Below are 70,929 nucleotides of genomic sequence, written 5' to 3' on the forward strand. Positions count from 1 at the left end.
TGGAAACAAATTGGTACAAAAAAAATCAGGTACCAATGAAATGGGATTATTACCTATGTTCTTCATTCATACTGTCAGCAGCAAGCTCCATCTCCTCGGCTTTATTTAGTCCATCCTCAACATGCTCACTGCCAGAAGATGAGTAACTTAATCCTAAATCCCTAGGACTTTTCTTCATTTCTTCGTCACTTTCATCATCATCATCTCTCGTCCATTTAGAAGCAGGCAGAACAGGATCAACGTTCCCTTTACTTTCAAAGGCTTTAAGATCAGGCTGTGGAATGGGAATCGTTGTAGACAAGGGCGCCAAGCCTTTACCTTGCGTGTGAGCAGTTTCATCGCCATACCGGTATCGACTAGAGCTTGATTGAGTCAACTCATTCTTTATTTCATATCTATGTCTTTCAGCTTCTTCGAGATCAAGCAAACGAGACACCATCATTTCTCTATCACCAACAAGGGATAAACCATTATGTCGGCATCTCCTCTCAAGCTCAGCCAATGGCAAACTTAAAAGCTCCTTCATTGCTGCTCCTTTCCCCATTGCCAAAGCAGCATCTTCATTAACCTTACCTTCACCACATGCATCTTCTGAACTCGTTTTCTTTTCTATTTCTGGTGATATCGAATGAAAGGGAGTCACACCGGAGTTCCCTGATCGAAGAAAAGTAGCTCGCAGTCCATTCACATACGCATCCGAGAAAAGAAACCAGTCAGCCCATACTTGAAGGACTTTCAGCACCCGTTCCTAAAACAAGAATAGTAAATCACATGAGAATACACAAGGCTGACGTTTGGTACAAATGAAACGAATCTTCGAAATGAAAAGATGACCTTAAGGGCCTCAGCTGTAATTCTTCCTGTTATACTGCGATAAAGATCATTAAAACTCTCCATGATATCAGGCAAAACTGCTTCAAACTTTGTCCGGTATGATGATGCATTTTTCACAGGGGCGCTACTATTATGAAGAATATCTGAGACAAGCATCAGCCTTGCAACTTTAGTAGGTATAGGGGTTTCCTTCAAAGTCAAAGACTCGGCCAAAACCTCAACTACCTGCAGAGAAACAGGACAAATTGAGAACATAGAAAGACATCAAGAAAGTAAAACCAAGCAACAATTGGCTGTTTTGTTATCAAGTTTTTTCATGTTATGATGGATCTGAAAAATCTACAATCGTTATGTTCGCCAAAATTCATAATGATCTAAAAATTCATTTGATCATGATCAAGAAAAAGTTTTAATACATAATGAAGCAAAAAAAATACACTGTAATTTGGATCATGATCAAGAAAATGATTTGTATACCAAATCAAACAGCAAAAGTTACACTATAATCTCAATCATGATCCAAGAAGTATTCTAAAAAAACGAGAAAAGAATAATCACTTTCAAGTTTAACTATTGCGATTTTCCAATGAGATCGTGATTGTTGTGACAAAGATTGTTACAAAGTACTAGTTTCTAAATTGACTATAACACGTGTATTTTTTTTTTTACACAGCAGTCAATGAGGAAAATGGATTCAACTCAAAAATAGTTAAAATAAGTTATCCCATATTTTGTAACTTTGATTGAACCCAATCAGTTTAGTCCAATCAATTTTCAAGTTATGAATTGGACTGGGTGATTATTCCAAAGTTTGCTTAGTCCTACTGCTCCTACATGTGATGCATGCATATAATGGCTGTGCGGGAAAGAAACCATTTATAGAGAAAAATAGATAGACTACCTCTCCTGCAGCATCGGCATTGTCTAATGAAAAGCCCATAGCATCCTTTATTTGACTCCTTTCTAAAGTTAGGGCACGCAACATGTCCTCAAATTCATCCCTTTGTGCATCTGTCAGCGTCCGCTCTTGCTCCACACGCTGCAATAAAAAATGAAGGTGAAAGAACGACAATGTTCAGTACATTTGAGCATTGGAATTGGGAAGGACTATATAATCAGCCGGATGACAATCATCATGAGTACCCTGCTTCTTCCTGCAGCATATGTGGTTCCAGCTTCCTTTTCAAGCTCTGGAGTTTTTGCCGTTGGAATTGGAGGAGGCATCCATCTAGATATTCCATCAAACAAAAGCATTACATATGATACAGACAATGTGAACGTTACCTCCAATGGACATGAACAAATAGAACTTAGAAATAAAAAGAATATTACCTGCCGCTCCCCGTTATCATGATGAAAGGCTCTGTTCGCCACCGTTGTAGTGTATCACCCTATATGTGCATGGTCTTTCAGTCATTCAGGCATAAGCAGAATTATGTTTCCAAACGAATTTCTACCATATCTTACACGGTGCTACAAATTATCCAGATATCCTTTGAAAAGTTGGCAATGTAAGATCTCAAGTAACAAGATTCAAAGACATGTGCCTAATCTTCTCCAATGTAGAAGAAATGTGTAAATCCTACTATCCTAAGGCAGTGAACCCCAGTATGCTATTTAACAAAGAGAGCTGCCAAAATGCATAGCAGGATTTACCTGTGCAAAAGAATAGAGCCTCCATACGTAATAGGTATGCTCTTTAGACCCAAGCTCAAACAAAAAACTAAAGAGAGAATTCCCCCGTCCTCTTTCCATTATTGCTTGTTCGAAAGCACACCCCCCATCCAGAACATTAAGGGCCATTGTATCAATTAAATGACGAAGACGGTCATCTTCAGGGGGAGACACCGTTATATCAGGTATATTTGGAGTTAGAACCTGGCACAAAGCATAAAAAGACTCATAAAACATACAAAGGAATCAATAAAGGCACTGAAAATTCAAACCAAAGAACTTATATAACCAAGATGCAAAAAAAGGAAAAAAGTTGACAAATGAAGAAATGCTCTAGTAGAGGCTTGCATTTAACAACGTAAAGGTGCATGGACCCTTCGGATTTAAAGTAGGCCTATCGATAAGGACTTTTTCTTACCATGCACTGAAACAGTTTAAAACGAGATCATGGAAAAAAAATTGACAGTTATGTTAACAGAATGAAAACCATGTATGATCATTTACCAAAGGTGTTAGTTCAATGAAAGCATATCCCAATGAATCTTATAATACTTCTTGTCTGTGCCAAGAGAACCAGCAATTTAGCTCAAAAATGATATGAAGACATCAAACTATACATATTCAATAGTTTTGCAACTCTAAATATAATTTATTATGGTACCTTCTGGTTAGAAGCATCACTGATAATAAATCAGATCACATAAGTTTATCAAAAAAATAAAAATTATCAGATCGCATTAAAGGAAAATAAATAAGATCCCAAAAAAACATGAATTGCTTTCTGACCTACCAGCTCAGAGTTCTGGCTTGGTACAGAAGTAACTGGTGGGCCTGATGCACCGGACAAGATTACAGTAGCACCCTGCAATAAAAAAAAACATAAACTCCAAGAATGATCCTAGATAAGATGATTAACAGCACAGGCATCAAAACCAGACAAATTAGGCTGCCCAGATGATTTTTTATTAGAAAAAAATGTCTATAGTTTTAAGCAGCCAATGGTATGATTGACAATGTAGTTTATCTAGAATCTAGATAACTAGAACTCGATAATAAGATATCAATTTAAATCGATTTCAGAACTAAAAAATTGCACAGACCTCTTTACTCCTGATGGCCATGTGTCCTGGTGGAGGAGCAGGCAGTGCCTGTGATGGGAGAGCAACAGATTTACCCCATCCAATCTTCAGTTCGTACTCATAAACAATAACCCCTGCAGTAAGGAGGTGACCATCAACTTCATTACCTCTACATTTACCCAACATAACACAATGTATCCAGATATTTCAGAGTTTTAACATTAGAGAACAAAAGACGAGCTGAATAATCAATAAAATTGGTATACACAAATACAGCAGAACTCTTAATTCAATATGCTAAATATGCTTGATTTGAATTATACTCAATGGGGTTAAAATTGCTTATGGCTGCTATAAATTCCTGCAAAAAAGAATAATTTGAGTAGAAAGTCTATTTCTTTTCATTTTTATAATGGTTTTTTATGTTGTTTAGTTGTTTATAATTCTTTTATTGCTGAGATTTTACCCACACTAGGGTTCTTGACATAACCAGAAGTCCAATTTTTGGAGATGGCATATATAGGAATTTTTAGGAAATTCCCACCAGGCAAGGTTCTGCCCTACCTATCTATTAAGCATGCATATGACATCAGTAAAGATTTTGAGAAAAAATTGATCAACAGACTGTGGAGTGATAAACCAATATAGGATAAGGATAACATCAAGCCATCAAGCTATGTATACCATGTGCTACAACGGCTTGGAAAAATGGTGATCATCCCCTGAGGATGACCTAACCCCCCAAACCCATTCCTGGTAGGATTGTGTTCTCCGTTGTCACAAAGCAATACTATGAATTTGCAAAAATTTAATCCGCAAAGAAAATGATAATGAAAATGTCATTCTTTCAACACAGAACATAATGCTAAAAAAATGAGGTACCGGCTAATTTTGAATTCTCAAATCACATAACAGACCAATCGTAGACAAAAATAAGAGGTCATATGAGGATAAGTCAACTTGAACGTATACTATCAAGGTGTTCACAATAAAAGTGTACCTTGCATTTCATCTTTTGCAGCCTGCCCATCTACTCTGTTCATGAAAGCAACAAAACCACAATTTCTTTGCCGCCTGCGTTCTTCCTCTGTCCTTGGCCACATTATTTTAACGCTAGCAATTGGGCCAAATCTTCCAAAAGTCCGCAAAAGAAAATTCTCATCCACCTATTATATTACAGGAAATGCACTCAAGATACATTTTTATTCACATTAAGGTGAATAAAGGACAATAAATAGCAAACTAGGACATTAAGGTAAATGAACACACATTAGGAGACAGATTTCCAACATATAAGTTTGTTGTTTGTGGATCACCATCATCAAAAGACCCGAACTTCCCACTTGGGTCAAAATCATCTGGAAGCTCATCAAAGAGGCTGGATAGCTGAAGAAAAAATAACAAACATATAAACACAAACACCTAATATCAGTAATATGAGATATATTAACTGTTCTGTCTCTTATTGAAAATCACAAGAGTAAACAAGAATCACATAACAGGTTACATAATATTAAACAAGATATAAAACTGATAATATAGACAATGAGTATGCACAAAACATTGAAAATCTGTCAGTTTCTTCACAGTATCATATTATATAGTTAAAGCTTCTTACAGCAGAACTTTCACTCTGACGACCATCACGCCATCCTTCACGATCTTGATTCCTTCTTTCTCTCATTTCTTGCTCATGCTTTAGCTCCTCCATAAAATGATCTATGTTTCTTGACTTCCCTTTCTCCTTCTCTCTTGGCCTCTCCTCCTCTTTCTACAAATATGATGATTAATGGGGAGAGAGATAAATCAGACTGGAATAATCACGTCAAAACAAATAAATAAACCTATATTGAACATGAAAAGAGAATTATAATTCACTCAGAAAACTGACCTTCTTATCATTCTCTTTCCCCTTTGTTGAAGGAGGAGGTAAGAAGGATGGTACATACCTGCAATTAAAAGAATATTATCCAAAATCTATGCCTATATAACATTCTTTTCAAGTGATCAAACAACAGAAATAAACACCGGGAGGTTTTCATCGAAAAAGGTTGAGTTTTTTAAAATATATCTCTAAGAGATGCACCAACTTATTCTATTTGTTTGAGCAAAACACACAGATAGTTTTATCACAAATTATATGCATAACTCCCTTTTATAACAACTAAAACACTTGGTTCAAGAGATAGCCCAAGGATATAGTGGTTTTAAATAGTACATTTCAATTAGGAAAGTCACTGGTTTTGAATTTAGTTTACTTACCTTAAATAATATTATTACAACAATCTCCAGAGAAATCATCATAAACTTTTTAAGACTTGAACAGGAATTTGGCCTTTGTCTAGGCGTTCCGAAATCATATGTAAAAAGGAATTTTGGTCTTTGTCTAGGAACAACTTCACACTGGAGACATTTGATATACTAATAACAATGCTAAACTCAAACGTCATTAAGTTCTTGACCATGTTTATCCATATACTTTATATGATGTTCATTCAATCTACTAAAATTATTACTTTAGGTGATTATTACGAATATGGACAAGTCTTAAATTACAAGTGGAAGACTATTGTTCACTTTTAGACTAAAAGGACTAAAAGGGAAGTATGAATATGGGTGCTTTTTGCAGTATAAAATAAAATGATACTGGGTTGTTAATTCTGACTCATTCCGTTCTATCAACTACAAATTTTCTATATACTGCGGTGCTCTAAATGGCGGGAGGCAATGGCGGAGCAGTCAGTGACCGCCTACCGCATTCCCCCCTATTATACATAAAATATATATATAAGCATGTAAGTAAAAGCTATATAAGGTAGAAATAAATATATACAATATACAAATAAATGGATATCCTAATATTCAAAGTTATCACAGAAGACGACGAAAGAGAAGAAGAATAAAGAGTTGATCATTGGACCTGCTTTTGGGATGAGCTTATGTTTTTAAATTTAGGCAAAGCAGATCTGAGTTCTTAAAAAAAGGCATCTTAGGCCCATTAAACAAAATGGGCTTTCACATGAAAAATAGGAAATGCCTGCTTCTTCACACTACCGCCTCCTTTCAAGGTGAGGCGGCTGAGGGCCGCCTAGGCACCGTCATTTAGAACACTGAATATTACTGATATGCCCTAGGAGTCAACGTACATATGGATTTTTTCCTGGTTGCATGTTTGCTTTACTGCAACCTGGACTTCAATATATAGTTACAGCAAGTATTTTAGACTGCACTTTGTCCAATGGCATAGTCTTCATTTAAACTTTGCAGGCATACCAATCCAAAATAACTTAACTATAAAAAACATGGAGACACTCCAAAGATCATTCACATATAGGCGATTATTTTTCTTGGATGCAAATTTTAGCACTAACTTGGAACAATGATCAATCATTAATAGAATGAATGAATCAATAAAATTAGAGCCTCTACCACACAATGATGATTACATCCCGTCCTTTACTACATTCTAGAGTGTCAAAGCCCAAGATCTAAGGCTCTTTTTAGAGATCTGAGACTAAGGTCTTAATTATTAACTGCTGCAAATGTGCAAACCTATTCATTTGGTGGGAAAAAGAGCACCTCTCCTTACTAAATTTTGACTTAGTTCATGCAATGAAGAGATCGAGATTAAATAAATATAAAAATAAAGAGTGGTCATTTCAGTTGTCATAGTTACTTTCCAAATAGCTCCTTCTATAAAAAATTGTGGCCGACAGTAGGAAAAGGGATCACATGTTTCAAACAGTGCAACATAAGCAAAATAATAAGCACGAGTTTCCAGCCTAGTTAACACAAGTTCAACCTGAACCATTGTCAATCACATAATTTCCTACTCAAACTGCCTTATGGGTGTATAGGATCAGCAACACAGTTAATCAAAGCATTTGTTTACCTACTCCCCTTCTTTGAACCAGACACACCATCTTTGGAATTTCCACCTGCCATCGGCGAATGAATAAAAGGCCCATATTCTTATTATGGTGTCCACATAAAGGAAAATTTTACTAAACCAGATTTTACAATAAAGCAATACAAAATGCACTGGACTTTATCAAAAAGGAAACATGATACAGTGAATTTTATTCATTATATTTGAGCTTCACCAACCTTCAGAATCCTTCATCTTTTCATTGGGATTGATCATTCCTCCTCTAACAAATCCCTTTGAAGCACCATCTCCTTGAAATGACTCAACAAACTCTTGATATAACCTAGCCGTTTCATCCTCGGCCCTCTGCCACATAAGTAGAAGAAGTGTCATGAATTTGATATACAACCCAGACTAGTAATAATAATAAAGACCAAACCTTTTTCTTAGCTTCCTCTTCTTCTCTATGCTTCTGAAAAGGAGTCTTCTTTCGTGAAATTGAAAATGAACTCATTCTTTTCCAAACTAAAAGCAAACCCTGGTGTAATCTCCAAAATCACACATGAAATTGGAAACCCAGTTGTGATTATACTGTAGAATCGATCTATTTGTATTTCTTTTGATGATAACTCAATAATCCTATTCCAATTTGCAACAAGGAAGATAACTCAGCACTGTCGATGCAGGAGTGTAGATAATATAGACACAATAAAAAGAGGAGAATTGGGAGAAGTTTGATCATGTAAGACAATAATTACCATTTTACTTGCAATCGGAAACTTAAGGCCGGCCGCGGCAAATGTCCACCGGAAAAGTTACCGTCGACGAAATAACGGCGAGAACTACCTCCCTCTCCTTCCACGATTCACCTCTTTTATTTTGTTCATTCCATTTTCAATATTTAGCCTTAAAGCCCATTAACATTCTTTCAATGGGCTCAATCTTTAATCAAATACGGCCCAATATTTTTTATTTATTTGAAAAAAATCTAGATAATATATATAAATGATAACCATAAAAATAAAAATATATATATTTATTTACAATGTCATTAAGAGACCCCTTAAACAAAATAAAGATTAATTATTTAAAAAAAATTGAAAACATAAGTCAAACAATATTTATCAACGAATAAACATAACATAAAATATAATGTTAACTAATTTAGAGATACTAAAAAAATCAATGAATTCCCGGATTGTCTCCACCGATTTTCCAGAATAAATATATCATATCGTCATAAAATAACGTTGAGAGTAAATGTATCGGACGACCACGATCATTGAACGTTTTACGGTTCTTTTTCAGTCAAATAATTTATCAAAAATAATTGGAATAGGGACTCATCGACTCAATCAAATTGCGTTCGCGATTTCTATCCATAATCTTAACTATCGAGGATTGACTTAGACATCACCCACACAACTAATAAAAAAATTGAATTATAAAATATTCAATACATTTTATTTTATTTTATTTTTCTTCTCGACTATTTCAACTAATAATATAAATTGCAAAGTTCTAATGATAAAGAAAACTAAAAAAAAAAATGATTTTCAACTACTTAAATTAGGTCATGAAACCCAACAAAGGAATAAATACAATCACACACAAAAAACAACATCCAATGAGCTAATTAGTGGTTACTATTGTATGTTTTTAATATGATCAAATAATGAATTATCCCTTTTGTCATTCATGAACAATGTATCTATTAAATTGGTGGAACCAAACATGACCTAAAATCCTATATACATGTCATTGTCACCCTTCAAAATGGTGACAAAATGATTGAAATCTTGATAATATAATGATATGATCTTATCACAAAATATTCATAACTATATGATATTGGTTTTTTCAAAGTTTTTAATGGGTTTTTATTAAAAAAATATTTATATTATATTTAAATTTTGAATTAGTTGAATTATTATAACATTATTTTGTATTTAAACTTTATAAAAACAAACCAACTAAGGTGGATTAGTAAAAATTAATACCTAATAAACCAAATCACGTTAAAAAGAAGTATTTTAATAAATAAATTAAGTGATTTAATACTTAATAAAAAAAATATAATAAATTGTTAAATTTTAGATAAAATCTAAAATTAAAAATAAAAGATTTAGCTTTAAAAATATTATAGACATATCATATATTAAAAATACAAAATAAAAAGTGAAAAAATATGAAAACAATGATAAAAATGTATTTTTTATATAACTTTATATGGACATTGAGTTATTGAATAAATTATTGATATTGTTTTGTTTTTTTTATATTGATATTTATAAATATGTTATATTATATTATTTAAATTTAAAATATAGCAAGTGGATGAGAAATCCAAATATCCATATCATCATGATGTATGTGTGGTTGTTGAATGTTGATCCATTTAATTTATGGCCTACCCAACTCCTTTCTTTTGTCTATATTTGTTTAATTTTCATTTCTACATTGTTCTCTATAATTATTCATATTTAAAATTTTGATCCATATATATATATATATATATATATATATATATATATATATATATATATATATATATATATATATATATATATATATATATATATATATATATATAATGAAGTTATATTAAATAATTAAATTCGAATTGAGATTATAAGTTGTGTTATTTAATAAAAATATAAAAAATATTAATATGTAATAATAATAATACTAAATACTAATATTAGTTACTAAGATAATTTAAATAGAATGATTTATAAAATATTAATTTAATTTTATATTTTGTTAAATAATATACATATATAATAAGTAAAGTAATAATGTAAAAATGAAATCATAAATAAAAGAAGATTGATTTATGAATTAAGTTTAATTCTTATTAAAAATATATACAACTGTAACTTAGCTCAATAAAGTGAGTTATTGTTTTAGTGTATTCCAATAATTAATTTATGTGCCCAAAAAAACAAAATTTTGATACATAGTTAAAAAAATACTTTGAATTTTTATTTAGTTTTTTTATTAATATGTTATTTGAATTTTTAATTAGTTAAATATTTTTTTATATTTAAATTATATAAAAAAATAGTTAATAGATTAAGTAATTGAATAATTAAAAAATAAATAAAATATATACAATAATTTTTTATAAAATAAAAATAAAATCAACATCAAATGAGCTCATAGATGCTTATATTATTATAACTTTAAATAACAAATTAAGATACATGCTTTTGTTTCAAGTAAGTCAATATTTGACAAATCATACAAAAAGAGAGGGGATTTCAGAATTGTAGCTAAAGAAAAGAATAATGACCTTTGAACCACACTTTAACAAGAATATTTGATTTTTTCTAGTCATTCTTTTTTATAATTTGAAAAATATCCCTCATCTTTTGTTTATTTATCTTTCATTTAAAATATATAAAATTATACCATTATTGGTTAAAAACATAAATTCATTTCAAATAAACTATATTTAGAATTATAACCTCCCCATTCCAATTATCCTAGTATCATGTCATAAACAAGTATAGATAATCATTAGAGTATGTATTTATTGAATTTTCCCATTTAAAAATATACTTCAACTTAAGACTCTTAAAAAAAAATTAAGAAGAACTAGCATGACATTCAAAATTATGACTCCGCGTTTCAACTCAAAACTTTCAAATGAATCGAACCGGTGACATTTTACTCTCTTAAACTGATTCTTACTCTGGGCTACTGGGTGGATTTAAACTTAAAATGTTTTTAAAATAAAAATTGTTTTATCGAAAATTGTGTTATACTTGTAAATGTATTGAATTTTTATATTAAAAGAAGAAATATTCCACGTGGTTAATTTTGTAATTAGTCTTTAGTCAAAAAAATTACACTTCTAATGTGGTACCTAGTCAAAAAAGAGATTTTTATTTTATAGTCAAAGCATATTTATATTGTCTTCAATGTAAAATTGACAAATAATAGAATTTAGGCCGAATAAATCAAAATTCAGTACAAATCATATTTATTATTAGCAGTTTTTTCTAATTAAAAGTCTCCAACATTAGACCTACTATTTCATTAGCAAATAGCTCCAATTTGTTGAATATTTTAAATTATATTAAATAAAAAAAAATCTCCTAAACCAAAATTTTAATTGAAAAATAGAATAAAAAAAATCAACTTGTTGGCACCGACACTTCTAGAACGTCCTATTCAGACCCGACATCCCTCACCCGTAATATAAATGTTTTTTAATCACCAAAACAAAAGAATACTAATTAGGTGTAGTTTGGTTTAACAATAACCAAATCAATTTTTTTTAATAAAATATATGTGGAATCAAACTAACCCTTGAAAAAAAGATATTAAAATAAAAGTCAATGATAATTATATAAAAAAATATTTCTAACGAATGTGATGACGCGTGGATTGCATAATAAACTAAAAGTCCCCGTCAATATTTGTTGAAGAAGGAAGCCAAATAAACCATTAATTTGATTATTATTATTATTTTATTATTATCAATCACTGTTTGATGTTGAGATTTATGAATTTTTATTAAAAGATTTGTTTAATTCAAAATAAGTTAGTTTAATGTTCATTTATTGAATTATTGTAACCAAACAAATTCTTAAAGTTATGAAATTACAATTAGAATAAGTTACATTGTTGTAATTAAAATAGGACTGTACTTTATATAATATACCCTTTACAAAACAGCACATATAAGGTAAGCAAGGCCTTGTTTGTTTTCAACTTTAAGGATAATAGTAATAATAATAATAATAGTGTTTGGGATCCATGATTAACTTACCGAGAGCAGCAATTCACGTGCAACAAAAACATGAGATCTAGATCTATCCAACAACACAACATCATGCCAGATTCAAAATATTATTATTAATTATTTGTTCTTCACATGTTTAGACAGAACACCCATTGATAACTCGTCTAATATTAATGTAAATGTAAAGTAAATGCCGACAGCTACTCGTAGCCTATTCTTGAAGATGCGAAATAAGAGATTTCCTAAGACCTTCCTTTTACGGTTCAAAGTCATAAATCAAGAACAAAAGAAAGATTAAAACTTTCAAGAACAAAAGAAAGATTAAAACTTCAATCCGAACTATATAACTTCTTATCGTCTATCTTAATCCAGTTTCAAGATTTATGAACAAGAGATCCCTAAATATCCAATTAAAAAAAAAATAGATAAACAGAAATGACATATCACTTTTAACTATCTTAATGAAATAACAATAGTCAAAATAAGTTGAAAAACTTGACACGACTAAAGTAATATCACACATTTCAACTTAAAGACATTCTTTTCTAATAAAAGAACTTAACATTACATCACCATCATAAATCCACTTCAATTTAAGAGTTTTAAGGAAGAATCGAACTCATAATTTGTCAATTAAATACACTATTGTTTTGAGAATCCTTGTGAGGGACTTTATTAATGAAATCAAAAACATTTGATCTCTTTTACCCTTTAAAGTAAAAACAGATCCTTATCACTACAAACAAAACTGAAAATTGAGTACCCAAGTTGATGATTAAGACCATACCTATGTAATAGAATGATTAATTGAAAAACAACTAAAATTGCTTGAGATTCAATTACATATTAAGATTGCAATGCTCTAAAGGGTAAATAATACACAAAGAAGGAGATATGACATTCATTTGATTCATTGATTCCCCTGAAAGGATAAAGAAAAACACACATACTTCTGAGTATACAAAACAAACATTTTCATTTCACCAACAAATATATGTACATATTACTTCAATTTCAAACCTCTCCTTCCTTTGGTCTCTAAAAGTACACATATTTTTCTATTACATCCTCTCCTCTCATATCTCCACAGTTATTTTTTGTTGTATTTCACAATTGATCGCAAAACAACTGAGATTTGAGAGAGCCGCAAGGTTTCTGGGTTTCCTAGTAGCAGTAGCAGCAACAACAGTTTTACTTCTTTCGTCGTCTTCTTACTTGTAAAACCTACTACTACTACTACAACTACTAGTTTCCCTTCTTCCTTCATTTCCCATGTCGTATGATGGTAAAAAAAAACAAAAATCCAAGATTCGTGCTTTGCTTCCAGAGCACTTCAAAATCACATTATTCTTTCACCTGTTCGTTAAAACACGCAGGAAATTTATCAATTCGTGCCTCTAAGTGACCAACATTACTAGCCATTATTGAAAAAGGAATTCTAAAAGCTTCTAAATTCAACTGCAAAGCGACAAATGGGTTAACTATACCTATTACAACAACTATCAACACTTAATTCATAAATCCATTACTAGAACTCCTAAATCCCACTCATAGACAGATAAAAATGAAACTAATATGCAGAAAACATGATGAAATTATCGACTTAGTACTTACCAAGGCGAAATTAATCCAGGAAAATGACGGAATCAGATATGTTCATCAAGGGTTTCAAGCAATCCGGTGAGAATTTTCTCGCAAACAAGTGAGATTGAGTGAAATTCGATTCCCTGAGCTTGTAAATCAACTTTGGAGAAACTTCAGATGATCTATACAAGTGTGGATGACCATCTACACTATTAGTCCAATTAACCCTAGTCAATGTATAATGGGTACACCCTTCTGGATCATCCATTGCCATCAATGTCGGAAAATAGTGTTCTTCAGGATAACACGAATCAAGTGACAAACAAGGTAAACGAAATTTCCTCCACAACCTACGTTCCCTTATCACAGTAACAGCATGCCGCCTTGTAATAACGAAAAATTGAGACCCAATTTTGAATTGATCAAAAGAAACCTCAGGTAGCATCACATTTCTACCTCTAGCATTGTATCTATCCTTAAGAAAATGAGCTTTAGATACAATCTCCATAAAACTCCGATATTCAAGTTTACCCAACTGAGTCAAATCAGTAATAGATCGATGGAACAGAGTATTATAAGCGAATTTAAATGAATGTAAAGGAATACAATGTTGCGAGATTAACGCGAAAAACGCATTAGCTGAATCGTCAAGAAGAGCGTTCGCTAAAAGCCGACGAGCGGCGGAGATTAGAGTAGGCGAACTACGTTGAGTTCGTTTCGCTGGTATGAATCTATCTGCAGTGAAAACACCTCCAGGGACAGAGACTTTAACGGTGGGATCTGCGTGGATGTATATATTATATAAATCTTTAGATCCATTTTTAAAGAATTTCTCCCATAAAGGTGCGAATTGAAGATCTGAATTGGTTAAGAATAGGAAAGCGATTTTCGGCTTAGCGTTTGTTGAACCTAGATGATTCCGATGACCTGGGAGTCGGTGTGGTTGTGATTCTGCGGCGGATGCTCTTCGGAAAAGAGCGAGATCGTCTAGTTCGTCGGGAAGGGTGATTTGGATTTGTTTTGGAGAAAGGAATTTAGGAGCGATTATGAATAGAAGAGGTAGGGAGAGTAATAGGGTTAGAACAGGTACCAATGGAAATGAGGATGAAGACGACGACGACGGCATGATCAGAGTAACTCAATCAATCTCTATATGCCGATGATCGATGAAGAAGAAGACGAGCTGCTAAGCATTTTCAGAGATCTGAATCATGATTATAAAGCATGAAGATTGAGAATTTGAGAATTTGAGAATTAGGGTTTCTTCATCAAGAGAGAGAAAGAGAGGATTTTATTTATTCATGGTTAAGAGAAGAAACAACAAGGAAGAAGAAGATGGTAGATGGTGGGGTCCACTTCTATACAATAATTTTATTTTAATTATATAGTATAATATAATTTTAATTATGTTTTTTAATTAATTAATTAATTAATTAATTAATGAGAAAATATTTTGAATAAATAAATTACTAATTTAAGATATCACAATATATAATTAATTAATTAATTAATTTTACTCGTCCTTCCAGAGAGATGAAATATAAAATAAATATTTAGACTTGTCAAGTTTGACTAGTCTTATCAAATAAGGGTTGGACAATTTTGTCATTTTGCATAAATTAATTTTTTTTTTCTGAACTATTAATTTTTCTTTTGTTTAATATTTTGAATAAACACAATTCACTCGTATTCATTAAGAAAAAATAATAATAATAATAATAGTAATGATGGGTTGAATCGTGAAATTAGAATGAATAATTATAAATGACATTAACTTATTATTTATATATCATTTATAAATAAATAAATTATCGAATTTCAGTAAATTTAGGATTTTAATTATCGATTTTATTAAATTCAATAGTCAAAATAGTATTTAGCCCAATTAATTAAATTAGTGAATGAATCTTTTATTTATTTATAAATGATACGAAACAACACTTGAAACTATTAATACAATAATTAATTTTTAATGAATTTAAATGGTGAATTTTAAAAGAAGAAATAATTAGCCCAATAAAAACTCTAATTGATAATTTCACCCATAATAATATTTTATCCAATTAGAGAAAATAGTAGTTTTTAAATATATTCATTAAATTTTATTTTCTAAATAAATAAAAATCAATAAAAGAGATTTAATTAATAATATGATATTTTGATTCTAAAATATATTTTCTTTTTAAAAAAAAATATCTACTTTAGAATCTTTTATTGGCACTTTCCTTTGCTCGTATTCTTCCTTTCTTCCAATTTAGGTTAAAGTATTGTATAAGCAAATAATGAGTATTTATTGTTTTATATTGATGTGATATTTTAAAATAACACAAATTATTGAATATCTTCACCAATGTTTTTTAGTTTTTTTTTTTTATATAAATTTATATTTTATTTAGATCTTGTATTTGTATGGGACTTTATATTTTTAATATTAGATGTATAAGATAATTAGGATAATTTGATAATATTTTTGAACATTCCACTATATTTATCAAATAATTTAAAGTAATTTTATAATAATTAATAAAAACAAATTTTAATTACAAAAATACCACTATAATAACAATTTTAAATATTTTTTTATAATAATAAAAGGTTAATATCCAATCAGTTAAATATCAAATTGGTATATTAGAAAACACATTACATCCTACCATTAATTAATATTAGGCTGTCAAAAAATTACTTAAAAGATTATTTAGTAATTCTAAATTCATAAAATTTGAGAATTTACATAAAATTATAAAATTTATTTTAACAAATAATATATATTTAATTAATTTTAAAAAGCAATAAACAGACAGCACTGAAATAAAAATAATTACAAATCAAAGAGTTCATTTGTTTGAATAAGTATTTTTTTTAATTTATAAATATGAATTCACTTTATTTATGTAAAATAATATAAAATAACAAAATCTAAATAATTTGTAAATTCTTAAAATCTTAAATGATATGTGTTTAATTAATTTAAGAGTTTATTTTAAAAAATTAAAAATTTCCTTAATCTTTCATTATATCATATCTAAGTTTTTATTATATCAAAATTATATATGGACAGATTAAAATAAGGAAAATTAAACTTCCATAACATTTATCATAAAGAAGTTAAACAACATTATTTGGTTTTGAGTAAGATTATCAAAATAAACTAGATTGCACTACACATTTTAATATATTATTATGGCATTTTTATTAGTTTCCAACCATACAAAACATGTTATAATCTAATAAGCATATGAATAATTAAAGAATGAGATACAATAATACCATTAAGCAAAAACAACTAACTTCAAATATCCCGAAAATTGACAATAATAACTTATGGAATGGGCAAATGCTGCTAGGAGAGTTCAATATGTACAATGGCGAAAAGTCGAGTAAGAATCTAGCTTAGGAGTGTTTCAATATCAAGACAGTTGCCTACGAGATGGATTTTGTTTGGCTTAAATTACTCCAATTCAACCGCGGTTTACCATTCAAGGACTTTTGCAAAATTGGTGTCTTTTTCACTCCACTTGGACCATCAGATTTCCTGAGATTATGGGGTACTCTCCCTTGCCCTGTACAGAGACATATTTGAAACACAAAATCAATGATACCGTGATTTTCATGCTTTCAGACAATAAGATTTAGTCAGACATAACTAGAAGTTCTTGTGGTCCTGAAATCACATTTGAAAACAGGAATAGTTTCATTGACTTTATTCAACATTTATTTTTCACAGACTTGACTAATTCTAATTCAGCAATTAAAATTCATTGAGTTTCTAGAGAGGTTACCCGCGTTAGGAAGAGAAAACCGCTTCTTAGCCAGCTGCTTACTATCTGAAACTAAAGATCTCTCTTTAGGATTGCTGTGAGATCTTGACACAATGTTTAGTTTTTGGCCAGTTTCTTGATCAGCATCTTTAACATTTGGATTATTCTTCAGCTTGGAAGAAATATGAGAAGCTATGTCTAGAATGTTAGTTGACATTTTAGGGGAAGGAGTAGAGCAGTCTGGAGGAGATGAACCTATTTTATGATTCGAGAAATCAATTTGTACAGGCTTCTTGCCTGCCGATCTCATTGTAGATTTAATACCAATATTCTTGCTTTGGGCTGACTCTACACTCTCATTGAGTTTTACTCCATCTTTCATATTCATCTCAAGAAAACGATTCTCCCATGGTCTAACTGCCATCCATCTTTCCAACCAATTCCAACCCCAACTACTTTTATCTGGTTCAAATCCAGACATATTAGCTTGTTGCCTGGATCCTGCCTGCCACTGCAGATAACATTGTTTTTCAAGTCACCAATATAAAACTCCACATAGATAAATGCAAAGAAAATTGATCTTCATGTGGGGTTATTTGAAAAAATAGTAGGTTATGGAATCAAAATCTTGTTTAATGAAAAAGTAGGGTTTATGGATTATTTGGGTTAAGTTACTAAAATCTAAGTAAGGGTGTTTTAGCTGATGAACTAAGTGATTTGATGATGGTTGAAGGATATATATATATATATATATATATATATATATATATATATATATATATATATATATATATTTATTTATTTATTTAAATAACCCAAAGATCAAACAAGCTCGAGAGAAGGAGACAACAAGAATATACTAGCATTTTCTAAATTTTGTCTTTCATTAACAAAATTCTTACCTGATGAGCCAGTGCATAAGCCATAGCCCTCTCACGCTTGGCTGAAGCCTCCTGCCTCTTAATCAACTTGGACTGAATTTCTTGGACAGATCCCACGCTATCACACCATCCATCCTGAGTTCCCCCATTGGAATAGCATTTAGGATTTCAGAAAATAAAACAGTGTTATATTTTTAAATACATCTTGTTTCTAAATATGGTTTGATGGCAGAAGTTGTATTTCCAAATGAAACCATGTTGCCTTGTTCTACAGCTAAGAAACACCCATGAGTATTAAGTAAATTATAAAGCATCTTACTTCAATTTCTCGAACATGAGCTTCATGATTAAGTTGGTGTTGCAGTTTCTGTTGTGTTGTCTGATTCTCCAGTGCCAGACGAACTCGTCTGGCTCGTACTCGTGCCTGAACCCTAACTAGAGCTTGCATACAGCGAAGAGTTATTGCAGCTTGTTTCCTCACAGCATGACCCCTGACAAGGGCTTGAAGTCTCACCAGCCCCTTTAAAGCTCTAAGAGCCCGCCTAGCCTGCAATAACCATAGTATACAATTAATAATTTCATTATTGCAAAGCCTTAATTGATAAATGTTTTGGTTTTATCCCCAATAGTTCATTAGTTCTATCCACTGGGTAACTCCTAAAGATTCAAAAAGCTCAAAGGATGGTATTCCTCAAATGGCTGGCTGGGACCTGGGACCATTATTAAAGCCAAATGGCTGGGACCATTATAAAAGATCACTGCATTATTTGCATATGATATAATGATACAGATTCATGAAATCCAAAATGTCTTGCCAAATTACAAGAAAAGAAAACAAAGCCTCTACTATGAAAACAAACACAGAAAATGACATTTAGATCTTAAAGAAAGAAAAAAGATAAACTAACTAAAGGAAGGAAAAAATGATTCATTACCAAAAATCCTCTAAAAGCTGTTTGGATGCGTACGGAAGCCAAGTCTTCTTGTGAATACCATTGAACTTGAGTTACGTCCTGCACCTGATGTGAGCTAGATGGGGAAAAACCTTCTGATACTGCAGAGGTGTTGTTTACATTAAACTTTGGCAGAATCTTCTGACTGAACTCATCTTTAAGTATATCAGTATCAATCTCAACTGAATTCTTTCTTCGGTGGCGAAAAAATCCATGTTTCTACAACATATAGAAAACATTAGAGAAGATACTTTGAATGATAGGGTATGTTATATGTATTAAACTTGTTTCAAATAAATCCAACAAAAAATCCACGAAAATCTCCTATTAATTACTTGCAGTTATGAACCAACCTTAAACAAGGAAGAAATGAACAAAAGGAAAGAAAATAAATTCCAATAGATTAAAACTCACATTTCCATCCTTATCAGAAGAAGATCGAGACTTATCCGACTTCTTTAAACCTATCAAGGCTTTAATCCATTTCCCTGATACCCCCATGGAAGTATTATTTCAACAACCAAATCCGAATTATGAACCTGTAAATAAAAACCATGAACAATCAGTTATTACAACTGCATTAATGCAAATAAAGGAACCAAAACTTCAATACACATTAATTCAAAGTCAAATTCTATTGGCAGATTCATCAACAGAGAAAAGTAAAACATTAATTAAAAATAATACTATTGCAATTCAGCGTAACAATTTGAACGTTGAGAAAGACTACTTACAGATCTAACTTGATAAATGATTCTACTCGTAAGTCTGTTCTTAAAGCCTTCAATGAAGACAAACTAAAGGTCAACCTACATTTCTATGTCCGATTTCAGTTATCCATGTACCTAATCCAATGCCTAAACACAATCCACGGTAAATCTCCTTAAAATGGAAGAAAATGATTAAAAAACAATAATATCAAACAAATTTAGTCTAGAAATGACGAAATTGAGCAAATGAAAAACAAGGAGAATCAAATGAAATGAAATGTAGATTACAGTCATGAACATAACGAGTTAATGAGCAAGTTAAAAGGAAAAACTCAGACATAGAAGAGAAGACGACGAACAATCGAATTTTCACATTGATGAATGATATCTATACTCGAAGTACTATAACTGTCACCGTCGCCGACGAGAGTTCCGGTCAGATCTACAGTCTTCTCCGGTAGAAGATATACGTAGACGCCAAACTTCTTGCAGATTGTGTGGTTGAATGCAGTTACAGAAGAAGGAAGAAGAGAGAGAAAGAGAGTATGGAGTGGAGAGTGGAAGAGAGAGAGAGAGAACCGATTGAAGATGAATTTTGGGATGCGTAAATTTTGTATTATTTAATTTATTTGTTTTAAATCTATAAATAAAAATAAATAAGTTTTTTTTTTTAAATAAATATAACGTAATTCGAAATTGTTAATTTTTAATTAGGCTTAATAACGACACCCTTTGACTCACTTCTGTCTAACATTAAATGCATGCTTAAATTTATTATATTATTGTCTAATAAATTTACTAAATCAGGAATATTAAATAATTACATTTATAAATTAATTAAACTAGAGTAGAGTAGTGGAGTTGGTAGTTTTAACTGGCAGTTTTTGAAAATAATAATCATCCCATTTATTTTTTATTTTTTATTTTTGTGTGTAGTTAGTTTAATAATGTCCTTATTTTAATTCAAATTTTAAAAATAAATTTTATAATTCTTGTTTTAACTTATTGCACATGTAATTAGAACTATTCTAGATGTGGAAACATTGGACCATTCTAGGGCTAGTTTTTATAGCTACTTTAAATTTGGGATTGTGATATAGTTTAAAAGGATCGTATTGATGGAATAATCATATAAAATAACTCCATATAGACTCGTTTATATTATCGTTGAGAGCATTCAATTGATCTAACGCTTTTCATTTATGTATGAAGGGTTATCTTTTGATTATGTTCTTTAATGCAATTGATTTTTTATTGCTAGTAAATGTAACTTTCTTAAGTTAATTATTGGATGTTTTCATGTCTTGTTTCACTGTTATTTTGCAAAAAATACCTTGAGATTAATTGAGTTATGCCCTATTGTATATAAGTTGAGGTCTTGTGTGTTTTGATCCTTAGGTATACATTAATTGTTAATTTTTTTATTGACAAAAATAAATAAATAAAAGTTGAGAAGAATTAGTGTATTTTAAAGTGTACTATTGGATGTAGATGTTACAAAGATATGTAATAAAAGCCAAATTTTTAATCTTCTAATAAAATAATTATTAAGTCCCAATCAATTATGTTCTTTATCTATTAAAGGCTTGTTGATTGCATCTTTTTGACAAAAACTTCATTTTCTATGGTTAAGATGATTAGAAAGGGAAGTTCCTTTTTAAATGTATATGATATGATCACAAATCTTACTACAATCTTTATTGACCTATTTTGTTGAGTTTGTTAAATTGGACATGATAATAATAATAATATTAGACAAAATCATTTCTTGTCCCACTTCTTTATTGTTATGTTTTTTATTACAATGATTATGTTAACTTAAATATAGTTAGATAATCATTGTTTCATCTTACAATAATGTCACTTAACTCATTTATTAATTAAAAAATTTGTAAACAAACATTCAAAGAGTTTGAGTATGAAGGAGTAAGGGTTGTCTGCTCTCTCCAAATCTCTTGACTCCCTTGTTAAGTAAAAGTGTAAATATTTTTTTAAAATTACCGTTTTACCCTTGCCCTACATTTGAGAAGAAATAGAGATTTCGGGAGCAGAGGATCTTGGCAGAATGAAATGGTTTTCTGATCTCAAAATCTATATATTATTACTGTTTTGAGTAACCTGGAGACATTATTACATCTCATGTCCCTCTCTGGACCCTTTGTGTGGGGTTCCAGTTTTTATTCACAAAATCAAGAGACCTATTCTTGCCTGTCTGGCTAGTTTCCAGCTCATTTCATCATTATGCATTTTTTATTTTACTGACAGAATCAATAAATACAGATTCATTCAAGGTTATAAATTTAAGACATTGGCAAGCCATCAATAGAGTTGATTCAATCTAAAAGAAGAAATGCTTCCTAAGAAGAAGCAAACTCAAGCCCTAAACTACAAAGGCTAAAAATGAAGAGGCTTTGGAACTTGGAAACCAACAATGGAGTTTTAGTTTTTATGTCGATTCAATATAGAAGAATAATTGTTTCCTAGGAAGATACATGTCAAAGATACATGTCAATTTAGAAAGAGCAACGATAGAGAACCGATAGAGAGCAGTAATTTAATGTCATAATGGTGTCGGGAATAATGTTATAACACGTGATTGAACTTGGAATCACGTGTTATTACATCATTCTAGACACCATTAATTAAATCAAATTCACGGTCTTTATCATTACTTATTTAAAAAATACTTTGAAAGAGTCAATATTTTTAAATTTCAAATAGGGCCAATATTGGTGCAATGTGCCCAACAATGACCTATTGCTATTAATGTCCCAATGATATTAATTGGTATATGGATGATAAGAAAATAATAATAATAATAATAATAATAATAATAATAATAATAAATACATTTAAGATATTTTTGCACTGGGTCATTATCAACTCGGGCACAGAAAACAAAAAGTGCACTAACAAGGTTTCAACATTGGGCCGCTGTATATATTAATATATTATTTAACCAATCAAACTTTGATTATTATTATTATTATTAATTATTTTTTTTAATGATAATATAAAACTATTATTATATTTAATCAACATAACATAAAATATATGTAATAAAATGAAAACCATGAATCAAATTTATTTATTTTCGCTTAGGACACTCTAAACCTTGTGCGGATAAGAGTCATAAGACATAGATTGTGATTGTGGTATATGGGAATATACAACTACTATAAAAGCGATTACTCTTGCTAACCTTATTAAGGGGTATTTCCAATAAATCAAAAGTTTTAGGTTCGATTCTCATCAAGAATCTAAATTGAGTAACATCTGTGTGGATTAGACCTCAACTGACTAGGCAAATTGAATTTGTATACAAAAATGAAAACCAATAAGATAATTAAGGACTAACTCAAACAAAGTATAGCCTAAGGGTTAGCAATTAACAGATGTTAGTATAAAATGTTTAGGTTCACTACAGTATCAGCCAACAGCAAAATGAATAAATATTCATTAGTTTAGACTCTAATAACCAGTTAGTTGTTGAGCCCCACTAAAATAAATTGTTTGGCCTATCACTCCTTATTCTAAAGAGAAACAAATCATATTCAATTGATGATAAAATCTGAAAAAATATTATTATTTAGTTTATGGTGGGGATGGAAACCTTCTTTTGTAGATACCTTAATACTTGTGGAATAAATTTAGTTGGTTTATCAACAGACTTTATGCATAACCTGGCTACAGATAGAAGATCTTTAAGCTCTCTAGAGTCATAACTATTTCCTAGATCCGGATCTATCATCAGATGTATTGAATTGGAAAAATGTGAATCTTGGACCCATTCAATTAGATCAGTACTTCCCTTTTCCGACGATTGTCCAGTAATTAGCTCGAGAATTAACAAACCAAGTTGGAATATCAATCTTTTCCTAACCTCCTCTATACATTCTACAAGAGCAGAAACACGTATTACTAAATGCTAACAAAGATAAAAAGATGGGAGTTTCCTAACTCAAAATGTACCTTTTGGACACGAATAGTGTGGTAATACAGTTTGATCTCTACCCGAGCTAAAAAGGCCAATGTCAGAGACCTTCCATGGATGAGAGCAAAAACAACAAGGTGCAGAGGTTGTAAAATGTTTGGAAATTGTAAAAGAAGTATATCTATGGAATGACGATCGTGAAGTTTTACCTTTGCGTTGAAGTTCTCATCCAGCATTATGGTACTTGAACTGATGGAGACATGATATAGAGGTGGATCACAGAAGAAATAAAGATATTCCTGTATAGCATTTCAAAATCGATATTTTCTGTGTCATAGAAGTAGAATCGTAATACAAAAGAATATAGTGGGATAAGAAAATGTTTGTTCTAAGTTCTAACCAGGGCTGCTGCCACACCAATGGCTATCTGTAATCGGGTTCTCCAATTCAAGGGTGTTTTAAGAGGATCTGCCAAAAGCCAAGTGTTTATTATCCCAGAACAAGAGAGAAATAGAACACAAAGGGAAATCCTAACCAAAAGTTTACCATTCAGATGCTCCTTGAGGCTTCCATTCTCAATGTGATCAAAGACAAGGAATCTGAAGTTGTTGTTAAGAGCAGGGATTTTAGCAAAAAAAAAGGGACATTGTTGTTTACTTGTATTCATATAAGCCAAATGAATATATGTTTTGCCTGATCAAATGATTCACTTATGTGGAATCACTTGTGGTCAATGTAAGTTACATGGTTAGTTTGATTTTGATATAATCTGTAAAATTTCTTTTTGATCTATCAACCTATGAAATGACCAAATTAATGAATAATAAAAAACATATGAAATAGAAACCTAATCATACTGGAGATGCTCTAAGGAGTTAAACTTTTAAAACTGTTTTTGGTTGGCAGCCATTAGATTATACAATCTTCATACTTCTTGCGGATCATTTGATAGCATTTACTATCACTTTTACAATTCCAGATGGAAATAGTTTTATCTATTTGACAAAATGAACTTATATTATTCTAAACACCCATGCTGCTGCTAGTATAGACAGTGTGGAATTTCATCATAAAAATGCTCTCAGGTGACCTGTAGTCCTATCTCTTTAATAGACCTCGAATCAAAATTATCCAAACATTATTGAATACCAAATTTTAAAATGTTTGAGTCAGATGGCAAACCTTTTGCGGCCTGTGGAGAATCCACAAAGCGAAATAATATGGCGGTGATGTAAGCGTTCCAACAGTTGTACTTCCCTGTAAAATCCATCTTTATCTTCATTAAAAGTTTTTGCTTCTTTTACCATAGCGACATGCCCATCAAGGAATGCGGCTTTATAAGCAGGTCCATTTGAAGAGGAGTCCATAATTCTGCGAAATCCATTTGTTGCCTTCTTTATATCATCATATGAGAAACATCTCAAATAAGGATGTCTACCTGAAAAAGATACATTCACAAAAGAAAAAAGAAAGCAATTGAAGTATGTGACAGCACTAAACAGATTATTCACTATTATTTCGATTCATCAAACTATAAACTAAATGTTTACTTGAGGTAGTTTATGCTAGTATTGAGCTAATGCTATAAACCAGATCAGGATTTTTTTTTTTTTAATTGGTTCATTTAGTTAATAAATCGTTTAAGTACAACGATAAAAGCATAACATTAAAAAAATTATGTACAAATTGAATACGAACAATTAATTGACTCGAATATCTTCAAGAAGCGCAATAAGATCTCCACACGAATACAGAGCTTTTCCGGATCTAATCTCCGATTGGATTGTATTACTTCAACTGTTACTAACTTACTATAGCAGATAGTTGCACACTTTATAAAGCATTGAATCAACTGTGTAGTTTTTTCTATCTTGTATAATCATTTCTTTTCGCGTTTGTATGATAATGTATACCACAGGTAAACATTTTATTCCAGATAATATTCTGCTTCCTGTTATGCTCAAAATCATCACAACAAGTTCATGCTACAAGACTAGCTATATATTCAATTGAGCGAGGAGCTGAATTATCGCTTTATTGACGAACAAGTAATGACGATTCAATTCAAACATATACATAGGGAGGTTCCATTGTAAGATTCAAGTAGGAGATTGAAGCAGGAGATAAGCATTTTCTATATCTTGGATAATGTTCGCAGTTCTAGCACAATTATAACGAATTCTCGAAAATTCAGGTCAGATCAGTGATCAGAGCTTCGTGATTACTCAAAGAGACGTTAATGAGAGAGAATAGTACCTGGACGGCGAGATCGGCAGAGATGAAGGCAAGCAAAAAGAAGTGCTCTGATCTTGATTATGAGAGGATCCATCGGCATTCAGATACAATGAGAGAAGAGAATGATTATGGCGGAGGATGAAGTATCTCGTCCATAGTTTCTCCTTTTGTGGAGTGAGTTAGACTTTATTCGAGAATAGAACCTTCTCTCTCTCTACTTTTACTCATATTCGATATCAAGAACGAGAGATAGAGTGAAACTAACGTGATATTTCCCAATTTTTATTCTTACGCCTAGTTTATTATTTAACTCTATTTAAAATCTCAAATTAATCCATTGATTTTTTTTTTTAAATCTCACAACTTTATACTCTTTATTATGCGAAATGATTTTTTTTTTTTTTTTAATGATTTCAAATATAATTAACTTATTATTTACATGATATTTATAAATAATTAAATAAATAATACACGTCACTAATTTAATTACCGAATTTTAACAAATTAATTATTAATTTTCTATATATGAGTAATGATATATATATTATATTTTTATAGAAAATTGTGTATTTTTTTCATCATATGCTCAACATTTTCTAACAACTTCTTATATACCATATCAATAGATAATTAATTTTACTTTGTATTATGTCCAAAGTTTTCTTCTAAAATAATTTAAAAGTAACTTGTTAGTTTACTCATAATGTCAATAGTTATAATTCGTCTAGTTTTTCAATCTGAATGACAGTTTTCTCCGGTTTGACTGGTAGTTCATCGGGATAATACAGTAGAAACTCGTCGGTTATTTAATAAACTCTTTAAGATAATATTTTTGGCCGGTCCCGACTAAAGGATAGGGTTTTAAATTAATAATTCGCTAAAATTATAAGATAATACATTTTTGATAATTTCTTTAGACCCAATATAAAATATAAATTAATAATTTCTTATATATAGCATATTACAGGAAGCAAATTGTTTTTCCCACCCTTCCTATATTCTCGCCCCCCATCCCACTCCTTAATTAACTCAAAAATTACTTATTTATCCTTATTAATTTTATATATTTACCTTTCATCTTATTTATTTTACTTATTTTATTTTATTTAATTATTAAGTTTTTTTATCATGAAATATAATTAATTAATTTTTAATATTTTTTTCTATTTAAAAGATATATAATTAATTTTAAATATTATATATTAATAATAAAATTATAATAAATTAATTAAAAAAAATAATTTTATATAAAATAAATATTTTAAAAAGTTAAATATGAAATATTTTAATAAAAAATATTATTAAATATATTATGCAAATGTTATCGTTTATATTATTTAAGTAAAACATTATATTTAATTTGACTAATTATTAATATATAATATATTAAAACTTTATCTTATTTATTTGTTAAATAATTTTATTTATAAAAAAAATTGATTTTTATAAATATTTTAAAATATATATATATATATATAATATAATAAAATATTAAATATTTATATTTTATTAAATTAGTACACATTTCAATATTTAATATATTTTAAATAATTATAATATAAAAATAATAATATTTTGTATTTTTAATTAAATAAATAAAGTTAAAAAAATATATTAAAAATTAATTAATTAATTATATTTAATAAAAAAACTTAATAATTAAATAAAATAAAATAAGTAAATTAAATAAAATAAGAAAGGTAAATATATAAAAATGATGGGGATAAATAAATAATTTAGGAGTTAATTGAGTAGTGAATGCGGGGGTGAGAATATGGGAGGGGGTGGAAAAAGCACCTCCCTTACATGAATAATTTATGAAGGTTTCTTGAAAAATGACTCAATTGTCTTTTGTTTTTTTGTTGAAATCAATTTTCCCTTGAATGTCGTCTCTAATTTTGCTTAGCATGGTAAGAATTTATGTTGTTGTTTTCTCATAGCTAAACAAGAAATTGTTCAATGTGATTGCCGCTTTAATAGCTTTGTTTCGCGAAGGGGGCTCAATTGTAGAACTTTCATCATCTTCTTCATCGATATCATCTTTATTAATTCCAATAACGCTTTCAATAATTTTTTCATCAGTCAACAACTGTGCAACTACATTTTTTTCTGGGTAAGTCAGAACATCTTCGACATTCATTGCATTGCGATAACCCAACTCTTTGATCAAATTCTAGAGTTCCCACCTGCAAACCATAGTTACTATGAACCCATTCTTGCAATTGCTTTTGAGTGAGACTTGGATTATTCTTATTGTGCTTGCATAATGCTCTTCGAATCTCGTCTGTCATTGTTGTTTTTCACACCTTTAAGATGGAAAGCTATGTTGTGTGTATGGTTTGTTTGTGTTAACTTACAGTATTTTGATCTTGTTTATGTAGAAAATATTTTTAATGTCCATAAAGTGATACATTGAACACAAGAAGCATAATAAGGTGGGAGATTGAAGGTTTCTTTCAAATTGGGCAATTCATTTGATATACAGTACATGCATTGTATACAAGTAATTAAGTGGAAGCTTAAAGGTGTTTGTAAATTAAGTATTTTACTATAAATTAATAAAATATTAATTAATATATAAATTAATAATTATTAATTTATCGATTAATTAATAACTCCTTTAATTAATAAATTTTGGTCGTCCCAAGTGTATTATTTTATAGAGTTTCTACTGTATTTGTGTCTCCCATCCCGATCTCATCTTAATTCTGCTCACACAAATTTTCTCACAAGTTGGATCAAGAAACCTGTGCGCCTTACTTCCGTCTTCGAACTTCACATTTTCGGTGATTTTCTCGTCAAGCTCATTTCTCTCGATGGTCTGTCATATAGTTGCTTACTCTATTGTCAAGGTACCACACGTCAGTGTGATTACACTCATCGCCACTTGCGAGGAGTTTCTCCATGACTTTCTCTTTATTGAGAAACACCACCTCTAGTTCCTCTTTGGACAGTTCTTGCACAAACTCTTCAAGGTTTGTCTCATCGTCTCAATAAAAAACATTTATCACTCCCTCAGTAAACATTAATGTTGGCTCCTCGTCAAAAAAGCTAGGGATGTTTTCCTTGTCATCTTCGGGCAAAGTATTCGTCACTACCTCAACAAACATTAATGATGGCTCCTCGTCATAGAAGCTAGTGAAGTTTGCCTCATCATCAGACCTTTTGCTAGGACACTAAGACACGTAGTGCCCGTACTTTTGATAAGCATACCACTTCACTATACTTTTGTCTTTGCAGGGCTTGGTGTCTTTTTGTCGAGGTGAGATTTCTGCACGACCTCGCCCTCGACCTTGTCCTTTGGCATGACCTGGGTTATCTCCACCGTTGGCGCTGCGACTCGACAATCCAAAAAAAAAATTGGCTTCTTCATTTTTCTTCATTCGTGACATCCATTCATCATGCGTGAGCAATTTGTGCTCCTCCTTTTGGTCTCTATAGCCGCAAAGTCTCTCCTCGTGGACTTTGAGACGACCGACGTATCCTCGACGATCATATTCTTAAGGTCACCAAATTGCTCGATCACTATAACACTCTAAGGAACTTCTTGACGACGAAGATCTCCTACACCTTCTCTCCCAACGAACGAATACCTGTCATGATGGATGCTAGTTTTATGGCGAAATCACCCACTAATTCCCCATTCTTCATGCGAATCGCCTCGAAGTATGTCTTTAGGGTTTGCACTTTTTTCTCCTTGACTCTCTCCAATCCAACATGCATTTTCTTTAGCGTCTCACACGCTAGCTTGGCAAAATCCTTCTCGGCCACAATGAAAAGGACGTCCTTAGGGAGCACTTGATAGATGGTGGCGAGAACCATTATATCCTTCCGTTTGTCGACCTCGTCGAGCATCATGACTTCCCACACTCATTGTGCTTGTAAGTTTACCCACTAAGTAGTTACTCTTCGTGAGTAACGGATATGAGAGTCACGTCCCTTCACTTCCAATCTTCATTGTCGCCACATCTTTGGTTGATCTTGTCGACGACATGCTCTTTAGATAGGTTCTGATACAAAATGTTGGTTCTAATTATCAGATCTTCTAAGAACAATTATGAAGAAATGAAACTTTGAAAAAACTAGGAATGACAATAATATTTATTTGAAGAGAAAAAGTCTTAAGAGTCTCAAATGTTGTATATCAACATTTACAAACAACCCTTACAAAGGAGTAAATTAGCCTAGAAATCCTAAATTATTTATACATACAAGCCCAAGTCTATTAATAATTAAATAAACCCTAATTTCATAAAAAACAATAAAGATCTACAATTTTCAATTTGCTGACAATGTTTAGACTCACAGTGTAATGTCAAAAGTTTAGCTAGGACGTATCCTAAGTTTGCTTCCATTGCTATATGTAGAAATGTCATAATTAAGTACATGTTTGATCATCGGTCTAGTGTCACTTTCCGAATTAGATATAGAAGGAGATTAGACATTATGACTTCATCCCATAATAAAGTTTTACTTTTGATATGATGCAAACAAGTGTCACTATCTGAACAAGACATTATCCGTTGACAAAATATGGATAGTTTTCATGTGAGGCATTGTTACAAGTTGTTCGTTAAGATGATTCCATATAATTTTTGTTGGGAAAACTTTTGGGAGTCAAAGATTACATCCAAGATCTCGTTCTTTGGATGAAGCGTTATTCATGGTGGAATTCTAATAGATGATATGTGTATGAAAAAAAGTTGTATTATGACTAGTCATATGTGTCAATAAGTGGTTAAATCGACAACTCACTTACTTTTGCATTATCGAGGGGTGACTAGTATTTGGAGTCTTTGTGGAGTATTACTGAGATTCATTGGGTGATGTCCGAGTCTTTAAGTAGTTGCTAAGAAGTTTGGATTGATGTGGTTGTTATGACAGACCTACATATTTGAGTTACCATCCCAATTATTCTTTGGTGGACTATCTGGTTGGAGAAAAATCGTCGAACTTTCAATGATCGTAGTCGTCCAATGCGTATTATTCATAATCATATTATTATGATGTTTTCTGAGATTCGTTCAAAATATACCGTAAAGTTTGTTGGGGAGTTAATCTCTCTTTCGAAGATTTACGAGCTCGATAAATTATTAAGTATTGTTTTTTCATTTTTTATTTTCATGTCATGATTTGTCGTTGTGTTTGGATTTTTTATTTTTATTTTTAATATAAATGAACATTTTTCAAAATTTTCAAAGACATTATATTTTGTTTATTTATTTATTTATAACAACGTTAAACCAATAAAAAAATCTTGTTTTTTATAAATTTAACACTAAAGAATCATAAATGGTAAGTTTTTAGAAATAAATTCTCACAATTTTAATTGTCCTCGTGGCCCAAATTTAACCAATTAAATCTATGCAATTTTAATTGTCCTCATAGCCCAAATTTAGCCAAATTAAATAGAATTTTGGTATATATTAAATTGAGACATTATTAATATTAGCTGTCAATTTATTTAACATTTTTACCATTTACAAGGAGTCGCATTCAGCCATATTCTTTGGTTGGGATAGTCACAAATCACAATAATTATTATTATTATTGATTTTATAATAATTAAATATAGAAACAACATATAAATATTTAGATTTAATTTATCATTTTTAACCTGCGAATCCTCTTCACGTAAAGCTCCACTTGTTTCTCTGCAAATCCGTCAATCTCTCTCTCTTTGTCTCTCATCTCTTCTTCTTCTTCTTCATCTTCTTCTTCTCTCTTTCTGCAAATGAACTACATTCCTGCAACTCTTTTCCACCATCTTTGAATATCCAAGGACCTTCTTCTCCGTATCTTGAATCCCCCTCCACTCTCATGGATGATCTACCGGAAGATTCCGCAACCGAATCTTCTCACCAATGTTCCGTTTCAGACGACGTTGACAACCAGCGAGTCTACTTGGTTCCTTACAGGTACATATACAATCCATTCAATCTCAATTTTGCATAACAACCACTTGGATCGAAATTCCCGATTTTATCTAGATTTACAGAATATAGACATGATTATAACTCGAATAGTCGAATGTGAGATTTAGTTAAGAGATTTGTTTCTCAGGTGGTGGAAGGAGGCGCAGGAATCTCCTTCATCAGTTGATTTGGATGGGGGGGTGTCAAGGGTTCTGTACACGGCTTCGCAAACTTCATCTTATGGACCAATGAAGATAATTAATAATATATTTAATTCGGATCTTGCGTTTAATCTTAGGAGGGAGAATGAATCTTTGCAGAATAATGAGAATAGTGAAGTTGGGGTTTCAGGTCGGGATTATGCTTTAGTTACTGGAGATATGTGGGTACAGGCTCTAAAATGGTACTGTCTACCCTAACTAAGAGATCTTTCGATGTTTAAGTAGTTCTGCATTGTTTTTTATCCTGCATTTCTATTGAGATTACTCTTTCCTGTAACTGTGATGTGACTTCAATTATGTTGTGGTTCATTCGATTGATATATGTAAGACAGTGTTGCTTATTAAAAGGGTATTTCAGCAGTATTCTTTTATGAGCAGTTGAGTGATTCTGGAGATGTTTTGTTGCAACAATATCAGAATGAAGATAGTAATGATTTTGCTTTGCTACAGACATTTTGTGAATGAAGAAATCTTGAGTTAGTTCCACCTTATTGTTCTTGTGGTTATTATCTGAGCAAATGTGGGATCTTGTTTTGAACTTCACTGTTACAAGTTTCACCAAATCAATGATGTTAATGATTATGTATCTGGAAGGAGGAGGAGGAGGGAGGACGAGGGTTGAATGCTAGAAAGGAAGTCTTGGCATCTGGCCATATCATGTGTCATATAGTTGATTTTAGGAGATATTAAGGACAGTCTTTCACATCCCTAAAGACCACGTGCAAATGGATAGTCTTTTCCAATTTTAAAGAGAATTTCTTGTTATAGCTCAACTGTTGTTTTGCATCTTCCATTCTGTGTTTTATATAGAAATCTTTTCAAGTGGAAGTGAGTTCTTCTATTCAATAAGATAGTTGCTCGTAAATAAATCCTGCCATGTTCATAGGAAATGTACATGGAACTGCTGAAACTTACTGTGACCCTTGCTGTTATAATCCTCTTGATAGATGAAGTTACAAAGGAATATAAATATTCTTGTAATTGTTGTTTTTGGACTTTCCTTAGGTTCCATGGACTGTTAAGAAGTTTTGATTATATGGGTTTCTAGTTTTAGCATTTCTTCCGTCTGTCCTAGAATTTACATTTGCATAAGATATGAAGATACACTATATATTGTCTTTCTTACTCAGCATTATAGGGTTCATGTTATTGCATAAAATATGTTCAGCTCTGCGTGCTATCATTTTTGGATTTTCATGATGATTGACTTGCTTTCTCTACACGTAGAAAGATATTCCTTGATCCAGTAACAGATAACAACTTTTCTTAGTTCAACTGCCTTTAGACTCAATGCATCATTAATTATTTTCCCTGCAAGCAGGCACATTGATTCTAAGGCTGCTAGCAAAAACGGTAGAAGTTTTTCAATTGCAGAAGATGATATTACAGATGTATATCCTTTGCAACTAAAGCTTTCTTTATCAAGGGAAACAGAATCGTTGATAGTAAAAATAAGCAAAAAGGTAAATAATTTTGTTCCGTTTCCCCTTTTTTCCTAAATTAAAAATCAAGAACAAGTGTAGCTTGCACTTTTAAGTTTGAGTTCTGGGATCCCTTTTCCCCATTGCATTCAAGTATACTTCTATTACTTGTGCTTTTTTATATGAAACATTTTTAGCAGTTCTATTTTCCACAATAATAGGTCGGACTGAAAACATGAATTTGTTTTAAGACTATGTTCATTATCAGATCTGAATTTGGTATAAAAATGACATTGTGCATCATACATGAAGTCATCTTACTATCAAGATTTTGCATTTATCAAGTGGCCTAAACTAGTGGAGATAACAATTCTGTTGACAAATATTTTTCTTTAATCGTATTTCCTTTTCAGGACAACACTACTGAGCGGTTCAGAAGAGCCTGCAAGATTTTCTGTGTTGAATCTGAATTAGTAAGGGTCCAATCTTCTCTTATGGCCTAGAACAAACTTCTAGTGGAAATGGATGATTTCTGCTATAATATCCTTTTCCAATTAATCTGAGCTCTTTCTACCTACTACTTACCTGCAGTTACGCATTTGGGATTTTGCTGGGAGGACAAATCATATTTTCTCCGATGACAAAAGTAAGTTGGGGAAAGAGAGTCCAAGACAGTCAGAACAAGAGGTGGGGTGGTAAAGTATTTATTTGATTTGTACATATATATACTGAGCTCTATTTTATTTTCAGTGTTCTCATTTGTCGTTTTAAATGGTCCCAACTGATGTTTTCATTTGTTTCTCCATTACTGTCTAATTTGCTATCCAATTTTTAGTTAAACATATGAAGCACATGATGGATTTGCATGCTAATTTTGTGAACTATAACTTACAAAAGTTAGTACCTAGTCTGTGTAACGTTTATTGTTACTTAAATTATCGAGTTTACATTAATCATACTGTAGTCATGGATGTTTGCCTCAAATTGATACTATTAGAAGATAGTTGCCTTCTTATTGCTGGTGAATAAATCCTGCCTTGTTCATAGGGAATATACATCGAACTGCCGAAATTTACTCTGACTCTGACCCTTAACAAAGTGAACTTAACTGGTGTTTATGCTTAAGTTTTGTGTTCACTAAAGAGAAACCCTCAGGTTATGGTTATTACTTATTAGTGCTGTTATTAATCCTCTGGATAGATGAAGTTACAAAGGAATATGAATATGAATATTCTTGTAATTGTTGTTTTTGGACTTTTCTTAGGTTCAATGTAGTGTTAAGCGATTTTGATTATGATTTTCTAGTTCTGGTATATCTTAGTAATGGATCAGCAATTGAAGCTTAAGTGGGTTAATATGAGTATATAAGTTTTTGTTCTTTTTGTCAGATTCTTCTTGAGCTGCAAGTTTATGGGTTATCAGATTTTAACAAAGGACGAGATGCAAAGAAAGATGAGGCAGAACAAAGTTCTACTGGAAATTCGTTGAAGATGAATGGTTATTCTGTGAATTACAGCTTCCCTCGTGGTAATGGCTCAGTTAATAGTGAAGCTGGATCCTTAGGGTTGACAGGATTGCAAAACCTTGGTAATACTTGCTTCATGAACAGCGCGCTTCAGTGTTTAGCACACACACCGAAAGTTGTTGACTACTTCCTTGGAGATTACAATAAAGAGATTAATCATGAGAACCCACTGGGAATGGATGTATGTATTTATTTACTTATTCTCACTTCAAATTCAGCTCCTTAAATAGTATTTTTTTTCTTGTTTTTTTCATATTGTAGATGAAAGTATCTTTGTCTTGATCAGGGTGAGATTGCTCTTGCGTTCGGAGACTTATTAAGGAAACTATGGGCCCCTGGAGCAACACCTGTACCACCAAGGCTGTTCAAATCAAAACTTGCCCGCTTTGCTCCACAGTTTAGTGGCTTCAACCAACATGATTCCCAGGTTAGTGCTTCTCTTTTAAGCCAATAAAAAGGTTCTGATTTTTTTTTGCTGTAGGATAATTTACCTGCCATTATCCTGACTTACATATTTTCAACTTGTTTCTTTCAGGAACTTCTCGCTTTTCTATTAGACGGGCTTCATGAAGATGTGAACCGTGTAAAATGCAAACCATATGTGGAAGCCAAGGATGGAGATGGACGGCCTGATGAGGAAGTTGCTGATGAATATTGGCGGAATCATCTTGCTCGTAACGATTCTGTTATTGTTGATGTCTGTCAAGTAAGTTTCATTTCCGGGTTCCGTGTGCTCATATGTTAACAAAACTCACCATCATCTACAATACATAATTCTCAAATTTAAGTTAAAACTCACATATATCAATGTCGAGAATTCACTAACCAAACCTTACACCACATAAGTTCAATATGGATGCTATCTTGTGGTATTTGTGAATTAAGTTGGATTTTGATTTAAGGTAGTTGGAGAATGTTTTCAGGCTTTAGTAACTGTAAGGTTATTTTTCTGCCATTCTTAGATTCTTCATTTGCTATAGATAAATGGCTGCTGAATAATGCTTTAGAATCCATGTTGTTGTTCTCTGTTATGAGTTCCTTCCATTTTGCTTTGTCACAAGCAGGGTACTGAGATGGATTTAATTTAATACAGAATTTTGTTTTTCTTCTCTGTTGTTTGGTTTTGATATTTAAAAGTGACGAGATTTATATTGCCAACTTGTGATTTGTTTGATGATGATTCTGAAGAATGATAACAGGTCTACACATAAATGAACATGGCCTAAATGTTTTGCAATTTGATGTCTCTAGTCAAACCTTTTCTTGTATATCCTTTTCACGAGGTGTTATATATAATAATTGGTGATTATCTTCTCTTACAAAGCTAAGGGGAAATGTTATATTTTCATTTCAGGGCCAGTACAGGTCAACACTAGTTTGTCCGGTTTGCAGAAAAGTGTCCGTCACCTTTGATCCATTCATGTATCTATCACTACCCTTGCCTTCAACAACAATGCGAACTATGACATTGACAGTTATAACTACTGATGGGAGTGCCTTGCCTTCTCCTGTTACTGTTTCTGTGCTCAAGTCTGGGAAGCTTGAAGACCTTATAAGAGCCTTAGGAGTTGCTTGTTCACTAGGGCCTGATGAGGAACTCTTGGTGGCAGAGGTAAATTTTTCTAAATCTTCATCTGCAGATGGTAAATGATCTGGTATATTACGAAAGTGAAGACTGAGTTTGTGTTTAAGTTCTGAAACTCTATACCTGCTTGCAGGTATACAATAATCGAATTATACGCTATCTGGAGGAGCCATCTGACTCTCTATCCTTGATCAGAGACGATGATCGATTAGTTGTCTATCGGTTACTAAAGGATGTAGAGAATAACCCAGCAGTTGTTTTCATGCATCAGCAGGCAGAAGAGTAAGTTTTCCACTTCTTTTCAGTATAAACATCTTATTTGTGTTTTTCATGCCATTTTTTCTATAAAAAGATAAACTTTTATTTCAAGCAAAAAGAAACAAGTGTTTCACAAGTTACAAACAAAAAGAAAAACAAGAGAAAAAGGACCTTCCTCTTACCAATTTTAACGAGACATTTGCTTTACTTTTAGTGATTTAGAGCCTCAAGCATGATTTTATGGGTTGGGCATGGGAAAGGACCTTATGATTCTGTGAGCCTGTGCCCTGTTATTCGTATAGAATTTTGTAGTTCCTGAATATTTGTAATTTATGTACAAAAGTATTTCATGGAAATTTCAGCAATACAGATGCCAATTGTTTGTATTTGTTTGTATGTGTACAACTGGCTGTGAACTCTTTATCCTTGACATATATTTTTAGAGCTCTGAATTCATGATGATGTGTGACAACATTTGCATTCAATTGATGTAGGATAGCTACCAGTTTTCCCTTAAGCTCCTAGTTTAGCACTCTGAGGAAATCTTACTCACCTTTTTCCCTGTTGATAATGAAGAGAAGGATCCTGGATGAGAAGTCTTTTCTGTAGTAGTTTAGAATATTTAAGGTGGTCGAAATTTTACCCTTAAGCTGCTAGTTTGGATAGAGGACAAAGGAAAACCTTAAAGTTTTTTCATGCATTTTAGCAGGATTTAAATCAGACATAGGATGACAAAGCCTAGTGATAGCATTTGTTATTTATTTTTTTTTTATTTTTTTTTGTGATTTTAATGCCTCTGAGACTAACTGTCCAATTGATTTCTATCCACTTTGTTGTTTAATATCCTAGTGGTGTTTTTGTTTCTGAGGTGGTGGTAAAGCTTAAACTCTTCGCTATTAAATACATGTAATGTTTATACTCTACCTTACTAGTCCTCTCCCATCCCAAATATAAACAAAAAGAGAAGCATGATCTGAAAGACCTAATGATGCATGAGTTGTTTCAGGAATTATAACGCCACGAAGTTGACATCAAGCTGGAAAGCTTTTGGAATTCCTCTTATAGCATGTTCAAAAATTGTTAATGGGCTTGATGTTCGTGATTTGTACTTAAAACTTATTAAAGCATCAATGGTACCTAGTGAAGACCCTGTAGGTGATGATGGTATTATTGATAAGACAAACAATCAACTCTCAGCCATCGAAAAACCAATGGATATAGATACGGTTACAACTTCATGTTCTGAGGAAGGTGCACATTGTGCTAATCGAGATGACTCTGACGACAATTTGGAGTTTTACTTAACAAATGAGAAGGGAACAGATAGAGAAACAAGGATTGCAATGGATGAGCCCATAAAAGTTACAGCTCTCTCTGGGCGGTTAAGTGTGCTTGTATGTTGGCCAGGTAGTATGGTTAACCTGTACAAGACTTCTAATCTTCCTAGCTCAATACCACAAGTCTTCAAGCCAGATTTTCTCTCAAAGAGACCTCAAGAGACTGTTTCTTTATATAAATGTCTCGAGGCATTCTTGAAGGAGGAGCCTCTTGGTCCTGATGACATGTGGTAAGTTTTCTATAGCTCTTTTTGTCTAAAAATGATCTTGTACAACATACATGGATATAAAAGACTGGTTAATTACGTGTGAAAAGGACACTTTTAGTATGTCTGCCTTTCACTTGTTTTTTACCATGCTTTCATATGTTTATTTAAAGAGAAACATTTGAACTGATAACTTATATCACAAATGAGATTCTCCCCAATATGATCACATATAAATTGTAAGTTTTATTTGTCATTATAATGACTTTCTCTCCTTCCTATTGATTGGACTTAGGAGATTATCCTTGGAAAGTAGCAGAGATGTTTTTCAAGTACATAATCTCCTTCCTAAGGTGTGTTTGGTAGCCATGAAATTGGAATCGGAATTGAGGGGTCCAATTCCAATTCCTAGGTTTGGTAGAGCATTTAAAATTAAGAATTGGATTAGAATTAGAATTCTAATGGAATTCAAACTAGTGTGTTTTTATAATTCTCAATTCCACTATTTTTAGCTCGGAATTGTAATTTCAATTTTTTTCCTATGTTTTCTAAACAAAAATATATTATTATTTTATTATTTACAACACGGTGAACGTGTTAAACCGATAATTATTTTTTTGAATTTAGAAAGTTAAAATGTTGAACCGATATAATTTTTTTTTTAAATTTAGTAAGTTTACATTTCGAACTAATAATTTTTTTTTTTGTGAATTTAGGAAGTTAAATGTCGAAGCGATATTTTCATTTTTTGAATTTAGGAAGTTAACACGCAGAACCGGTATTTATTTTTTATTTAGTAAATTAACATATCGAACCGATATTTTTTTTCTTCATGAAAATCAACCTCTACACAAAAACTCTTGATACTTTAGTTATCCTAATAGGTTGTGTCAAACAAATATCTTATGAATATAGATAATATATATGCAAATTATTTTTATTGTAATTTTTTTCAAACATTGGAATTGGAATTGAATTACAATTCTAAAGTTTTTCAAAACATAAGAATTGAATTGAATTGTAATTCATGTCAATTCAAATTTCAATTCCACTCATCCAAACAGACCCTAATGTTTCTGTTCTGAATATGTTTTCAAATACAGAAACGTTTGAAAATTAAATTTAGTGAGGCAAATTCAAAATTTTGTTTCTGTTTGTATTTAGAATCGGATCTAGATACATAAACAGAAACAATAAATGTTTTTCAAATGGCGAATCCTCTACTCTCTTTATAAGCTTCCTGACATATCTCATTCAGTATTAGGTCTTTGCACGTAAAAGTTTTAACATATGGGAAATAAATGAGACCTTATGTTTTGTCGTGTTCATTAAACGACACGTGTTCATTAAACGACACGTGTTCATTAAACGACACATTTTCATTAAACGACAAGTTTTCTAGTGCTTTTTCTGACCTTTTTAAATAAATAAATAAATGAGACCTGCCACTTGGTTTTGCGGGAACTCTGGAGTCTATTGCATGTTTTAAATACCTCATCTGAAAGTAATGCTCTGCAAGATCTGGTGATGTAAACAAAATCTCATTGGAGACGGATTTTGTATGCCTATGTTCTTGATATGCTAAAAGATTTCCACTATGTTTCCCTTTTTCAAGAATTTCATTTAAAGGGATCATTTGTTGATCCTCCTATTTATTGCATCCTATATATATGATCTCTTTGAAACACGATAAAATCCTCCACCTCCGCCTTTTTTTACTTTTACCAAATATGTTTATATAAATTGAGAATGACAGCGTATCAACAAGATTTAATAAATCTTTGGTGAATTTTTTATTTCCTTGTGGGAACTGTTATTGCCACTTATTTTATCTTTTATAACCACACAATGGATGATTCTTTTTGTCATGTTTAATAAATCTGTCATGTTAGGTACTGTCCAAACTGCAAGGAACATCGGCAAGCTAGCAAAAAACTAGATCTTTGGAGATTGCCAGAGGTTTTGGTTATTCATTTAAAGAGGTTTTCATACAGCCGGTTCTTAAAAAACAAGCTGGAGACGTTTGTAGATTTCCCGGTGCACGACTTTGATCTGTCGACATACATGACCCACAGGAATGATGACCAGTTATCAAACCGCTATATGCTTTATGCTATTAGTAATCACTATGGAAGCATGGGTGGTGGTCATTATACTGCATTTGTTAATGTGAGTGTATCCCTCTTAACTCTCAGTGAAGAGTGTTCTCTCCTCTTTCGCCTTTTTGGCTTTATTTCTCTCCTAATAGGCTAATCTTGGTTTTGCTCCTCACACTACTTTATTCTGTGTTTTTGTTGATCATTCACAATGAAAATTTCATTGTTTGTTTTTACAATAAAATTTCTCAGAAAGGAAAAATATATTCATATGAAGGCCTTGAAGGGAAAATATACTAACAAACTACTTTATTCGGTGCAAAAATAACATGATTAATTTCTGCACCAGTTAAAAGTTCTTTATGGGTATATTTGCACTTTTAGGCGTTCATATATACACTTGCACATTTGAGAAAGCAAATGTGTATATATTGTGGGTCGTGCTAGTTTCCTAGTTGCACTTTAAGTTTTAATGATGAGATTAACAGTTAAACAACTCTCAACAAATACTGCTTTCTTTCTTGGGAGGTCTGTTTGTTAGAAAGTTTCAGGGTTATCATCAATGTACTACTCTCCCTTTGTCATCTTATGGTCCAGAAGATCTTTTAACTAAAATCATATTTTTCTCTACTTTGGATTGCATTGAAGATTTTTTTGGATATGTCAGATAAATTTCCTTGGTGTATTGCAAACTCAGTGGTCTATATAGCATTTGATTCCAACCTTTAAAAACTTGATGTAGTTTTTCTTCTAGTTCATGAAACATCTGTTATATTTTTTGGGCTGATTTCTGGAATTGCAGTTAAATGTTCAATCATGTTAAAGCAATCTCATAGGTTAAAATTTTTCTGTCTTTGTAGCATGGTGGTGATCAATGGTATGACTTTGACGATAGCCATGTTTCTCCAGTTGGTGAAGACAGGATAAAGACTTCAGCTGCTTATGTTCTTTTCTACAGAAGGATTATGGACAGCTAAAACAACGTTCACTTTCTGGTCAATTTTAGAACATTACAATTTGATCATAGGTAGGGCATTCATTTCACAAGACTGATCTTTTTTAGGATGAACTAACAGAAGGAAGATTTTGCTCTGACATTGTTCAATACTCAGATTTAAAACAAAACAAAAAACATGGATTGATACCAAAAGGGGGACAATTCCGAATTTGATCAAAGGAAAACTCCTTGTTTAATTTGCTGATTTTGTTCCCAATTCTTCATTGCATTTGTGACATTACTTGTTCCATTTGTCTCCAAAATACTGTAATATCCATTTTTCAGTTGACTATGAACTATCTTTTTATTTGTTCATGACATCGCCATATTATGTTATTTTTTTCATTTATAGATATTGAGGGCGATATTTGTAACATTTAGCAATGTTTGAGGTAAATTTTGTTAATCTTGAAAGTTCATGGTGGAGCATCATTTAGTACATAGAAGAGGTCAAATCAAACATGACAACTATAGCACCAATCCTTACATTTGTCTGTCCTAATTTCTCATATAATAGGCAGTAGCAGCCTTTTTTAATTCAGCTTTTTTTTTTTACTTTTTTTTTTCAAAAGTTATTTTTCAAATTTGTAATCATATATAAATTTTCTACTTTAATACAAATAATAATATAAATTTATTGCAAAAGATTTGTATGAATAATGCAGTTAAGATCAAAATTAGTGTTATAGTAATTTGCAAGGTCAAGAAATAAGAAGGTTGAACTAAACAGAAGATACAACTGAACTTCAAATAAATAATAAATAAATAAATTTGTATAATATAAGTTGATATGGCCGAGTTGGTCTAAGGCGCCAGATTAAGGTTCTGGTCCGAAAGGGCGTGGGTTCAAATCCCACTGTCAACAAATTGTTTTTTTTTTTTTTAAATATATTACTTGTGTTAAAAAAATTGTCAAAAAAAATATTATTGATAATTTTAAGCACAAATTAATGATTATTTTTTATAAAAACACTTAGGACTTGTTTGATGTTTGGTTATTTGAGATAAAATCCAATTTTTATCTCAAAACTCAAACATTATATTAATAATCTAAATAATACTTTTATCCATTTAAATACTAAAATTACCCTATAATTTTATCATCTCTCTAAGTCACTATTCTCTCACTTAAATCATATTCTCTAAACTCAAAAGATAAATTAGTCTTTAAATTTTAAAAACTAATTTTTTCTACTTTTTATCAAACAAGGGTTTTAAAAGAAAACTTTTAAAAGAAAACTCATGTAAAACTTAAAAAATCATTTTCTCAAACAAGTTCAGGATATTGATATATATAAATAAAATAAAAAATAATAAGTTAAAATTAAAAATATTTTGATTAATAATTTAAGTAATGTAATAAATAAGAAGGCAATAAAATGAAATTTTATTTTATTTCATTTGTTTGAGCTATTTAAAAAATCCATCCATCTTATTTTTTTACTTGGAGTTTGTTTGAAGAAAGAGTTTTTTTGGGTTTTATCTTAAAAACTCTTGTTTAGTAAAATAATAAAATTATCCTTTGACTTTAGAGGATACGATGAAGGTGAGAGAATAAAATTATATGATAGTTTTAATATATAAATAATAAAATTATTTAATTTAATAATTAATAAAATGTTTAGATTTTCATTGATCTCTTGGATTGATGCTTTGTTTCAAGGAATTAAAAAAACATAGTGATTCATTGACTGTGAAAAGTCAAGTTAATCTTTTACCAAAAATAAATATTGGTTTTTAAAAATAATAATATGGAAGTGACATAACACATGGAAATGGGGCCCTCGCTAAGTTCCAAAATGCCAACCAATCAATCAACCAACCAACGCCTTTGATTTGACGTTTCAGATTCTGTGCTTTCAGTCTCAACTTCAGACCCACTCAATATATATATTATAAAAGTTAAAATATTAATGTTATATTTTTTTTTGGGTGCATTTCTTCCTTAATCAGATTAAAGTTTTTATTTAGAATTTTATAGTTTGAATAATATTTTTAGTTGTTAATATGCGGTTGGCTGGTTATATCTCTGATTATCTTGAGAATCAATTCTCAAATCTGTGTCTGCCCCTATTTTACTAACAAAAATATATTATAAGATCTGAAATTATATTTTATTTTTAATATAAAAAAAATAATTAAAACTGATCTTTAAGTGGAAGTTGTGGATGTAAATGAATAGAGTTGCTCACGACCCATTCCAATTTTGGCTCAGTAAAAAGCTCGTTCGTTAGCCTTAACGAACCAAGTTTGAACTGTTTTAAAAACTTGAAAATTTAAACGATTCAATCTAAAGTTTTTAAATATTTAGTTCTTCAATTAGTAAGCATTATGTGTAGAGACTCATTAATTGACTCTTAAATATGTTCGTTTAGAGGATTGTTTATGGGCTAATGAACATGTTCTTTTAGCTAATCGTTTAAAACATTGTTTAATATATATTAATAATTTTATTTACTTATCACATTATTCTGCTTCAACTAAAAACATTTAAAAACTTAAGATATTAGTCTTTAAACAATATTAATATTGCCACTTAAACTATCATAATAAATTATAAAAAATCAAATTATACAAATAAATTATTAGAATAAGTTGAATCAAATAAGTTTACATGGTTTTAAAGAATAAATTAGAAAAATATCTTATTAAATTTAGGGATTAAATGTATTAATGTGAATAAGTTCTACATTCTCAAGTTTTCTAAGCAAGCAACTAAGATGTGTATCTCTTGTACTTTAATAAATATATATATAAAAGAATATTAATAATGAAAATAAAGAAGCTAGCTATATATATATTATTGTAATTAGGAAAACATGATATATAATAATCCTCTCATAGTTATATAAAATAATAAGAAATACACACACCAACAATATAATAATATATAATTCATCTTTTGAGATGATCCATTACATGATCAATTATGAATAAGATAGAAAAGAAGATGTGTTTGGATCATGAATTTCAAGGTGGTCCAAATCACATCTTACTTCCTTTATTTGCCATCCAGCTTCAAACCAAAATGGATATTGGGAAAATGTGCCCACTGCAACAATATTCACACCAAACAAGACCTTATCATCCATTAATATATATAATAATTGCATGTTTTTATAATTAGTTCATTAATAATGTGTATAAGAATACAAATATTCCATTTTTGTAAAACTTAAACATATAATATTGTTCCCATGCATGCAGGCATGTTTCCATGCATGTAACAACTTACAAAATGTTTATTTTATTTTCAATAATAAGATTTCAATTAAACAAGTAATTAACTTACATTTTTTGCGGCACTACTGAAAGCTTCGCGATGACTTATATCGGGATTACTTGCCTTAATCCTTTGAATTTCATCCCTAAGTACAATTATTAATAGTAGTTAATAAAAAGAAAAAAATGAATACTGTAATAAAAATATTTACTTGATAAATCTGTTATATGCTGATGGTGCTCGTTGTCTTTTCTCTGGTGCTGCATTAATAAATGTTTACAATAATTCATTTATTAAAATAAAATAAAATAAAATAAAATAAAAAGACCTATCAAGCTAACAATGTGAGGTCACATTCATGGCCATGGACCATATAATATAATATATATATTATAAATATATAATGGACACGTGGATTTAATATATATATTTTTATAGTTATTTGGTTTGAAGGACAAATACAGTTCTCGCTGAGTATCTTTCTCATTAAAAACATTGATAAATTATTAATGTACAAGATGATCAGTACTACGTTTGCTGTCTATTGAATTAGACAGTTTATAAATAAAACTAGACTTCTTAGCCAGCTAGCTTTTGTCCTTCCATTTTATCTTATAAACAGACAAAATAATTCATATCTAATTAATTGATGGGAATTATAATATTTATTTTGTTAATTAATATTCTTTCATGGTTGGAATGATTTGGTTTAGTATATTTATTGGGTTTTATAAAAATATATCGTAGTATTTTAGTTGATTAATTAGATGATTTGATAGTTGAAAAAAAATATGACAAAATATAAGAGTTTTGAATAAAAATCTCTAAATAATTCGTATCAAAAGCTACCTTTGAGAATAATGTTTTATTGAGTCCTTATTACAACTCAATTGATGCTCAAATTGATTAGGTTATCTTAGCTCCCGCAAAAAAGAATTGCGAGAAAAAGAGAACTTTCGAAGAATGAAATTTTGTTTTCTATAAGAATCATTTATCTGGTTCACGTTTATTATTATTTTTTTTTAAATATAGTTGAAAAAAATATAATGAGATATAAGAGTTTTAGTAAAACTCCCTATATAACCCGTATCAAATTACATACGAGAAGAAGTTTTTTCTCGTTCTCAATTGATTATTAACTATGGACAATTAATATCTATTAATTTTACATTATTGGTTTAGACTTTCATTTTTTTAATGTGTTATGTTAACAAATATAATTTGCAATTTAATAAATAAGAATGAATTGAAGAATTATATATTTGCTATGATGGGCAAAAACATAATATCTATTTTTGGAAGATTGAACCTATTTGAGATCACTTAATTTGTGGTGATCTCATTTATATATATATATATATATAGACATTAATGTTTATTTTCACAATACTACAATTCTAATTGTGCATGCACTTGTCCTTTGTTTTCCTAATTAGGTCTTGATTTATTTGCACGTGTGATTTTTAAATTAATGGAATTTACATATATGTCCTTTGGACAAGGGGAAAATAATCAGTCATAAAATTAGGATCATATATAGGCTAATTAATGGGTAAAATGTTTTTCATTTCCCAATAAACTTAGTTAAATAAATATTTAATTAGTTATTTCTCATATGGATATATGAAAAGCAAAAATAACAAATTTCAAATAAGGTTTACATGGCATTCTTTTTATTATATGTGAGCTTTCAAGATAATTGAAGATCATCTATAATTTATCGAAAATTTCCGAGTTCAACAATTAAGGTATTTAATTTTTTTATGCAAATTTTAACTTCAATTGAAGAAGATAGTTTCCTTAAACTAAAAACTTGAGTTTCAAAATCTTTAAAGGTAGTCAAAATTCTAAAACGTGATTAAGAATATCGCAGTATTGATCAATATTCTCGTAGAAAGTTTGAGAGAGACTTACGACGGATAGGAGGGGTTGAAGGGGGGTGATTAATATGGTCAGAAGGCGGATTGAAAGCTCCAAATTTGTCGGGTTTAGAGGAAGAACCATTCTCCTTGTTCTGATATTCAACATTAATTTGCTGCCTCTAAGCACAAGGAAACACAACAAGAACAAAATTGTAATTTCATTTATTAAAAAAATTTCAAAACAAGAAAAATTATATATATATGATAGGATGCTGGTTATATATATAAGAACCTGAAGATCTTGGAGAGGAAGGGAGTGAAACAAAGCCCCCATATTAACAGACAACAAATTCGCGCAATGCCCACATCGAACAGTCACGACAGCGTACATGCTGTTGCATGGCACACTTACCTACATTTTTTTTCTTTGTAAGAGTCGCATTTCCAAACATAATGAGATGAATCATTCAAATCAAAACAAATTAATCACTTAAACCAAAGAGGGTTAGACGAACTGTGAATTCCCCTCGCGATCTTGAAATCATAATCTTAACCAAATATTCAAATTGGCATTGTTGTAAATGCAGATAACTCAAACCTAGAATATATATTCATATAATAAATTAAGTTCATTTAACATCTTTGATTTACTAAACTATGATTTCAAAACATATTGCCCTTTTTTTTATACTAATTAGGACCATGTAAATGTTGGCCAACAATCATTCTATAACCTATTAAAGATGCACTTTCCTCACTATCTCCTTTCTAATTGTTTGTACACAAATAAATTGTTATTAGTTAGTATAAAAAAATATTTGTAACCCGAGTTTAGTTTCGAGGTGATTAAATTGATCTCTTTTCTAAATCAGAGAGGGTTCTTAGTAATGTACTTGTAACATGTATTGTCATATCATTTATCAGAGTTTCTTCCACATTAGTTACTCTTTTTTTTCATCCATCAAATCAATATATATATTCATCAAACAAAATACAAAATTATCTTTTATTTAAATATTTTTATAATTTTATTATTAAATAATATTCACTAATGATAAGAGTAGTTAAGTAATGTATACTTAAGAACTTTTTTTTCAAATCATATCAAACCGAGTTTTTATCCCTAATAAAACCAACATTAAACCAGTTCTTATTCAATAATTATTTAATTATCAACTAAAATATTAATCAAATAATAATATTTTAATAAGAGCCCAAACAAAATCTGATTATGCAAAATATAAAACAAGATTTTCATTTCATAACCTAGATTTTTGTTATAACAAAAACCCATATCTATAAAGCTTAATAAACTGCAAATTAACAACCACAAATGTCACAAAACTTTTAAAAAAAAGAAAAGAAAAGAAGAAAAAGCCCTACAATAGATGAATGCGTTCTCCTTGGGTGGTTCTGAGTCGTCAATTCTGACACAGAAACCCCAATTGAAGAGAGAGATGAAAGAGACGTAACTGTCATAAAAATCACAGAGATAATGAAGATAGATTTCTCTCTTTCAACTCTCCTCGATCTGATCAAATCAAGAAGGAATGGGGGGAAGATATCGAGATTTACTGTCATCGGGCACCCATGAAAAAGGCTGCTCAAAAGATGCTAGAATTGAAAAAGGATTTCCATGACTTTATTATTATTATTGTAATAAATAAATATCTGATCACCACAGAATGTGGTAAGTAAGTTGGATCTTGATACCCTTTTTGAATAATTGAAATAATTAGGGTTTTCTAAAACAGTAACATAAGAGATTAGTTCTTTTGAAAAAGTAATCAACCCTTAAGGAAACCCTAAAGAAATCCAAGATCCATACTTTTACACATAAAATAACACTAAACTAGCAATTAAGAATGAAATTGAAGGAAAACCCAATTGGGTTATTAAAAAGACTTGAACTTGACCATATAATTTAAGAAACAAACAAACAGACAAGATTAATGATAATATATTGTACTCACTGCTAAGATTGTGTTGCAAAAGTTGCACTGAACATAGCAGACGCGTTCTGAAGCTGGTTCCAAAGAAGACATTTTTTTATGTGAAGGATTTGAACAGATCAGTTTGGTCGGAGAGAGAAAGAGAAGATTTTGATGAACACAGATGATGATTTTGTAAGATGTTTGATAGAATTTCTTCTTTTGAACTGTGATTTTGAGCAGATCACAAGAACTAGAGAGAGAATAAATATAAGCTTTGAAATCTTGGTGGTGAGGATGGGACTGGACCGGTCGGGATAGGGTAGGATTGGGAGAGAGAGAAAGAAAGAAAGGGTATGTTTAAGTACGGACATCTAAGATACTTTATTAGAAAAAAACAATTTATCACTAATTTTATAAATTAATAAATTGTTTTTATGTTTGGATGGTTCAAATTAGTTGTTTGTAATCTTCATTTTGGCTAGAGAAAAAATATTTTAATCTTTAAAAAAAAAATCAATTTAAGATATCGTTATTTGACTTCGAGGGTAATACATTGATAAAATTAATTGTGTAGATCGTTGAATCTTGATAAGAATTGTTTAAATATCTATTAACATTTGATTGATTGCTTTGTTGTAAAAGAACATGTGAATATTCGAAAACAAAGTAAGTCCGGTCAGACAATCTTCATCGAGATTTAGAAGGCTGGTTTTATTATGTAATATTGAACGATAGCTTAAGAGAGTTAGTCACGTATCTATTGTGTCTCGATTCGACTTCTTAGTTGATTCGTAGTTAGTCATTTTTTTAGGCAACGTTTACTCTTTTTATATGTTTCTTTAAACAATTTAAAGGTAGGGTGTAATTTTTCATTTAAGTCATATAAACATATATGTCAAAATAATATTGAAAAACCCAAATTAGGTTTAGTATATGTCAACCTCAACAATTGAGCATCCATTAACACAAACTTTGTCATAATATTTCAAAGGACCATGGCAAATTAAACTAAACCACATAACCAACTCAATAATATTATAAGCATATTGAGATCTAGACCATCATCAATATATTTTAAAATAAATTAGATTATTCCAAATACTCAAATCAACAAGAAAGTTAAAAGATTTTTTTTTCTTTTAGGAGTTAAAACATTTATATTAATATTAAAATCAACCTTTAATATTATCTAATTTGTCCTAGGTTCTGAACTTCTTTAGTATTGAGTTATTTAAAAAGTTATGATTAACAATAATTTTGAGAAAATAATTAAGTTTTTTGTTTATTACAAAAATACATAAAGAGTATTATCGTCATTTTAAAATTGATTTTTCAAAAATTAAATTGTTTTGACACATAAAGAGTCGTCATATAATTTTTTTTTTTTGATTCAGTACTTGGTTACACATGAGAAATGACAACAACGTTATGTCTTGCGTGTCCACTCCAAATGAGTGGTTTCACTACATATAATTTGGTCATTTTTATTAAAAAATATAATCTTAATTACCCTTGTATTTAAAATTATCCAATTAATATCCATGCATCTAAGGTTCTAACATAATTAATCATATCCTAAGCATATATCTAGGTTTATCATAATACACTAATAAGAAAAGATTAGATATGAAACAATATATATGCATTTATAAGATAGATTATTAATTTGGGAAACCTAAAAATAATTTCTAAAATAAAAGTTAATTTTTTATAAACTCAAATTTTATTTTTGAAGTATATAAAAAATCAACTTTATATTTTTTAAATTTTAAAACCTAGGTTAATTATGAATTTAAATCAAATCCAACAGCTAATTTTGTCGGTTTATTGACCGTCGAACCACCAAAACCAATATATCATGATTAAAATTTAGTTAAAAATTTATAGTTGTTACCTAAATATTGCTCATAATAATTAAATTTTGAATTAATGAACTACAATATACATTTTTGTTTTTTAAACAACTATACATAATTGATATTTGCTCTAGCTCAAAATTAAATTTTAGGTCTAATAATTTTGTTCGAACGGATACCGATTTTCTAACATATCAAACCGAATCAACAAAAAAACCAAAATAACAGTTTAAAAAAATCAAGATATTGAATGAATATAAACAAACTCTTCCGAAATAACCAACATTAAATTAATCATCTTCTAAAGCCTGGTTCATTTTAAGTTATTTAAATAACCTTGAGAAAGAAAACAATGATTATGTGTGATGATTTTGAAAAAATATGATATTTTTTTATAAAAATACTTAAAAGATATTCATATATATAAATAAAATAAATAATAAAATATAAAATATTTTAATATTTTGATTAATGAATTAGTTGAGTTGATGAGAGTGAAAATGATATAATAATTAATTTTATTGAATTATTTGAAAAACTCAAATACCAAACTAAGCCTAATTTTATCTATCAAATTTGAGGCCTTGTTCGGATTGGGGTTTTTTTAAAACCTAGAGAGAGAAAAAAATAATGATTGGTGATATTTTGAAGAAGTGATGATTGTTTTTGGTAAAAAGACTTAAAATATATTGATATGTATGAATAAAATAAAAAAATAAAAATAAAATAGAGGGTATTTTAGTATTTTGGTTAATGAAATGAGTGATGTAATTGTTGAGAAGTGATTGATTAGAAAACTGATTTTAATTGGGTTTTTTAAAAAATTTAAGGAGAATAAATCTGAGTTTATATATATTTATGTATATATATTATATATATATTTTTTATTTTGTATGAAATATGGATTATTAGAGAGAGAAAGAGAGTTTGTGAATTATGATTGTTGGAATGAGTGGGTGGGAATGAGTGCCCTTTCACTATAAACCACGGCTGGCTGGCTGGCTTTGCTTGTTGCTGACGGGGAAGATTAAATATCGTCTTTTTCATCTTTTTAATATTAATATTAATATCAATATCAATCAATTTATATATTTGATAAACAAATATAAAATTTATCAAATTAAAACATTTAATCTTTATTTAGACAAAAATTCAGCCCCACAAATAATTTATAAGATTAGTGTGTGTGTGTGTGTGTTTGAGATCAAAAGACAGCTTGGTTTGGCCTTAGAGATAGATGTAAGTAATAAACAAACTATCGACAGCTTTTTCCAATTTTGGGTCCATGTCCATATGCCCCCCGCTTGACAAATTTGACCCTTTATGCTAAGAATCAAATTCATACTCATTCATTTTATTTTATTTTATTTCATTTTCTCTTCTCTAATAATTACAAATTTACTTTACAAAATATTGTTTCAAATGGCTCAATATATCAACTTTCACAAATCTGAGACCCTTTTTCTGTATTTATTATTGGGTTTTATTGGAGTTTACCATTTCTGAAAAGAAAATTAAATTTTTTGAGTTCGGGTGGACTCGTTTAACCGAATTAATAAATAATGAAAGATTTAACAAGATTATTTTTGTGTTAAAGTCATTTTAATATGATAAATTGAGTTGGGCCAATCAGGTATTTTGACAAATAATACTAAATATGTGAGATTCATGTTTTTTTTAAAAACGATTTACGACATTTCATTAAAAAAAATAAAGAGAAAAAAACCTAAATGAGTTTAAAAAATGGGATAACGGATTAAGTATTTAATCCGCAAACACACTTAATCATTAACCTGACGTAGAACTTACCGTCTGACGGGCTCGAACCCAGAAATTTAGGGTTAGTATCCAACTCTTTTTACCGTTAAGCTAGAAGAGGAGATAAAACTTTACATGAGTTTAGTATTAAGGAAAAACAAATTTTTGGCTTAACAAACGGAATTGACAAAAATAAAAATTTCACACACGAAATAAATGAACATAACGAAATAAATGAACATAAGTACAGCAATAAAAAAACCAAAGAACCAAACTATCAAGAAACATGAGTTTTCATCTCACATTGAAATCGCAAAAATGTGAGATTTATGTTAGTCGTCAACCCGCCAACCAAAACCAAACTTGAATGTAACCTCAAGATTTTACCCCATTGATCCTCCGAGTATTTGGATATGCAACAAAAGCAAATAATTGTATAACAATATTTGGAATTTAGTTGATATTTCTTAGAGAATATTTGTATTTAAAATTAAGTAACCTAGCTAATAAAACACCTTCCAAAGAAGTGGCACTTTTGTTTGAATTATGATCGAAATAACATATGTTTTCTTTATGGTAGACATTTGAGAACTTATAAACAACATTCCTGATTTGACGTAAAGTTGTCAAAACGAATCAATACTTTGCTAAAGAACTGCATGCTTTCCCTATTTTGTTTTCAACCATAACAACTAGGCTCTACTCTACATTACATTCATAACAATAAGCAGATTTAAATGAAGAATAAAAAATAAAATTTTGATTATTTGATTTTCACTCGTGTTCCTGAAAAAGGGGCATCTTTTTTTTCAACAAAATCCAATTTTGAATCAACCCTCTCAAATGTAATGGGAACTATGACTATAATTTTTTTTTACAAAGAAAAAAAAGTAACATTATAAATGTACAATCATATTATTTTAATGAAATCTTGATTTGATAGGTTGTGCTAACTTTAGGAAAAATCAAATTAGCTATGAATTTAATATTTATTAATAGCAAATAAACAAAGACAAAAGGCAAATAAAGGAAAATTTCAACCTAGACAACAGCAAAAATGAAGTCTTGATTTTTATATACTTTCAAGTTAATATTTGAAAGCTACAAAATGGAACCCTAAATTTTTTATTTCAAAAAAAAGTAATATTAACACATCACAACTAAATTGAACATATTTTTCGCAATAAAGGGACAGAAAACAATTCCCCATTAATTGTCGCTACTTTCCGATATAGCCCAGCCAGTGAAGAACAACAGCCAAAATGAGCATAAGAAACGCAAAAATCATCCCGGGTTTTCCTAATATCAAGTTCTTTGTTTTCCTCGTCACCTCGACTCCTTTCTGCATCCTATCTGCCCATCGCATCTAAATCAACATTTTCAACATAAGTATAATAAACACAATATTCGATATTTATATAACGCGAAAAAAACAAAATTACCATTCTATCCAGGTCATCTGGAGACAATGATGACATGGCCTTTTGAGCTTTTTCGGCATCCTCCTTGGAAAGTTTTAAACCAAATTGTTCGCTCATGCTTGCCATTGTATCCGGGCTCATATTTTTCATCATTGAAGTGAACATCTGCAAAATCAACCAGAAAGGAAGACTAAGACGATGTTAAGTAATAATATGAATTATGTTGATTTATTTAAAACCACTTAATTATTTAAATCCAATTCAAATTAAGCTATAATAACTGACTTAACAAAAGACAACTTTAACCCACACATGAGAAGGAAAATCAAACCAAATATGCACAATTCATGACATTGTTTGTCAAAAATTACATCATCAAATCAAAACGAGCTAAAAAACAGAAGAAACAACATCACCGGATTGAAAGAAAAAAGAAAAAACAACACTCAATGCCTCAACCACATCCTCTTGTGTTTTTTCATAAGGAAACCTAGAAGGGTAAAATAGTCTTTTAACAACTTTTCCGACATTAGTTCCAAATTTTATCAAATCAACTTACGTTTCAAGTTCTTAAAACTAATGTTTTACTTAAAATTCAGCATTCAAGCGTAATTTACAATTTTAAAAATCACATAGTTTCCTATAACACAAGAATCACCAAATGAAACAAAGTAACAAACTATCGAAGAAAGACAATGTAACCACAAAATATACCTGTTTCATAGCCGGATCTTTCATTTGGTTTCTCATTTGATCTTGTAAATCAGTTGTCGGGTTGGAGAAGCCAGAATTGTTAACATTTCTCGACTCCAAAAATCCGCTTGAACTATTACTTCCAACTTCATCATCATCAACAAAGATTTCCCGAGCTTCAGAAGAACTTGATCCAGATTCTGCTTTAAACTCATTAGAGTCTAACGACGGAATTTTCATAGAATCAGAGCCATTGGTTCTAAAAGATGATGACGACATTTCAAACATTTTTTGTCTTTCATCTGCAGACATCTTACTCACCATATCACTTGCCATATTGAGCATTTCAGGATTCATATCAGTGGGAATGGACGAAGATTCGAAGCTTGAGTTTGATGATCCCTTCTTCTTAAGGTAAGGATTCTCCCCTTTGAAGGAAGAAGCTAACTGAACCATTCTTTGGAGTTCTTCAGGAGACATCTTTCCAATCATACTAGTAGCGGTTTTAATCATATCAGGAGATATACCTTCCACTTGTCCACCACCCAAAACAGAGAGAGTCTCGGGGTTTGCATGAGATATGAAGTTCTGGAATGATCTAAATGATGCAAACATATAAAATTTTAATGTGTACGTTTACTAATAGAGAAAACTAACATTATAATGTTAATTTGTAATGGGAATTGGCGAGCAGGCTTCATGGACATTGACAAACCTAATTGATTCTGGATTAGTATTCAAATTCTGAAAGTACTCTGTTGTATTATTTGATGAAGTCTGATTGCGGGTTTCATGTTGCCTCGTAATCGAATCTTGTGATTGTGATTCAGAATTTTCATGATTTTTAAGCAATTCTTTCTGCTCATCTTCCACCAATTCTTCAATAACCAACCCTTTTGAGGGAAAACAAAGTTATAACAGGAAAAGAGATGCTAGGTCGATTAAAGTGAATCAAATACCTCCATTTGAATGCGTTGATAACCTTTCCTTGGCGTCCCTGCAATAAAAATATTCATCAATAAAAGTTTTGGTTCTCTTTTGACCCTGGTTTGGACAACAAAATGATGCAGTTCAAATGAAGCTTTTGATTTGAAACCACATAGAACTACAAATGTCACAAAACAGCATCACATTTGATTTCTAATTTGGACAACCCTTATGTTGTTAAGTTTGAAGTAGAACCCATATTTTCGTTAAAAAACAGCATCACATTTGATTTCTAATTTTTTTATTTATTTTAACTCTATAAAAATATCTTAGGAAGGGTAATTTGGTACTTTAATCATTAAAGCAAATCAAGAAGATTTGTATTTTGACACAAGATAAGCCAAAACACAAAGGGTTCAAAATGGCTAGCAGGTGTAGTTTGTTTGAGAAAACTGAAGAATCAATCCATTATATATACTTACTTTATAAAGGTTGTTAGTTTTTTTGGTTTCATCAAAACTAGGATTGTGTACCTTAAAACATCAGAAATGGTTCCATCGTTTGGGGAGACTTCATGGGCTTTCTTTAGATCAGAAACAGCATCCTATTAACATAACAAAAGTTTCTCATAATAAAACGAGGCCAAAAAACTAATTGAATCGCTATCAAAAGCCATATTCGTGCATACTTACTTCTAGTTGTTGTAATTCCTTAAAAGCTTGACCCCTCCGATAAAGAGCTTTGACATTATTTGCATCATATGACAATACCTCAGTCCCTTCATTTATGCATTCGTCATATTGTCTAGTTTTCAAGTAACAAGACATCATGTTAAGAGAGCATGCCAACAGCAAGTTTCTGGCTTTGGATGATGAGATATCTTTGAGATTCTTCTTTGCCTAAACAGATTAACAATAATAGTAAAGATACGAGAATGGGATAAACATTGAATATCGCTACATGGGATATCTTTAATCGACTCACTCGTGAATATTTCTCCAATGCTTCATCATACATTCCCTTACTATGAAACTCATTCCCCTGTCAATGAAGATGAATCAATGGTATGTTTTTGGTATGCAAATTTTTTTCATCTGCACCGATCCACAAACCAAAAAATCATCTAGAGATTGTGACAAAATAACAGTTTTCAAATAGGCTCAATAAATACTCACAACTCTAACACAACAGCTTAAAATTTCTATTTTTGTTGGTTTCTAAGCCAAATCAAATGAAAATTACATACATGCAATAGAAAAAGTTATGATCTATTTCAATGCAGAACACCATCATCATCATTTCATTTTTCCATGTACCTGTTTCTTAAGGATCTCAGAGCCATTTATTTCGTAAGTAACTTGAGCATCTATTCGAGATCGCATCGCCGCTATTTCTTCTGGAGAAGCATTTGCCATCTTCTCACCAATCTTAACCATCTCATCTGGATTAGTATGCTTTAATTGTTCTGTAGCATGCCTCAAGTCTTCAGGCCTCATGTTTTTCATGCTTTCAGAAGCCATTTTTAACAAGTCTGGATTTGACATCATCTGTTAAGTGAAACAACTGAGTTTGTTTAACCTCATTCATTAAATTTGTCCCCTAATATAGAAAATTGCAGATAAATACTACCATTTTGACACTAAAAAGGGGTCTTACAATCCAAATACGATTTTAAGTATTGAAATCAAACATTAATCCATCATATGCTACAATGAAAAAGAAAACCCAGATGATAACCTGTTCTTGAATCCTAGCGAATTCGGATGGAGACATTCGGCTCATTTGCTCTTGAGCCATCCTGATCAATTCCGGATCCATTACGCCGTTGAACATTCTTGATTACAGCTAAAGTATAACACACGATTAAAATTTTCAGTTTCAGATAATGATTCGGTGGGTTTTAAGCCTTTCGGTGTAAAGAGGATCAATATCAAATGTCAAGTATAAAAATGGTGGAGTGAATATTAATAGCGGTTCTCGATCTACGGTCTCCATAATTTGGTCACGTGTTTTTTATTTTTTTTATATCATGTTTATATATTTGTACTTAAATCACTACTATCATTCTTTTTTATTTATATATGGACAATTTTAAAATATATATACATACCATGTCAAGTAGAAATGTTGGGGAAGAAATGGTGTTGGGCCAAAATGGTCCAGAACATGTCCGTGTTGAGTCGAAATGATTCAAAACATGGTCGTGTTGGGGCCAAAATGGTACAGAACATGGCTGTGTTAGGGACAAAATGGTCCAGAACATGGCCGTGTTGGGGACGGAATGGTCTAGAACATTGCCGTGTTGAGACGAAATGGTCTAGAACATGGTCATGTTGGGGACAAAATGGTCTAGAACATGGCCATATTATGGACGAAATAGTCTCGAACATGATCATGTTCGGGACCATTCCATTCCGAACATTGTCATGTTTTGAACCATTTCATCCTTAACATGGACATGTTCGGAATGAAATGATGTAATTTTTATTCATTATTCTTTTTGTTAATACAATTTCTCTCTTATTTTTTAGATTTATGGATCCCGATGTTCAAATTCCCAGTATTTGAATGATTTTTCCTTCCGAAAAGGAGCTTCACGAATATTATATAGCTATGCTCAATCAAAGAAGTTGGCATTTTTAAACTAGGAGCAAGAAACAGTTCAAATGACAAACAAAAGTGGTTCTCCATTGTTTGTGCCAAAAGTTGTGCATGTTCTACAAAAGGGAAAAACATTTTACAATATAGACCTTCCACCAAGACGAACTGTAAGGCTAAGATAAATGTTGTAGTTCAGAATGAGGTGTTGTTGAGATAACTAGTGTTTCCATGACCATAACCATATCTTGAGTCCTAGATAGTCATGACATCTTAAATCTCACAAGGTTCTAGATCGAAATGCGAAAAGAATATTGGATTTAAACAACGAAACTAGAATTACTGTGTCAAAAACATATCAATCACTTATAGTTGAAGCTAGTGTATATGATAATATGACTTTAATGAGAGAAGCTGCAGAAACTATATTTTAGAAGTCAGACTGTTACGATTAGAAATGGTGATGCTGAAGCACTATGTTAATATTTCTACCGAATGCAAAACAGATGTTTAAATTTTGTTATGTATATGATGTGAACGATGTAACCGGATAAAGATTGTCTTTTGGGCTAATGGAAGATGCATAACAGCATATGAGTACTTCTTGGATGTCATCACATTTGACACAACATATTTGACAAATCGCTATGATATGTCATTTGCTCTTTTTGTTGGTGTTAATCATCATTGACAAACAATTTTGTTAGGATGTGTGTTGAATAGACTTGAATAGTTGGGCCTTCTTAATGGGCCGGCCCAAATTCTCTATTTGTTAGGGTTACTGTATTAGGGTTTCAAAGACCGAATGTTATATAAACTCGTGTTATAACCTTAATTTGACATATCATCTCTGTAAATAATCTTCTCAATAATAATCTCTCTCTTCTGGGTGGACGTAGTCAAGTTCTATCTTGGTGAACCACATTAAATCTCTGTCATTTTTATTGTTTACGTCATTCTCACGCGTTCCGTTCTAACAAACTGGTATCAGAGCTTCAGGCTATTCGATTGTTTATTCTTCAACTGAGATGACAGTAGTGAACATTAAAATCGACAAGTTCACGGGGAGAAACAATTTTAGCATATGGCAGATCAAGATGGGGGACTTTGCTGAAACAACAGGGCCTATGGGGGCACTGAAAGTGTTGGGAAAAACATATATTTTATTCCCTACTTGATTGAAAAACTTAGGAGCAAATAAAGCACACGTAAAAGCGGAAATAAATAACACAATGCACACACGGAATTTTTACGTGGAAAACCTCCTCAAAACAAGGAGTAAAAACCACGGGACTTTACGTCCAATTCAAGTTTCACTAAAATCAGAGTTGGGAATACAATCAAGGTATAACAACCTTTAATACCGTAAAAAGATAAAATGGCATACCCAAAAAGATACAACTTTTTGGTCCCAAACAAGTCAAATAAAAACTTAAATTAGGAAGAATCTTTAAGCCCCAGAAAAAACTCCGTTTGAATTTCCGACGTGAGTTTGATGAACCTGCGTGACTGTAGGCGAAAGTCTGCTACAAGAATTTCTCTTTATTCCTCTCTCTTTTAATTTTTGACTTCTGCTTCTTAATGACCTGCCGCTCTTTTTATACTAGAGCAATTAGGTTATAACATAACCCTTTAAATATTATAATACCCTTAATGAATTAAAAGTGAACTTAAACCCTATTGGGCATTTTTCATAGTTGGGAGCCCAAATAAAACCCAACAAACTCCCCCCTCACAACTATGGTAAAGATGTTGTCAACCCGGCGGTTGAACAACAAAACTTGAACTTGTTTAGTGGTAGTGCCTTAGTCATCATATCGACGCCATTATCGTCTGTATGCACCTTTTCTAAAATCAACAACTTTTCATCTAACGCATCCCGTATCCAATGATACCTCACATCAATATGTTTAGATCTAGAATGAAATGTTGAATTTTTCGCTAGATAAATAGCGCTTTGACTATCGCAGAGAAGCACATACCTTTCTTGCACAATATCAAGTTCAAATAATAACTTCTTAACCCAAATCAGCTCCTTACAAGCTTCCGTAGCTTTAATAATCTCAGCCTCCGCGGTTGACAATGCAACACACTTCTGTAGTCTCAATTTCCAAGAAGTAGCTCCCCCTCCAAAATTAATCAAATAGCCTGAAGTGGATTTTCTTGAATCAGCATCACCTGCCATATCGGGGTCGGTATAACCAACTAAATTCGGATTCTCATTTCCAAGGCAAAGTTTCATACTTTATGTGCCTCTAAGATATCTCAATATCCATTTCATTGCTTCCCAATGTTCTTTTCCCGAATTTGAAAGAAACTTGCTGACAGTACCAACAACATAAGCTAAATCTGGTCTCGTGCTAACCATAACATACATAAGACTACCAACAGCTGAACTATAGGGAACATTCTTCATATATTCCTTCTCATCATCATTTGAAGGACTATATTCGGAGCTCAATTTAAAATGAGCCGCTGAAGGTGTGCCGACACTTTTAGCATTCTCCATATTGAATCTTTGTAACACTTTCTCAATATATTTTTCTTGAGACAACCATAACTTTTTCATCTTTCTGTCACGACTGATTCTAATTCCAAGAATCTGCTTTGCTTGTCCAAGATCCTTCATTGCAAAGGATTTCCTTAGGTCTTGTTTCAACCTATCAATTCTCGCGGCACTTTGCTAACAATAAGCATGTCATCAACATAAAGTAACAGAATAACAAAATCATCAGGAGAGAATTTTTGCACAAACACACAATGATCGGAATTAGTCTTTTTATATTTGTGCTGCTTCATAAATAACTCAAACTTCTTGTACTATTGTCGTGGAGCTTACTTTAATCCATACAAACTCTTATTCAACTTGCAAACACAATTCTCTTTACCCTTGACCTCAAAACCATCAGGTTGATCCATATAAATCTCTTCCTCTAAATCACCGTGAAGAAAGGTTGTCGTCACGTCCATCTGTTCAACTTCCAAATCAAGGCTAGCTGCCAAACTCAATATAGTTCTGATTGAAGTCATCTTAACAACAGGAGACAAAATTTCGTCAAAGTCAATTCCCTTTCTTTGACTAAACCCTTTGACAACCAAACGAGCTTTGTATCGTGGAGCTGAAGTATGATCATCTTGCTTCAGTCTGTATACCCACCTGTTCTTCAAAGCTTTTTTTCCTTTTGGTAATTCTACCAACTCAAAAGTACGATTATCATGTAGAGATTGCATCTCATCTTTCATAGCATCAACCCATTTATGCTTGGATTCACTATCCATAGCTTCTTCATATGACTCTGGCTCTCCCCCATCGGTCACTAAAACATATTCATTAATAGAATATTTCTTAGAAGGTTGTCTATCTCTTGTTGATCTTCTAGATGGAATTGTAGATAATTCCTCTTGCTCGTTACTAATATTCTCCACTTGAACGTCATGTTCATCTTGAGAATCATCCTGTTGCAACTGATTTTTTGTTGAATTAGGTGATTCAGATAATTGAACTGGATCTGAATCTATCCAATCACCTTTTTCCTTCAACTCACTATTTTTAGCTTTATCAATGTTTTCAATAGTCTCATCTTCATAAAAGATGACATCACGACTTCTGACAAGCTTCTTTGCAACTGGATCGTATAATCTGTAACCAAATTCATCTTGGCCATAACCTAAGAAAATGCATTCTCGACTCTTTACATCCAACTTTGATCTTTCATCCTTTGGAATATGAACAGAGCACCTGCATCCAAATACTCGTAAATGATCATACGAAATATTTTTACGAGTCCATACCTTATTTGGAACTTCACCGTCCAAAGAAAGTGTAGGACTCAAATTAATAACATGTACTACATTGAGTAATGTTTCACCCCAAAACGTTTAAGATAACTTTAATTCTGAAAGCAAACATCTGATCCTTTCAACAATTGTTCTGTTCATCCTTTCTCCAAGACCATTCAACTGAGGAGTCTTTGGAGGTGTTTTCTGATGTATGATCCCTTGTTGTCTACAATATGCATCAAATGGACCACAATATTCACCACCATTATCACTGCGAATGCACTTGATCTTATTCCCGGTCTCTCTTTCAACAAGAGCATGGAACTCTTTGAACTTGTCTAAAACCTCGTCTTTAGACTTTAAAACATATACCCAAAGCTTCCTGGAATGATCATCAATAAACGTTACAAAATAAAGAGCACCAATAATAGTTTGTACCTTTAAAGGACCACAAACGTCTAAATGCACCAGCTCTAAGATTTTTGACTTTCTTGAAGGAAGATTATGCTTGAACAAAACTCTAATTTGTTTTCCAACAACACAATAAGAACATTTCTCCAAATCGGTCTCACTCAAACTAGAAATATCATTTTTCTTAACCAACAGATTCAATCCCTTTTTACTGATGTGACCAAGTCTTCTGTGCCATAATTTAGAAGCATCTTTACTCTGTACAACATTCACATTATCCTTGCATATCGAAGTTTGCATCAAATATAAATTAGAATATTTCTCTCCTCGAGCTATAATCAAGTTACCTTTAGAAAGTTTCCATTTTCCAGAACCAAAACTACTCGTGAAACCATCATCATCAAGTTTTACATTTGATATCAAATTCAGCCTAATATCTGGAGCATGTCGAACATCCTTAAGTAATAATTTTGACCCATTACCAGAATCCAAGCAAACGTCACCAATACCAATAACCTTACTTAAGCCGTCATTACCCATCTTCAATACTCCAAAATCACCTGAAGTATAAGGCGCAACATGCAAGGAAACTACGGTGTCAAACACCCAACTAGACTCATTACATACAAGGTTAATTGTATTCTCATCGTGGACAGTTACAAGATCATTTGAAGTCGCTATTGACACGCGATCTTTACCAGCATCTTTATTTTGATTAGATCCGCTCATTTCGCATTTCAACTTAAAGTAGTCTTTCTTAATGTGCCCCCTTTTACCGCAATGATAACATTCAGTTGACTTGTACTTGGATTTGGACTTACTTCGACTCTTATGTCTCGCATTGTCTTTTCCACCCCCGTTCATATGTCTCCCCCTATTTTTAGTAACCAACACATTTGAATTTATCGAAGACCCTTGAGATTTTCTTCTTAATTCCTCATTCATGACGCCACCTTTGGCCATCTGTAGAGTTACTGCACCATTAGCAACAGAATTACAAAGAGAAACCTTAAACGTTTCCCACGAATCGGGTAGAGTAGTCAATAACCAAAGTCCTTGAACATCATCTTCAAACTTAATTCCCATGCCTGACATCTGATCAAGAACATCTTGAAACTCATTTAAATGATCATCCATAGAAGCACTATCATTATATCTCAAATGAATTAATTTCTGAAGCAAGAATAATTTATTACTTCCAGTCTTTGAAGCATATAATTAAATTTTCAAGTTTATTCCATAAAGATTGTGCATTTGTCTCATGTTGGATGTGGTTGTAAACATTCTCTTCAACAAACTGACGACCACATACATGTTCATGCTCAAAATTCCATCCTCGTCAGATTTGGATGCATGTTTCTCACTACCAAAAACGAGTAAGTGTAAAGCCTTAACAAATAACAAATCCTTCATCTTTCCTTTCCAAATTTGATAATTTGAACCATTGAGCAAAATCATCCTACTTGTGTTTATCTCCATAATTCAATCAAGTCCTAAACAGCTAACCAAGCTTTGATACCACTTGTTGGGAAAAACGTATATTGTATTCCCTACTTGATTGAAAAACTTAGGAGCAAATAAAGCACAAGTAAAAGCGGAAATAAATAACACAATGCACACACAAAATTTTTACGTGGAAAACCTCCTCAAAATAAGGAGTAAAAACCACGGGACTTTACGTCCAGTTCAAGCTTCACTAAAATCAGAGTTGGGAATACAATCAAGGTATAACAACCTTTAATACCACAAAAAAATAAAAGGGCATACCCAAAAAGATATAACTTTTTGGTCCCAAACAAGTCAAATAAAAACTTAAATTAGGAAGAACCTTTAAGCTCCAGAAAAAACTCTGTTTGAATCTCCGACGTGAGTTTGATGAACCTGCATGACTGTAGGCGAAAGTCTGCTACATGAATTTCTCTTTCTTCCTCTCTTTTAATTTTTTACTTCTACTTCTTAATGACGGCTGTCGCTCTTTTTATACTAGAGCAATTAGGTTATAACATAACCCTTTAAATATTATAATACCCTTAATGAATTAAAAGTGAACTTGAACCCTATTGGGTCTTTTTCATAGTTGGGAGCTCAAATAAAACCCAACAGAAAGTGTCATCAGGAGCATATATAGCCTTTGAGATGACCATTCTGGAGAAGAAGGCGCATTAAACAATAATGTTGTGTCTTGCAGACGATGTTATCATCGAGGTCTCAGAGGAGAAGAAGGCCATTATGGTTGAAGTTGGAGAGTCTCTATATGATGAAGTCACTCACCAAAAAGTTGCTTCTGAAGCAACGTTTGTTCACTCTACGAATGCAGGAAGATATGCAAATCAGAGAACACCTAGATCAATTAAATTCTATTATGTTATAATTAAGAAATATTGATGTTAATGTTGATGATGAAGATGCTGCATTAATCTTGTTAGTATCTTTGCCTCCATCATATGAAAATTTTGTCCAATCTTTCATTGTTGGGAAAGATACAATAAGTCTAGAAGATGTCAGGTCTGCCCTTCATTCAAGGAATCTACGTCATATATGGTACAATTACAGATAGTCAAGCTTCAGGGTTGTTTACCAACAGAAGTAATGGGCGAGGAAAAGAGAAGAAACGCGACAAGTCGTTACTTCAAAGGGTCCTAAGCCGACTGATATCTGCAATTACTGTAAAGAGAAAGGACATTGGAAGAATGAATGCCCTTTGAAGAAAAATCCACAGAAATTTGATTCTGGTTCTGCAGCTGTTGCAAAAGATAATATATTATCTAACGATGACATTGCTTTAGTGGTAGATGGGCATACCCATAAAACTGATGCATGGGTTCTTGATTCTGGAGCCTCGTATCATATATGCCCTCGAAGAGAGTGGTTTGAATCCTACAAACATGTAGATGGTGGTAGTATTTCTTTGGCTAATAATTCTGTTTATAAGACAGTTGGGATTGGCTCAATCAAGATCAGGACACACGATGGTAGATTCTGTACATTAAATGAGGTTAGACATGTTCCACTTATCACTAAGAACATGATATCTCTAAGTATGTTAGATAGTAAAAGATTTTGGTTCAACGGTGAAAGTGGAGTTCTGAATGTGTGCAAGGATTCTGATGTTATTCTGAAATGTGTCAAGAATGGCACTTTATATTTTTTGCAAGGTTCTACTGTCTCAGGTTCTGTTTCTGTTGCATCCTCAGAGATTCACAAGGATGATATGACTAAACTTTGGCATATGAGGCTTGGTCATATGAGTGAAAGGGGGATGCAGATTCTAGCAAAGGAGGATCTTCTTGGAAGTCACAAGATCACGAGTCTTGACTTCTGTGAGCATTGTGTTTTTGGGAAACTACATCGCAACAAGTTTCCAAAGGCTATTCACACAACAAAATACACACTTGATTATATTCATTTAGATTGTTGGGGTCTAGCTAGCGTTGAATCTATTGGAGGTCAGAGATACTTCTTAACAATTATTGATGATTTCTCAAGGATGACTTGGTTGTTTGTCATGAGAATAAAGGAGAAGTCTTTAGATACATTAAAGAATGGAAAACGTTGATGGAAAATCAAATTGGAAAGAAAATCAAAAGGCTGCGAACTGACAATGGTTTGGAGTTTTGTTCATTTGATTTCAATCAGTTCTGCAAGGATGTAGTGATTGCTCAACATCACACGGTAAGGCATACGCCACAACAGAACGGTATAGCTGAAAGAATGAATTAGACATTACTGGAAAGAGTAAGGTGCATGCTCTCTAATGCAAAGCTTGATAAAAGTTTTTGGGTAGCAGCGGTGACTACATCATGTTATTTGATAAATCGTGGGCCTCACACCGGGATTTACTGCAAAACACTTTACGAGGTATGGTCTGGAAAATCTGCTGATTACTCAGGTCTAAAAGTCTTTGGTTGCATAGTTTATTATCATGTCAGTGACGGTAAACTAGAGCCAAGAGCGAAGAAAGGAGTATTTGTGGGCTATGGAGATGGTGTAAAAAGATATAAAATATGGTCTCCATCTGAAAAAAGAGTTATTCTGAGTAGCAACGTCATCTTTGATGAGAATTCTATACTTAACTCTATTGAGAAATCTATAGCAGAAAGCAGTAGTGCTAACAAACAAGTGGAGTTATAAACTACTTTACAAAAGGAAAAAGAACCCCATGTTGAGGGTCAGCTGCCAGAGTCTGAACAATTAAATTCTCAATCGTCTGAAGTTATTCATGAGAGTGTAGTTGAAGGTCGGTTAAAGAGGATTGGAGTTAGACCACCTAAGAGATACAGTTATGAAGATATAGTTGGTTATGCACTACAGGTTACTGAGGAGGAAGTGAATACGTCTGTACCATCCACTTACAAAGAAGATGTATCCGGGTTTGAAGTTACGTAGTAGTTCACAGCAATGGGAGATGAGACGGAATCACTTCAAAGAAATCATACTTGAGAGTTAGTCTCTTTGCCTACAGGGAGAAAGGTTATTACTTGCAAATGGGTTTTCAAGAAAAAAGAAGGTATAACAGTTGTTGAAGGAGTCAAGTTTAAGGCTAGAGTTGTTACAAGAGAGTTCAATTAGAAGGAGGGAGTAGACTATAATGAAATTTTCTCACCAGTAGTCAAACATACTTCTATAGGGTGTTACTAGCAATAGTGACACATCAGGATTTGGAGCTCGAACAACTTGATGTGAAAATAGTATTTCTACATGGAGAGTTAGAGGAAGAAATATACATGACCCAGTCAGAAGGTTTCTAAGTTCCAAGAAAGGAAAAATATGTTTGCAAGTTGAAGAAGTCTTTATACGGACTTAAACAGTCTCCAAGGCAGTGGTATAAGAGGTTTGACAACTTTATAATGTCTCTTAACTACAAGAGGAGTTCATATGACTGTTGTGTGTATTACAACAAGTTGAAGGATGACTCATTCATCTACTTAGTCATGTATGTAGATGACATGTTGGTAGCAGCAAAGAGAAAAATAGATGTTCAGAAGCTAAAAAATCTTCTAAATGCTGAGTTTGAGATGAAAGATTTAGGAGCAGCTCGGAAAATTCTAGGAATGAAGATTCTTAGAGATAGAGGCTAGAAGAAACTTTTCTTATCACAAAAAGGTTACATTGAGAAGGTGTTGTCAAGGTTTGGGATGTCATCAGCTAAACCTATAGATACATCTTGTGATGTTAATATTCATCTTACTACATTGTTTTCTCCTCAAACAGATGAAGAAAAAAATTATATGACTCGAGTTCTTTATTCTAGTGTAGTAGGGAGTTTGATGTATGTTATAGTTTGTACAAGACTAGATTTGGCACGGGCAGTGAGTGTTGTGAGCAGGTTTATGGTACAACTAGTGAAGGAGCATTGGCAAGCTGTGAAGAGGATATTCAGGTATCTACGGGGAACTTTTGATGTTGGTCTCATATATGGAGGTGATACACAATGTCTGATTACTGGGTATTCAGATTCTGATTATGCTGGAGACGTTGATAGTAGGAGATCTATGACTGGTTATGTATTTACTCTTGGGGGATCAGTTGTTAGTTGGAAAGCGACTATACAACCTATTGTGACTCTCTCTACAACAGAAGCAGAGTACATGGCATTAACAGAAGCTGCTAAAGATGGAATATGGATGAAATGACTAATTAGTGATCTAGACCTACATCAAGATCAAGCAAATGTCTTCTGTGACAATCTGAGTGCTAAATGCTTAGCCAAAGATCAAGTTCATCATGAACGAACTAAGCATATTGACGTGTGATATCATTTCCTAAGGATTGAGAAGAGGATAAAGGTGAAAAAGGTAGGAACTGCTGACAATCCTGTTGATATGTTCACCAAGTCAGTTTATCATAGCAAGTTCCAACATTGTTTGGACTTGCTTAACGTAAAAAACTGTTAGTTGCCCTAGGGGCAACTTTAGAAGAGAGAGATGGAGAAGATTGAACATTTGGGCATTGACTAATACATTTGGGCCATCTGGGCATTGACTAATGCATCTGGGTCATTTGGGCATTGACTAATACATCTGGGCTATCTAGTATTGACGAATGCATCTGGGTCATCTAGTATTGACTAATACATATGGGTCATCTAGCACCAACGAGTGCATCTGGGTCATTCGGCACTAGTGAGTGCATCTAGGCCATCCGGCACCGGCGAGTGCATCTGGGTCATCCGGCATCGACGAGTGCATCTGGGCCATTTGACATTAACGAATGTATTTGGGAGATCTGGGCATTGACTAATGCACCTGGACATTTGAGAGAATTCAAGTCAAGGTGGAGATTTGTTGAATAGACTTGAATGATGGGCCTTCTTAATGGGCCGACCCAAATTCTCTATTTGTTAAGGTTTCTGTATTAGGGTTTCAGGGGACCGAGTGTTATATAAACTTGTGTTATAACCCTAATTTGACATATCATCTCTGTAAATAATCTTGTCAATAATAATCTCTCTCTTCTAGGTGGACGTAGCCAAGTTCTATCTTGGTGAACCACGTTAAATCTTTGTCATTTTTATTGTTTACGTCATTCTTACGCGTTCCGTTCTAACAATGTGGCTTACTTCCGAGTGAGAAATCAAAGTAATTTATTTGGCTTTTTAAAAAATGATTGACATGTATGAATGGACGTACTCCAAATGCAATAATCAATGATCAATGTCGACAAGGGCGGACGCACTCGGCGGGCTAAGGTGGGCAATATATATATATATATATATATATATATATATATAATATAACTAGGATCTTCTAACTACATCTATCTATAATATATAATATCTTATATAATTAATAAAATATATATCTATAATATTAATATCTTATATAAATAATAAAATATTTATCTATATATAATATAATATAATATATATATTATTATTATATTATATTAAATTATATTATATTATATTTTTATATATTCACACTTAAACTTTTATATTTTTTTTATTTATATAGTTAAACTTTCATATTTAGAACCTAATTAATTTAAATTCTTATGTTTGTTTGATTTAATTTCTATACAACTATCATTCGCCTCTCTTGAATCTCTTAGTTAGTTTTATTTATCTTTAACTTTTTAATTAATTTTTTTATAACATAAAATTGTATAAATTATATATATTCTTATTATGATTCTATATTTTTATTAATAGATTGCAATGGAAAATGAAAGGAGTAAAAAAAGAAAAACATTATTGTCGTTTTTCAAACATAAAGAAAATTCATCTACATCTACAGTTAACGAGGTAAATCTTCAATCTTATACATTTAATACTGAAGAAGAGCAACTTGTATTAAGTTTTCTAAGGGTTGAAATTGATCTTAATAATCTTGAACGAGATCCAGCAATTCGGATTCCTATATGGAAACATCCAATAAATCAACAAGATGAAATTAGGCGATCTTATATTAGAATGGGTCTGTATCAACCTAAGTTGGATGAGTATCCAAGAACTAAGTTTGGATCACAAACCCAATATCGTAGATTTCAATACTCGTGGTTTGAAAAGTTTCATTGGTTAGAGTATTCTTCGTCAAATGATTTAATATTTTGTTTTCCTTGTTTTCTTTTCCAAAAGAAATCACCTATTAATCCTTCACTCACTATTGATGGATTTAATAACTGGAAAAGTGTTAACGATGAAGTTAAATGTCCGTTTTTAATTCACGTGGGAGGTACTACTTCCTCACATAGTAATTCAGTGAATTGTGTTGAAGATTTGATGAAAGTAAGTGGACATATTGACAACATATTGAATGCACAAAGTTTAAATGAAGTTCAGAAAAATCGATTACGACTTAAAACGACAATTGAGAGTATTCGATGGCTTAGTTTACAAGATTGTGCATTTAGAGGTCATGATGAATCTTCATCTTCAAAAAATTGTGGTAATTTTATAGAGATGATAAAACTTATGGGTTGATTGAATGTTAATATTGGTGATATAGTATTAGAAAAAATTCCAAAAAATGCAACATATACTTCACCAACTATTCAGAAAGAAATTTTGCATATTTTTGCAAATAAAGTAAGGAAAAAAATCCGTGAAGAAATTGGAGATGCGAAGTTCTGTATTTTAGTTGATGAAGCTAAAGATATTTCAAATAAAGAGCACATGTCAATTATTTTGAGATTTGTTGATTGTTTAGGTATCTTACGAGAGCGTTTCTTTGATATTGTTAATGTTCCAAATACTACTGTTTCAACATTAAAGAAGAGCATATCAAATGTTCTTTCTCGACATAATTTGAATGTCACCAATATGAAAGGGTATGAGAGGACAGGGGTACAGAAAGATCATTTTCAGCAATGAAACATGTAAAAACTATTCAACAGAATAAGATGAAATAAGAGTTTTTAGCAGATACTATGATAATTTATATTGAACGAGAGCTTGTTGAAGAAATTGATTCGGATTCTATAATAGATGAATTTTATTCTACAAAAAATAGAAGGTTACAACTTAAATAATATGTAAAAGTTGGTTAAATCTTATAGATTTTCTTGTCTTATTTTTACATTTTCAATAATACGAGATACAATTATATATATATATATATATAAATTTGTTATTAAATCGGGTATTTCGTTCATTTTTTAGATCTTGTATATTTATTTTATTTTAGTAGGGGTATTCGTGA

General features: G+C 31.4%; 8 protein-coding genes and 1 non-coding gene across 13 annotated transcripts in view; 3 read left to right on the forward strand and 6 right to left on the reverse strand.

Moving 5' to 3' along the window:
* Positions 1-8,152, reverse strand: part of LOC124920269 (protein RRC1-like) — a 9,047-nt gene extending 895 nt beyond the window's left edge. The window contains exons 1-15 of the mRNA XM_047460716.1: positions 7,895-8,152; positions 7,695-7,821; positions 7,480-7,525; positions 5,479-5,536; positions 5,206-5,358; positions 4,857-4,973; positions 4,588-4,753; positions 3,609-3,721; positions 3,299-3,370; positions 2,491-2,712; positions 2,167-2,225; positions 1,978-2,062; positions 1,736-1,873; positions 835-1,059; positions 54-748 (exon numbers count right to left, since the gene is read on the reverse strand). Coding sequence (XP_047316672.1) covers positions 54-748; positions 835-1,059; positions 1,736-1,873; positions 1,978-2,062; positions 2,167-2,225; positions 2,491-2,712; positions 3,299-3,370; positions 3,609-3,721; positions 4,588-4,753; positions 4,857-4,973; positions 5,206-5,358; positions 5,479-5,536; positions 7,480-7,525; positions 7,695-7,821; positions 7,895-7,969 — 2,351 coding nt within the window. The 5' untranslated portion in view covers positions 7,970-8,152. The remainder of the gene's footprint in view (positions 1-53; positions 749-834; positions 1,060-1,735; positions 1,874-1,977; positions 2,063-2,166; positions 2,226-2,490; positions 2,713-3,298; positions 3,371-3,608; positions 3,722-4,587; positions 4,754-4,856; positions 4,974-5,205; positions 5,359-5,478; positions 5,537-7,479; positions 7,526-7,694; positions 7,822-7,894) is intronic.
* A 5,013-nt stretch (positions 8,153-13,165) lies between these two features.
* On the reverse strand, positions 13,166-15,083 carry LOC124920270 (glycosyltransferase BC10-like). Its single transcript, XM_047460717.1, has 2 exons — positions 13,823-15,083; positions 13,166-13,564 (listed from the first exon to the last, which is right to left on the reverse strand). Exon 1 carries the CDS (start codon positions 14,916-14,918, stop codon positions 13,833-13,835), a length of 1,086 nt encoding a protein of 361 aa, XP_047316673.1. The 5' UTR covers positions 14,919-15,083; the 3' UTR covers positions 13,166-13,564; positions 13,823-13,832.
* Positions 15,084-17,038: 1,955 nt separating this feature from the next.
* On the reverse strand, positions 17,039-20,690 carry LOC124920273 (protein IQ-DOMAIN 5-like). 3 transcript variants are annotated; one of them, XM_047460720.1, is made up of 7 exons: positions 20,513-20,690; positions 19,802-19,926; positions 19,370-19,606; positions 18,754-18,981; positions 18,456-18,569; positions 17,575-18,064; positions 17,039-17,355 (listed from the first exon to the last, which is right to left on the reverse strand). In XM_047460720.1, the coding sequence occupies exons 2-7, from the start codon at positions 19,886-19,888 to the stop codon at positions 17,216-17,218; spliced, it is 1,296 nt and encodes a 431-aa protein (XP_047316676.1). In that variant the 5' UTR covers positions 19,889-19,926; positions 20,513-20,690; the 3' UTR covers positions 17,039-17,215. The 3 variants fall into 3 exon arrangements, with proteins under 3 accessions (XP_047316676.1, XP_047316674.1, XP_047316675.1); XM_047460718.1 differs by having other exon boundaries at positions 20,457-20,690; XM_047460719.1 differs by having other exon boundaries at positions 20,436-20,690.
* Positions 20,691-23,671: 2,981 nt separating this feature from the next.
* Positions 23,672-30,124, reverse strand: LOC124911979 (probable receptor-like protein kinase At1g49730). The gene is made up of 11 exons (XM_047452529.1): positions 29,860-30,124; positions 28,453-28,550; positions 28,213-28,355; positions 26,288-26,339; positions 26,108-26,191; positions 25,214-25,545; positions 24,578-24,630; positions 24,432-24,499; positions 24,241-24,330; positions 24,070-24,139; positions 23,672-23,994 (listed from the first exon to the last, which is right to left on the reverse strand). The coding sequence occupies exons 1-11, from the start codon at positions 30,122-30,124 to the stop codon at positions 23,687-23,689; spliced, it is 1,563 nt and encodes a 520-aa protein (XP_047308485.1). The 3' UTR covers positions 23,672-23,686.
* A 1,751-nt stretch (positions 30,125-31,875) lies between these two features.
* On the forward strand, positions 31,876-42,116 carry LOC124920274 (ubiquitin carboxyl-terminal hydrolase 8). 2 transcript variants are annotated; one of them, XM_047460721.1, is made up of 14 exons: positions 31,876-32,184; positions 32,330-32,584; positions 33,724-33,865; positions 34,237-34,296; positions 34,415-34,510; positions 35,212-35,529; positions 35,635-35,775; positions 35,884-36,054; positions 36,703-36,960; positions 37,067-37,215; positions 38,041-38,097; positions 38,198-38,758; positions 40,627-40,903; positions 41,691-42,116. In XM_047460721.1, exons 1-14 carry the CDS (start codon positions 32,087-32,089, stop codon positions 41,805-41,807), a joined length of 2,700 nt encoding a protein of 899 aa, XP_047316677.1. In that variant the 5' UTR covers positions 31,876-32,086; the 3' UTR covers positions 41,808-42,116. The 2 variants fall into 2 exon arrangements, with proteins under 2 accessions (XP_047316677.1, XP_047316679.1); XM_047460723.1 differs by lacking the exon at positions 38,041-38,097 and having other exon boundaries at positions 31,877-32,184.
* Positions 42,117-42,611: 495 nt separating this feature from the next.
* Positions 42,612-42,692, forward strand: TRNAL-AAG. Its single transcript has one exon. It is a non-coding gene; the product is annotated as a tRNA-Leu (tRNA).
* A 1,914-nt stretch (positions 42,693-44,606) lies between these two features.
* Positions 44,607-49,175, reverse strand: LOC124916767 (putative axial regulator YABBY 2). 2 transcript variants are annotated; one of them, XM_047457542.1, is made up of 6 exons: positions 48,886-49,175; positions 47,205-47,324; positions 46,965-47,085; positions 45,262-45,310; positions 45,120-45,195; positions 44,607-44,879 (listed from the first exon to the last, which is right to left on the reverse strand). In XM_047457542.1, the coding sequence occupies exons 1-6, from the start codon at positions 48,955-48,957 to the stop codon at positions 44,829-44,831; spliced, it is 489 nt and encodes a 162-aa protein (XP_047313498.1). In that variant the 5' UTR covers positions 48,958-49,175; the 3' UTR covers positions 44,607-44,828. The 2 variants fall into 2 exon arrangements, with proteins under 2 accessions (XP_047313498.1, XP_047313490.1); XM_047457534.1 differs by having other exon boundaries at positions 46,965-47,091; positions 48,886-49,168.
* A 4,336-nt stretch (positions 49,176-53,511) lies between these two features.
* LOC124911989 (outer envelope protein 61-like) lies at positions 53,512-57,380 on the reverse strand. The gene is made up of 10 exons (XM_047452541.1): positions 57,239-57,380; positions 56,818-57,048; positions 56,486-56,542; positions 56,194-56,400; positions 56,035-56,105; positions 55,534-55,571; positions 55,290-55,467; positions 54,596-55,172; positions 53,903-54,046; positions 53,512-53,826 (listed from the first exon to the last, which is right to left on the reverse strand). Exons 1-10 carry the CDS (start codon positions 57,332-57,334, stop codon positions 53,680-53,682), a joined length of 1,746 nt encoding a protein of 581 aa, XP_047308497.1. The 5' UTR covers positions 57,335-57,380; the 3' UTR covers positions 53,512-53,679.
* A 10,045-nt stretch (positions 57,381-67,425) lies between these two features.
* On the forward strand, positions 67,426-67,923 carry LOC124912006 (secreted RxLR effector protein 161-like). Its single transcript, XM_047452562.1, has one exon. The coding sequence runs from the start codon at positions 67,426-67,428 to the stop codon at positions 67,921-67,923; it is 498 nt and encodes a 165-aa protein (XP_047308518.1).
* The last annotated feature ends 3,006 nt before the right edge of the window (positions 67,924-70,929 follow it).

Source organism: Impatiens glandulifera, chromosome 1 (assembly GCF_907164915.1).
Source record: "Impatiens glandulifera chromosome 1, dImpGla2.1, whole genome shotgun sequence".
Classification (NCBI taxonomy): domain Eukaryota; kingdom Viridiplantae; phylum Streptophyta; class Magnoliopsida; order Ericales; family Balsaminaceae; genus Impatiens; species Impatiens glandulifera.

What these genes read in the sequence shown, in the direction of transcription:
- LOC124911989 (XM_047452541.1), bottom strand. Translation starts at nt 57,334, where the DNA reads ATGTTCAACGGCGTAATGGATCCGGAATTGATCAGGATGGCTCAAGAG. An exon ending in ACCATTTCTGATGTTTTAAG is followed by an intron (nt 55,572 to 56,034) that starts GTACACAATCCT and finishes TTTTTATTGCAG; the next exon opens with GGACGCCAAGGAAAGGTTAT. An exon ending in CAGATGACCTGGATAGAATG is followed by an intron (nt 53,827 to 53,902) that starts GTAATTTTGTTT and finishes ATGTTGATTTAG; the next exon opens with ATGCGATGGGCAGATAGGAT.
- LOC124916767 (XM_047457534.1), bottom strand. Translation starts at nt 48,957, where the DNA reads ATGTCTTCTTTGGAACCAGCTTCAGAACGCGTCTGCTATGTTCAGTGC. An exon ending in TTTGCAACACAATCTTAGCA is followed by an intron (nt 47,325 to 48,885) that starts GTGAGTACAATA and finishes AAAAAAATGTAG; the next exon opens with GTAAGTGTGCCATGCAACAG. An exon ending in TCAGTAGTGCCGCAAAAAAT is followed by an intron (nt 44,880 to 45,119) that starts GTAAGTTAATTA and finishes ATATTGTTGCAG; the next exon opens with TGGGCACATTTTCCCAATAT.
- LOC124912006 (XM_047452562.1), top strand. Translation starts at nt 67,426, where the DNA reads ATGTCATCAGCTAAACCTATAGATACATCTTGTGATGTTAATATTCAT.
- LOC124911979 (XM_047452529.1), bottom strand. Translation starts at nt 30,124, where the DNA reads ATGATGCTCGACGAGGTCGACAAACGGAAGGATATAATGGTTCTCGCC. An exon ending in ATAGTAACTATGGTTTGCAG is followed by an intron (nt 28,356 to 28,452) that starts GTGGGAACTCTA and finishes GTAGTTGCACAG; the next exon opens with TTGTTGACTGATGAAAAAAT. An exon ending in TTCTCCACAGGCCGCAAAAG is followed by an intron (nt 24,631 to 25,213) that starts GTTTGCCATCTG and finishes CAACAACTTCAG; the next exon opens with ATTCCTTGTCTTTGATCACA.
- LOC124920270 (XM_047460717.1), bottom strand. Translation starts at nt 14,918, where the DNA reads ATGCCGTCGTCGTCGTCTTCATCCTCATTTCCATTGGTACCTGTTCTA.
- LOC124920273 (XM_047460720.1), bottom strand. Translation starts at nt 19,888, where the DNA reads ATGGGGGTATCAGGGAAATGGATTAAAGCCTTGATAGGTTTAAAGAAG. An exon ending in CTCATGTTCGAGAAATTGAA is followed by an intron (nt 18,570 to 18,753) that starts GTAAGATGCTTT and finishes GGGGGAACTCAG; the next exon opens with GATGGATGGTGTGATAGCGT. An exon ending in CTTATGCACTGGCTCATCAG is followed by an intron (nt 18,065 to 18,455) that starts GTAAGAATTTTG and finishes TGTTATCTGCAG; the next exon opens with TGGCAGGCAGGATCCAGGCA.
- LOC124920274 (XM_047460721.1), top strand. Translation starts at nt 32,087, where the DNA reads ATGGATGATCTACCGGAAGATTCCGCAACCGAATCTTCTCACCAATGT. An exon ending in GTCTACTTGGTTCCTTACAG is followed by an intron (nt 32,185 to 32,329) that starts GTACATATACAA and finishes TTTGTTTCTCAG; the next exon opens with GTGGTGGAAGGAGGCGCAGG. An exon ending in TAGTAAAAATAAGCAAAAAG is followed by an intron (nt 33,866 to 34,236) that starts GTAAATAATTTT and finishes TTTCCTTTTCAG; the next exon opens with GACAACACTACTGAGCGGTT.